We start from the raw sequence: 72,089 nt of genomic DNA on the forward strand, positions 1-72,089 counted from the left end.
CTGTTTTAACAGCCGGTTTGTTTTACTAGGACTCCCTACATTAAGACACAAATTCACTACATTATCCAGCGGACCTGCAAACTTTGAGAATCCCTGAATGAACCATCTATAATAACTACAAAAGCCAAGAAATGACCTTAACTCTTTGACTGTAGACTGTATTGACCTTTGCTGAACAGCTGAGACCTTCTCAGGATCTGTGCCTATCCCCTGACTGATATCTGGTGTCCTAAGAACTTGACCTCTGACTGCAGACAATAAAATTTTTCCAATTTTACCTTCAGATCAGTCTTTTTGAGATGCTGAAGCACAGTGTCGAGCCTCTCCAAGTGTTCCTGGAAAGTCTGTGAATACCCCAGAATATCATCCAGGTACACAAGCATAATTTGGAAGACTAAATCATTCATGGTTGTCTGCATGAGTCTTTGAACAGTCGCTGGCCCATTGCAAGACCCCAAACAGCATATGAACATATTCTTATAGACCAAACAGGGTCAAGAAAGCAGTCTTGTGCTTATCACACTCCTCAACCGTCACTTGGTAGTAACCACTCACAAGGTCTATCGTTGAGAAAAACTGCGCTCCCGGCAGAGCATTAAAACTCTCATCAATACATGGGAGCAGGTGCATGTCACTTTAGTCTTAAGATTCAGTCTCCGATAATCTACAAACAGTCTTATGCTACCATCAGTCTTCCATACCAACACTACGGGTGGGACATACGCACTATTGCTCTCCTGAATCACATCCTTCTTCAACAACTTTGAGATGTGCTGTTTCACTTCACTGTACTGAATGGGTGGAACACAATGGTATAGCTGTGAAATAGGCTCATCATCCATTAGAACATAGAACAAAGAAATCTATAGCACATTACAAGCCCTTCAGCCCACAATGTTGTGCCGATCATGTAGCCTACTCTAGAGACTCCCTAGAATTTCCCTACTGCATAGCCCTCTATTTTTCTAAGCTCCATGTACCTATCTAAGAGTCTCTTAAAAGACCCTATTGTATCCGTATCCACCACTGTCACTACTAATGCATTCCACACTCACCACTCTCTGTGTGAAAAACTTACCCCTGACATCCTCTTTGCGCCTACTTCCAAGCACCTTAAAACCATGCCTCATGTTAGCCATTTTAGACCTGGGAGAAAGCCTCTGGTTATCCACATGATCAATGCCTTTCATCATCTTATACACCTCTACCAGGTCACCTCTCATTCTCCATCACTCCAAGGAGAAAAGGCCAAGCTCACTCAACCTCCTCTGCACTCTTTCTATAGTATGCACATCCTTCCTATAGTGAGGTAACCAGAACTGAACACAGTACTCCAAGTGGGGTCTGACCAAGGTCTTGTATAGCTGTAACATTACATCATGGCTCTTGAACTCAATCCCACAGATGATGAAGGCCAACACACCATACGCCTTAACAACACTGTCAACCCGCACAGCAGTTTTGAATGTCCTAAAGACATGGACCCCAATATTTCTCTGGTCTTCCACACTGCCAAGAGTTTTACCTTTAATATTATATTCTGTATTCAAATTTGACCTACCAAAATGAATAACTTAACACATATCTGGGTTGATCTTCATCTGCCACTTCTCAGCCCAGTTCTACATCCTATCGATGTCCCACTCTAATCCCTGAAAACCCTCCAGACTATCCACAACACCCCCAACATTTGTGTCATCAGCAAACTTACCCACCCTTCTACTTCCTCATCCAGATCATTTATAAAAATCACAGAGGAGTCCCAGAACAGATCCCTGTGGAACACCACTGGTCACTGTCCTCCATGCACAATACAAGCCATTTACAACCATCCTTTGCCTTCTCAGGACAAGCCTATTCTGGATGCACAAAGCAAGGTCTCCTTGGATCCCATGCCTCATTACTTCCAGAACAAGCCTCACATGGGGAACTTTATCAAATGCCATACTGAAATCTATATACACTATATCAACTGCTCTACCTTCATCAATGTGTTTTGATACATCTTCAAAGAATTCAATCAGGTTTGTAAGGCATGACCTGCCCTTGACAAAGCCATGCTGAATATCCCTAATCAGATTGCCTCTCCAAATGATCATAAATCCTGCCTCTCATGATCTTCTCCAACAAATTGCTCACTACTGAAGTAAGATTCAAGGGTCTATAATTTCCTGGGTTTTCTCTATTCCCTTTCTTGAATAAAGGAACAACGTTTGCAACCTTCCAGTCCTCTGGTACTTCTCCCATCCCTATTAATTATGCAAAGATCATCGACAGAGGCTTGGCAATCTCCTCCCTCAGTTCCCACAGTAGCCAGGAGTATATCTTGTCTGGTCCCAATGACTTATCTAACTTAATACCTTTCAAAAGCTCCAGCACATCCTCTTCCTTAATGCCTTTACACTTGAGCATCTCAGTCCACTGTAAGCCATCCTCACAATTGCCAAGGTCCTTTTCACTGGTGCATACTAAAGCAAAGTATTTGTTAAATACCTCCGTTATCTCCTCTGGCTCCATGCATATGTTTCAACTATTGCATCTGATTGGTCCTATTCTCACACGGCTCATCCTCTTGCTCTTCACATACTAGTTGAATGCCTTGGGGTTTTCCTTAATCCTGCTCACCAAGGTCTTCTCATGGCCCCTTCTAACTCTCCTAATTTCATTCTTGAGCTCCTTACTGGCATCATTGTAATTTTCTAGAGTTCTAACAGTATCTACTTTCTTCAACCTTTTGTAAGCTTTTCTTTTCTTCTTAATTAGATTTTGTACATCCTTGTACACCATGGTTCTTTTACCCTACCATCCTTTCCATGCCTCAATGGAACATACCTACGGAAAACATTATGCAAATGTTCCCTGAACACTTGCCACATTTCTGCCTTGCATTTCCCTGAGAATATCTGGTCCCAATTTATGTTCCCAAGTTTCTGCCTATTAGCATCACCTTTCCCCCAGCCACATTTAAATGTCTGCTCCTATCCCTCTCCTGCGCCATGGTAAAGGAGATAGAGTTATGATCACTACCTCCAAAATGCTCTCCCACCGAGGGATCTTACACCTGACCAGGTTCATTTCCCAATGCCAGATCAAGTACAGCCTCTCCTCTGGTTGTCTTATCTACATATTGCATCAGAAAACCTTCCTGAACACACCTAACAAACTCCACCCCAGCTCAACCCCTTGCTCTACGGAGATTCCAGTCAATATTAAGAAAGTTAAAATCACCCATCACAACCACCCCATTATTATTGCACCATTCTAGAATCTGCCTTCCTATCTGCTCCTCGGTGACTCTGTTACTATCGGGGGGGGGGGGGGGTTGATAAATAAAACCTAGTAGAGTTATTGCTCCCTTCCTGTTTCTGACTTCCACCCACACTGACTCAGTAGACCATCCCTCCATGACTTAATCCTTTTCTGCAGCCGTGACACTATCCCTAATTAGCAATGCCACTCCCCCACCTCTTTTGCCTCCCTCCCTGTCCTTTTTGAAACATCTAATGTCCAGCAGACTCAGCAACCATTCCTGCCCCTGACACATCAACGTATCTGTAATGGCCACAACATCATAGTTCCACGCTCTAAGTTCATTCATCTTGCTTATGATAGTCCTTGCTTTAAAATAGACTCATCTCAAACCATCTGGCCAAGTGCTTCTTTGCTCTGTCATCTGCCTGTCCTTCCTCACAAACTCCCTGCAAACTGTCTCTCCTTGTGCACCAACCACCCCATCCTCTGCGACTACACCCCCCCCCCCTGCAAATCTAGTTTAAACGCTCCCCAATAGCATTAGCAAACCTTCCTCCCAGGATATTGGTTCCTCTTCAGTTCAGGTGCAAACCGTCCCACTTGTACAGGTCACCCCCTTTCCCCAGAAAAGTTCAAATGATTGAAGAACTTGAAACCCTGCCCCCAACACCACCTCGTCAGCCACTCATTCAGCTGCACTATCTTCCAATTCGGACCTTCTCTAGCTCATGGCATTGGGAGGTCCTTGGATGTCCTGCTCTTCAGCTTCCTTTCTAACTCCCTAAACTTATTGCACAGGACCTCTACCCCTCGCCTGCCTATGCCATTGGTACCAACATGTACCATGACCTCCAGTTGCTCACCCTCCCCTTCAAGAATATTCTGCAACAGCTCAGAGACATCCTGGACCCTAGCACCCAGGAGGCAACATACTGTCCTGGTGTCTCTTTTGCTGCCACAGAATCTTCTATCTGTCCCCCTAACTATCCAGTCCCCTATGGCTACTACTCTGCCTGACTTCACCCTACATTTCTCAGTGTCAATCACAGTGCTATTGCTCTGGCTGCTGCTGACTTTCCCAGATATGCATCCCCCTCAGCAGAAACCAAAGGGTTCACCTGTTGCTGAGGGGAATGGCCATAGGGGGACCCTGCACTGACTTCCTTTTCCCTTTATCTCTGTCGGTGTTCACCCATCTCCTCCCCAAATTCTGCACTCTGGGTGTAACCACCTGTCAAAAGTCATATCTATCAGTTCCTCGGCCTCCCGGATGATCCTAAGTTCATCCAACTCCAGCTCTGCCTCCTTAATCCAGCGTTTTGAGCTGGGGTTGACTGTAAGGAGGAGCATTCCACTGCCATTCCTGCCATCCTGCCTGCACTGTACAGTCGACATCCTTTAACCTGAATTTCATGCTTGTCAGTGTACCCAAGGTCTTCCTCTTCAACTGCAAAGATATCCAGGTACTTAACCAGTAAAGCTCTTAGCTGAGCTTGTTGTTCTTCACTACCCCCAATGTCGAGCTTGTCTAGAATTGACTTTTACTTGGGTTTACTGCCCTCCTCTTTTACGCCAACCATCACTTGTTCAATGCCAGCTGAGATTCATTGAAATTTTACAGCACCTATTTACGCATTCTACCTTTGATAGTATACCTAGCCAGGTCCTAGGTGAGAGCCATACATCCTCTTGAAAGAGGTTTAAAACCTGTACTGGCAGTGTACAACTCCGATACTCAATTAGCATAGGAATAACTACTAAACCACCCAGTAGAGGGGAGTTAGGCGGCTCAAGTAACATCTTATGGTCAGTACCAGCATCTCCAGTGACTACAGATTCAGCAGGTATCTGCTCCGTATTTATTCCTGATACTCAGACTAGGGCTTTCATTTTGTAGTGTGCCTCTGCACTTGCTGAAAAACATCTCTCCAGTCAGAACCCCACTTTTCCTCTAAGGCCATGTCAAATTCTGTGTAGACAAGTTGTCTACTTTGGCTCTTAATGTTTATTCCTACAATACATGGGTTGGTTTGTTCAGTCCTAACAGGATCATTACTTGAATCCCTAGCTCTGGATACCAAAGATAAGGAATGTCAAGACTGTTAGTGGCTGTTAACCTAAGCCAGCCAGCAGTGGACAACATATCCTCATTTGGAGCTCATTTGACTACCTGTACCCAACAGACGACGACAGCAACACCAGATATCTTAAGCTCAATGACAGGACATGTTCCTATGGCATTTGCAGCATCTGGTCACGGGATGATTATCTGAATCTGTGAGGTTTCCCAGAATTGCCCGACTCACAATAACCTGGAGACTGGAGGATTCTGTCTCTACATCCCTTGCACTTCACTTCTGTGGGCAATTCTTGGCCACATGCCCTCCCACCTGACACTTGAAACATATTGGTTGTCCATGCCTTGTGAACCTAGGCTGTAACTTCAGTCTACTGCTACCAGCATTTGCAACACTTCTCTGTACAGCAAGATCTTTCACTGTTGAGTCAACTCACTAATGGCTTGGCCCTGCCCTGCAACTACTTTAAAGACATAGTCTAGACTCTAGAGTGAAAGACTTAGATTCCTGAGCTTTGAGTGTTGACAGCACTGTGCCTGGCTACTGCTACACTTTCACTTTACAGTCTTTGTATTTCCTGAGGGCACTTCTAAAAACCACAGACGAGGTTCCTCCTGCACTTCTATCATCAAGGACTTAGTGTTGTTCTACATGAATCTGTGGGGCTCCCTCCTATGGAAAGGATCTCTGATGCCCTCTATAAATTGATCTCTGAGCACCACCCTCGTATTGGCCACAGCATCAGGGGAATGCTTCAATTGCAAGTTGAGAGCTTGTGCTGGGACATGTGAAAACTCTCTTCTGTCTTCACCCTCATGCTGCTTGTGACGATAGAAGTTAAGCAATAGCTGGGGTATCCTACAGTTATCACTAAAAGCTTCCCTGAGATAGGTGAACAAGTCATCAGCCTGGTCTTCCTCAGCACCACTGCGCATACATGCTTCTTCTCGAGCTACACCCCGGAGCAGTGACATAACAAAATCACACTGATCGTGGTCAGACTGATTTCTAGCATGAAGCACCCGCTCAAATTCTTCAATAAAGTCATCAACAGACTTCCCACCTTTCTGAACATCCCCTGTAAATGGAGCAATGTGTCTTTCCTGTGGAAAGCATGCATGGGACCTTTTGCATAATTTATCTATAGTTGCCATGGCTTCCTCATGCCTACTGGGTAACTTTCCAATTTGTTCATTCAAATCAGGTTCAGTTTGCCCATCCTATAGATGTAACATTATGAAAATTTAAGTCTTTAAAGTTTCTACAACAAGCCTGGAGAAGGGGTTGCTGACATCTCTTGCAGAAAACACAATAAATACACGGCCGCAGTTGCTTTGAATAACCATCACAGTTCTATGTCTTGGTGTCAGTCCTAAATGTCTCAGTCTGTTCTCAAGGCTCTACCAGGGCTTCTGCTTGATAACAGGCCCTCCTTCTGTCCCATGGGAACGACTGGCCTGGCCTTCACCACTACCATATTATGTATTGTATATTGTACTGCATCATCATCATAATCACCATCATCAGGGCCATGCCCAGTTTGAGCTCTGACTGCCATGGCCCACACACTCCTGTTCCAGGTCAAGTCACTCAATTCAATGGTATTCATTTCCAGTTCTCTGGCTGCTGTCTCCATCATCATTTGTCTTTGCCTTCCTCTTGCTTTCTTCCCTTCAATCTTTCCCATAGTTACTGTGCATTCTAACTCCTCTTTCCTAATCACATGTCCAATGAAATTGCATTGTCTTTTCATAATCTCATACATTATTTCTCTTTTAGTGCTTGCTCTGTTCATGACATCCTCGTTAGATATTCATTAGATATTGTACTGCATGTTGTTACGAACCCCGTAACTGGGTCACTTACCAGCAAAGATAGAGAGGTCCGTTGAAGTCTGATGGTGCTATTTTTAAACATTTTTATTTATAAAGGGGCACAAAAGTAAGGTTAATACAAACATTCAGATAATATACATCGTCAATACTCAATCTAAAGCGCGGGTATAATGATAATCATCAATAAGAAGTAGCTCTATCGTTTTGTCTAGGGGTAAAATATTGTCCGATGAAAATATAAATGTCTTTCAAGTTCATGCAGGCTTTTAGCCGTCTGGGGACCGCTGGGTTTCACTTGTTGGAGTGAGAGAGATTTTTGGTGAGAAAAGAAACTTGCCAGTCTGTTGGATGCAAACCGTTGAATCGGGAACGTGGGTTCCCCATTGTTAGTTCGAAGTCCTTTTCGGTGTTATCAGCCACCCGTTCCCCAGGCAAGGGGAAACGAACCACACATGGCATCCGAATAGCTCCCGTTACCATGGGAGCGATGAGCGATGGTGTCTCCTTCTGTTGCGTCGCTAGGGGACTGCCTCCTGCAGCCCCTTTTTATCTTGACTTGCAGAGTTGTAGATGTCAATCAAGGTGGGGTGATACAATCCCCACCCCACATTGCCCGAGGGTGTCCACATAGCCCTGATAGCTGGCACGTAGCATAGGGTCGCAATCCACAAAGGTGTCTCCAAGAAACAATGGTCAAAATCCGTTGTGTTGTCTTTCTGAGGATTCTCTCTCATTTCTTGGGTCCAAGACCCGAATTAATAGCGATCTTGCGATTCTCAGGAAGGAGGGGGCTGGGATCATAACAATACAAACATCAAAACTCCTCTAAACTGGCTTGGAATTACCCCATTTTGTAGCCTGGGGAAAACACATGAACATCATTCTCTTCAGAACATGGTAACTTTTCTTTGTGCTCCACCCATGCAAATGACATCACCATTTTCTCTTAAAGGCACAGGCAGCTATTTTGGCATTACCAAGGTGAAAATGCAAGTGCACTTTAACAATTAAAAATTATATTTAATGGTCACCTGGTTACATACAGTAAGTAAAGATTGTGTATTTTCTTGACCTATCAAGATCCAAAAAACTTCTGAAAATTTGTTTTGGAGAAACTAAGCATGTGCAAGACCTGGTCATGAGAACCGTATAATCAAATATTTCTTTCTCCACTACTGCCTCCTTTCCTTTACTCCGCCCTTTTACATGAGATTTGCGTTCTTACAGAAAGGATATACAGGCATTTGGACATGGATAGTTTGATTACGAGATAGTCAACATGGCTTAGTGAGGGACAGGCTGTGCCTCATAAGCCTGATCGAATTCTTTGAGCATGTTACAAAACAAACAGGTAGACCAGTGGATTTGATGCCTTTAAATTTCACTAAGAGATTTGATAACATTCCCATGGTAGAATCATTCAGAAAGTCAGGAGGCATAGGATCCGGGGAAGCACGGCTGTGTGGATTCAGAATTGGCTTGCCCATAGTAGTCAGAGGTTGGTTGTAGATGGAGTGTTTTCTGCTTGGAGGTCATTGATCAGTGGTGTTCCACAGAGATCTTCTCTGACATCTCTGTCCTTTGTGGTTTTTATAATGAATGATGGGTTAGTAAGTTTGTAGGTAACACCAAGGTTGGTGGTGATGTGAATAAGGTAGGAGGTTGTTAAAGGTTACAAATGAGATAATGATAGTATGCAGAACTGTGCTGAAAAGTGGCAGATGGAATTCACTCTGGAAAATTGAAAAGTGATTCACTTTGGAAGGCAGAACACTGAGTTAACGTCAGGATCCTTAGCAGTGTGCAGAAACAGAGGGATCTTATAGTCCACGTTCATAGAACGCATAAGGTTGCCATGCTCATCGATAGTGTGATTAAGAAGGCTTATAGTGTGTTGGCTTTCATCAGTCAGAGGATTATCTTCAAGAGTAACAAGATAATGTTGCAGCTCTATAAAGCCCTGGTTAGACCACACTTGGTATATTGTGCTCAGTTCTCATTGCCTCATTATAAGAAGGGTGTGAAAGCTTTAGAGTGGGTGTAGAGGAGATTTACCATAATGTCACCAGAATTAGGAGAACTTGTCTTATGAGGATAGGCTGAGTGAGCTGGAGCTTTTCTCTTTGGAGCAAAGGAGGATGAGAGGTAACTTGATAGACCTGTACAGGATGATAAGAGAGATAGGCTGAGCGGATAGTCAGAGACTATTTTTTCTCCGGAGTGGAAATGGAAAATTCAAGGGTGTATAATTTTAAGGTGATTGGAGGAAATCATAGTGTCAGAGTTAAGTTTCTTTTTTCACACAGAGGGTAGTGGGTGCAATGAATGTGCCTCCAGCAGCAGGCAGATACATTAGGGATATTTTAGAGACTTTTTGGTAGGGACACAGATGATTAAAAAAATGAAGGGCTATGTGGGAGGGAAGGGTTAGATTGATATTGGATTTGTTTTAAAGTGACACAGCATTGTGAGCTAAAGAGGTTATATTGTGCTGTCATGTTCTACATTAATCCTCTGTTGTATTTTGCAGTTTCCACAAAATGGTTAGTAGATACTCCCAGAGTATTTGATTTTAAAAAAAGAAAAATCAAGTAAATTTGTAATGTTTTACTGGGTGTTGCTGACTTAAGTACATCCATTTGGGGCCCTGGCACTCCTTAGTATTAACCCTTTACTGGGGAGCTCATTTGCTGTTCCTGCTGGATGTGCTACATGAGACTGTCTTTTATAGCTCTCAGTTCTCAATTCCTTTCACTGCATTGCTAGCTTTGGTTCTTGCTTAGTTTTGACTACCATTTTAAATAAAAATTTTGTATTTTGTTGACATGACAAGTTCAGATAAACCTCTGGCCATTTGTTTTGGAGAAGGTAAGCACACTCAAGGCAAGTGTTCATATAAGCACTACCGTTGCATATTTAATGAACTGTGCTTCACTTCTGCTTCATTGCCCTTGCTCTGTCCTTATACAAGAGACATAGTCTTAGAGACAGAATTTATGAGCATTTGGAGAAGCATAGTCTGATTAGGGGATTATCAACATGGTTTTGTGAGCGGCGTGTCATGCACAAGCCTAATTGAAATCTGTGAGGACGTGACAAAACATATTAATGAAGGCTCAGCTGTGGGTCTCTGGAAGGATTATGGAATTTTGTAAGGGAATTGATAAGATCTCCATTGATAGGCTCATTTAGAAAGTCAGGAGGAATGGGATCCAGGGAAACCTGGCTGTGGATTCAGAATTGACTTGCCCATAGTAGGCTGAAGGTGATTGCAGGTGGAGCATATTCTGCATGGAGCTCGGCGAGCAGAGGTATTCTGCAGGAATCTGTTTTAGGACCTCTGTCTGCTCTTTGTCCTTTTTCTAAATATCTTAGATGAGGAAATAGAAGGGTGGTAAGTTTGCATAAGACACAAAGATTGAAGTGAATAGTGCAAGAATGTTGTTGAGGGTTATAACGAGATAGTAATAGAATACAAAGCTGTGCAAAGTGGCAGATGGAGTGCAAAGTTCAAAGAACATTTATTATCAAAGTATTAATATATTATATTTATACATATTCAGATTTGTCTCCTTACAGACAGCCACAAAGAAACCTAAAAGAACCCATTAAAAAGGTCCCAATATGCAGGGAGAAAAAAAAACCGTGCAAACAGTAAAAGTAAGCAAATAGCATTCGGAACAAAAGAGAGTCCACAGACATGAAGCCCAGAGCAGCCGGAGCAGGCCACAGCCTCAGGTTCAGTTCAGTGCAGAGCCAAGTAAATATAACAGAGCAGCAAGCAGAAACAGCCCGACTCTCACCTCTTGTCACGACAGCCTGCCTTCCCAATCCACCTGGCCATAATTGTCCAAGCATCAGATCGTTCCTTTCACCAGGACCCAGACTCTGTCACATCAACATACCCTGAGTATGGGACCCACTGCCAAGCTTCAGCCCTTACCCAAGCTCTCCAAATCAGCCTGGTACTTAGATCCATCAAACCTCACTCTTGGTCTAGATGGACAGACCTTGAATCTGCCTCTCCTCCGCTCCACTTTGCCTGCAATATGCCTCAACATCACCCTGACTTTGCCTTGAAAATGTCTTGCCCTCTCCTTGATTACACCTTGCACGCACATGCCTTGACCTTCGATTCAGCCTCACTTTTCCATTGTATACCCTGATCGTTTACCATGAATTTTATAAGAAAATGTGTTGTTAATGAAGTATTTAGTTGTATATTTTGTTTTATTTAGCATCAGCGAGTGACCACTGGGCTTCTGCAGTGCCATCCTAAACCAGAAGCCAATCCAGCAAAGTGATTCACTTTGGACGGTCAAATTTGAAGGCAGAATAAGGGTTACTGGCAGGTTCCTAGCAGTGTGGTGGAACAGAGGGTTCTTGGTGATCCCTCAAAATTGCACTGCCAGTTGATACAATGGTTAAGAAGGCACATGATGTGTTTATCTTCATTATTTGGGGAGAGGGGGTTGAGTTCAAGAGCCATAGGGTAATACTGCAGCTCTATAAAATCCTGGTCAAACCACACTTCAAGTATGGTGTTCAGTTCTGGAGTCTCATTAAAGGAAGGACATTTAAACTTTAGAGAGGTTGCAGAGAAGATATACCAGGCTACTGCCTGGATTGGAGAGCATGTCTTGCAAGGATAGGTTGAGCTAGCTAAGGCTTTTCTTTCTGGTGCAAAAGAGGATGAGAGGTGACTTGATAGAACAGTACGGAGTGATAAGAGTGGATAGCCAGCGATTTTTTTTGCAGGTTGAAAAGGACCAACAGAAAGAGGCATAATTTTAAGGTAATTGGAAGAAAGTATAGGGCAAATATCAGAGGTAAGTTTTTTTTTTAAATACGCAGTGTAGTGGGTGCACTAAACACGCTTCCAGAGGTAGTGTTAGTGACAACTACATTAGAGACTCTTACTTAGGCACATAGACAATAGGATAATCAAGGGCTATGTGGGACGGAAGGGTTAGATTGATCTTAAAGTAATTTAAAAGATCAGTACAATATCGTGGGGTGAAGATCCTGTACCGTGCTAGAACGTTCTATACTCTATGAGACGACCCCCTGATGTGTTTTGCAGTTCCCACAAAATTATCAGAAGATTCTCCTGCAACAGTTGATTAAAAAAATAGAAAACCAATTATATTTAGAATGTTTTACTGGGTATTGTTAGCTTCCTCCTATCCATTTGGTATCTCGACACTCCTTAGTATTAAGCCTTTACTGCGGAACTATTCCAGCCGGATGTGCTACTTGCAAGAGAGTTACAAGATATCTATGCCCAGGCAGGGTCATGCCCTTAGGATTGTAAGACAGAGGAGCAGAATTAGGCCATTTGTCCCATCCAGTCTGCTCTGCCATTCAATCAGGCCGATCCGCTTTTTTCCCCTCCTCAGCCCCACTTCCCAGCCTTCTCTCCGTAACCTTTTGATCAGCTCTGCCTTATATACACCCAACAACCTGGCCTCCACAGCTGCCTGTGGTAACAAGTTCACCATCCTCTGGCTAAAGGAATTTCCCCACCTCTTTATTTTAAATGAACGCACCTCTATCCTGCAGCTGCGCACTCTTATCCGAGACTCCCCCACCATGGGAAGCCATGTCCTTCCTATCTCCTTGAGTGAACGAGGATCTGTGCACCATCATTCAGTGTTCCATAGAGCAGTGGTTTTTCAACAATGAAGATCAGTGAGCTTCTGCATATGAGTGACTGGACCACTCTACCCATCTTTATCAATGCTGTATTTCAAGATCTAGTGTCCACAAGAGCATAATGGAGACACTGATATTTCAACTCAATGCGAAGAAAAACTCTGTCTGTATTTTTAACAGAGGCTCTTGGGTAGGGTGGGTGTGGATCATTGGGTAATGCTTGGGAAGCTGGGGGGAAATTTTAGAACCATGGGGAATGCTGCATAGTCTCACAGGTACGTGCAAACTCGATACAAGCAATACTGGAGATGACGATTGAACCAGCATTGTTGGAACTGAAAAGCAGCAGCTCAAGTGCTGAATTCCAATTCCACTTGCTCTTTGAAAGATGTGCAGAAAATATTGCCTGCAATATTACAAATTGTAGGAAATGTAAGTTCATCTATCTAATTTGCTCAATAGAAACCAATTCAGCTCCAGGTATCGTCTAATCTCATGCTGGACTAATGGATGATCCAAATTCACAGAACTACCAGGGCTAAGCATTCAGTATGAGCACACAGGTGAGTGACACAGTGGCAAGAAAATGGGCTTCTGACCACATTGATTAGTGTCTGAATACTTAATGTCTTAGTCTGGGGAAACAATAGAGAGCCTAGGTTTCTTACCCCATCTCATTTTGAGGATTGGATTCAACACTTCAATCAGATCTACTGCCCTTTGTTGTAGTGACAAGCAGTAGCCTTCTCACTTTAGCATTCAAGTTTCTGGAAGAACACAGCAGGGGTATAAAAAAAAACCATCAGCAAAACCAAATCAGCGATAATACCCAGCAAGTGGTGAGCAGTGAAAGATAACAAGAGCAGTCAGTGAGGATCAGAGTCAGTGAAAACCACCTCTGAGGGCTCCACCCAAGAGAGTGAAGATGGTGCTATCACTACCCACAGGTTGGGACAGGAGGCTGAATTTCATGAAGGGCAGAGAACCATGACTGGTCCCAAATATACAAAGACACAAGGGAGATGGCAGATGCTAGAAATCTGGATCAACACATACAGAATGCAGGAGGAACTGAGACATACTGCAAATTCGTCCAGCATTTTGTGTGTGTTGCAAAGGAATTTGAATTTGAATTTGCTTATTATTTTCACATGTACCAAGATGCAGTGAAAGCTTGTCTTGCATACTGTACACAAAGATGAAATCATTATACAGTGGAATGAGGTAGAACAAGGCAAAGCAGTAACAGAAGGCAGGTAAAGTGTAATGACTACAGCGAAAGTGCAGTGCAGATAAAAAGGTGCAAGATCATAACAACATATTCTATAAGGTGAAGAGTCCATTTTAACGCAATAGGGAACCAATTAATATTCTAACATCAGCAAGGTAGATGCTGTCCTTGAGCCTGGTACACGCTTTCTGGCTTTTATACTTTCTACCAGATGGAAGAGGGGAGAAGGGAAAATGTCTGGGATGGGTGGGAACTTTGATAATGCTGGCTGAGTTACTGTGGCAGTGATTAGTGTAGACAGTACACGGAAAGCAGAAATGGGCTGAACTGTATCAATACATCTGCAGTTTCTTGCTATCATGTGCAGAGCAGTAGCCATATCAATATATTATCTATCCAGAAAGGATGCTTTCTATGGTGCATAGATAATGGCAACATTTTTTTTTACACACACACACACACACACGCGACTGCAAAACCCCCCCACCCAGGTCAGGCATCATCTATGGAAATGAACAAATAGTTAACATTTCGGGCCAAAACAATTATTTAGGACTGAAAAGGAAGAAGGAAGATGCAGGAATAAAATGGTGGGGGCGGTGGGGGGAGGATAGCTAGAAGGTGATAGGTGGGTTGAAAGGTTAAGGGCTAGAAGAGAAGGAATCTGACAGGAGGGGAAACTGGACAATAGAAGAAAGGGAAGGAGGATAGGCAGGTGAGAAGGGATGAAAGGTCAGAGTGGGACAAAGAAGAGGAGAAGCAGAGGGAAATACTTTTTTATTGGAAGGAGAAAATGATATTCATGCCATCAGACTGGAGGCTACTTAGAGGGAACACAAGGAATTATTCTTCCACGCTGAGGGTAGCTTCATCCTGGCGCAAGAGGAGGCCATGGACCAACATGTTGGGATGGGAATGGGGATCGGAATTAAAATCTTTTGCCACTGGGAAGTTCCGTTTTTGGGAGATGGAGCAGAGGTGCTCGACAATATGGCTCCCCAATTTATAACAGGTCTTACCAATACAGAGGAGGTCACTTTGGGAGCACTAGTCACAATAGATGATCAGTTAAAGATGCAAAGTTGTGTGATGCCTAGTTGTGTATTTGATATTTCAGTAGTATCTGAGTAACATTGTAAATAAATTGTCTGAGGAGCCTTCAGCCCCTGTGCAGATGGAGCATGGCCACAACACACTAGGTAGCTCTGAACAGTCCCAGGTAGATGTCTTCTTTGTGTCGAAGACATTCATAGTCAGATCCACATCTTCTCCATGCCAAAGGCAGTCCCAATCAGATCTATGGTTAGAATACCCACGTTCTTCTCCAACCACTGTATCTTTCAAGCCTCAAGTAACCTACAGGAGAGCCAGATGACAGGCATCGGGATATGGAAGTTGAATGTCAAGCTGAGGACAAGAAAACATCGAGGGACTAGAGTAACTGCGCAGGTTGGAAAACCATGAAGGACCTCTTTGACTCTCCACTTCATTGGTAGGAAGCAACCAAGGAGAACATCAAGAGGTTCCTCAAAAGTGTTTAGAAAGCAAAATGGAATCAGAGGGAATTGTGCCAACTCTAGACAGACGTGCAGCAACATTTCCCCCTTTCCACTGAGAGGGGTAGATGTGAGAGAAGTTCTTCTAAAAATGAAGAGACAGGACAAATACATATAAAACACGTTCTCCAAAATGGGTTTTGGGAAGGAAAGCAGAAATTGGATGAAGCTGTTTCATGCAGATATCCTTAATTCAGTCCAAATGCATGCATTGGGGACATAACCTCCCCATAAAGTCTGGAGTCTGGCAAGGTTGTCTACTCCCCCCCGTTGTGTTCATGTTTTGTGTAGAACCCTTTGCTGAATCCATCAGGAAGGATGAGAGCTTAAGGGAGATAACATTTCCAGACGGTGGAGGAGCACATTTCGAAAGCTCACAATGTATGGATGAGGTTGCTGTCTTCTGCTCAGATCCATAGTCAATTCAGAAATTGATCAGCATCGGTGACCAGCATCAGGGGCCAGAGTCAACTGCATGAAGAGCGAGGTCATGCTCTTTGGCAGCTGGCCTGACTATTCTACATTGGCTTTACTGTCAGGACCGACTACCCGAAGGCGTTGGGCATTTTGTTCAGAGAGGCTGAGGCATGTAACAAAAATTGGCTGGAGTGGATAAGGCAGGTCGAACAAAAACTGGGTCTGTGAAAATGACTTTCCCTGTCAATAACTTGAAGAAGTTGGTTGTGAAGTGTGATAACCTCTTAGGGCCACTGTACTTGGCACTGGTGTAGCCTGTTCATCACTTCCCTGCCTCAACAACCACCTAGGGAGTCCAATAGATTATGAAACACCAATATCCAGATAACGGGGTCACAAATGCACCCAGCATTACTGTCATCCTGATTACCACCTTTGTGTGTAGCTATGTCAAGTTGTGTTTGGACCCAAATCCCTGGGCACCAAGTGTCACTACAAGCTGAGGTTCTACCTGCCACTGGTGTCCGGAGAATAGGTCCGGACCCATTGCAGAGTGAAGGTCCAGCCATCAGGAAGTGGTCAGCATGGTGTTACGAACCCCGTAACTGGGTCACTTACCAGCAAAGATAGAGAGGTCCGCTGAAGTCTGATGGTATTATTTTTAAACGTTTTTATTTATAAAGGGGCACAAAAGTAAGGTTAATACAAACATTCAGATAATATACGTCATCAATACTCAATCTAAAGCACGGGTATAGTAATAATCAACAATTCGAAGTAGCTCTATCGTTTGTCTAGGGGTAAAACCATTGTCCGATGGAAATATAAAAAGTCTCGCCAGTTCATGAAGGCTTTTAGCCATTTGAGGGACCGCTGGGTGTTCACGGGTTGGAGAGAGAAAATAAACTTGCCAGCCTTTTGGACTCAAAGCGTTGAATCGGGAACATGAGTTCCCCGTTGTCAATTCGAACTCCTTTTCGGGGTTATCAGCCATTTGGTTCCCAAGCTAGGGGAACCGAATCACACGTGGCTCCCGAACAGCTTCACGTCCTTACGGGAGCGATGAGCGACGGTGTCTCCGTCTGGTGCGTCGCTGGGGTTCTGCCTCCTGCAGTCCCTTTTTATCGTGACTGGCAGATTTGTAAATGTCAATCAAGGTAGGGTGATACAATCCCCCTCCACATTGCCCAAGGGTGTCCATGTCCCTGAGAGCTGGCACGTAGCATCGAGTCACAATTCACACAAGTGTCTCTAAGAAGAATGGTCAAATCCGTTGCATTGTCTCTCATTTCCTGGGTCCAAGACCCGAATTAATAGCGATCTTGCAATTCTCAGGAAGGAGGGGGCTGGTCCCGCACCCTTCGGCCCCTCAGAGCTGTGGTACATTCGTAACAATGGAATGTCCTACCAATTCCGCAGGACAGGCACTCTGGAGACTGCCGGGTGAATGACAAGGATCCTTTTGCTCCCATACACGGAAAGGCTCAGCTGGGTGGGGAGGTGCCCAAACAATGAAAGGATTTATCAACACAGGGTCTACTTGAGTAGTTTGGTGCTACGTTTTTATTTTAAGGTTCACACTACTAAATTAACAACCATAATTGTAGAAGTTTAGCATTTTTCTCTTGTGTATAGTTTAAATTATGAATGAAGTCTAGTTTTGTAACAATAAAACAATCTACAGTAGTAGCAGTTACCTTGAATGTTAGGCAGACAGAACAATTTCAGCAGGTACTAGGTGATTAATTCTACAACAGAAAACCATGGACTCTAACACTTCAGCTTGTTTGGCCCAATCACACCAGGTTACTGAGCAAACCCTACAATTGTCATCAGTTTATTTTTGTTAATACTTCACAGATGCTCTATTTTTCAAATAACTTAATTACTTACTGGAATTAATAAATCATAGTTTTGGTTACCTTTCCAATGGAGTGTCTTTAAATAGCTCAATGGGATTCAGAGATAGAATGACGACATTTTTCATCTTAGAAAGTAAATGGATGCCTCTGTGCTCAGTCTCTGGATACTGGCTCAAGTTGCCACTGAACCCCTTCATGAAGTAATAGATCTGTTTGTCTGGGTTTAGACGAGCAGCAGACTCCACTGAACACATCGCCAATGGCGTCAGCTTTAAATTGTCAGTTGATTCCAAAAACATAATGCCAGCTTTGAAAGTTTTGTCGGGAATCACTGCATCAGGTTTATCTGTTACCTGAGATAGTTTCAACATGTCGTCGTTAACGGACCGATAGTATCTGTAGTACATGTACAGAGTACTACAAATCACCAACATGAGGACAACCAGACAGCCCTTATGCAAGGAAAGCATGATCCGAGTCTGAAATGTCTCCTTCAAGGCTCCTGAGAAACAAATTGCAGGATAAATATTCAAACTGAATCACATTACTCACAGAAACACATACCTGTTGCACGAAAGACCATTTGTTGCTGGCTTTTTGCAAGAGTAATACAACCTCTTACCATCATCACAGACCCCTGCAAGTTCTTTCTTTTCAGATATTTATCCACCCCTTTCTGCATGCACAATAGAATTGACCTCCATGGTGTAGCCAGCAGTCAACTCCAGACACTAAACACCTGCTCTGGGACAGCATTCTTCCTTCTAAACATAGTTAATAATTGTACTGAAGTTAATAAGAGGTTCTGCATTTCCATTGCAAGAACGTAGAAAACCTTTCGCTGATCTCTACAAAACTCATTATATTCTGTCTGCAGGGAATAATGAGAAAGAGAAACCAGGAACTCCTACACCTAATGTCCATCATATAATTGGAACTAACAGTATTTGAGTTGACATTAAAGAGATATAGGCAAAAACAGAGTCAGCCAACACAGACCACGTTATTGATAGTTCAGATCCAATACATTTGGTGAAGCTTTGGGGAGAACAAACAGCTATAGTCACAGGGGAATGGTTATGGTTAAGGATTATATTGTGTCTCAAATGGCACTTAATTTCTTAATGAATTCTGTGACACCTTCCACAGCTCTCTGTGGCAAAGAATGCCAAAGACTTACACCTTCTCAAGGAATGGACAAATATTGATTTGGCTGGGGGAATGGCTCAGGGATGGCTGGTGGAAAGTGGGAAAATCATATTGCAGGAACTTTGCTTGCAAGGAACACGCTGAGACTGCAAGTGTCCATTGCAACTCTCACAAATTCAGACAACATCACTCTCTGTTTAAAGTACAAATATTGTTTAAATTTTAAATGGCAGCAGCCGCAACACCATAAAATTATTTTTTAAAAACTGATTTCTGAAATTGAATGTGTGAACCTGAGGCATGAGATTCCTTTGCAGGTAAGTCTACAGTGATCATCTTCTGTCTGAAAAAATTAACTGCATCTTTCAAATGGTGAAAATGAAGAACAACAGTGAGCTGAAGATTTTGAATAGGAAATGGAAGTTTGTAAAACAAAATGATGTTAGTCTGGGATGAGGGAACGCCTTGAGAAAGTACAGGGAATGAGTCTACAGCCATTTTGTGAGAACTTAGTCAGAGTACCAGTTCACAGGCTTGAGGGTAGATAATGGTGAAAAACACATTTGTCTGGAAAGTACTGGGTAGATTTTTGAAGGGATCTTGAACAGTAAAGAAAAGGTAAATTTTTTGTGCAAGTCTGAATCTTCTCCTAGATTGGGTTACAGAGCGAGAAAAGCAGTCAGGAATCTGTGGTTCCCTCCAACAGTATTGTGGAGTGGATTACTGGTTGACAAGTATAATTTCATTAACCATTTTCTTTCTGGATTTTATTTTTCTTTATATAATCTTAAGAGTAATTTGTTATCACCTTTAGTTAAGTGGATACCTCTTGCTGTTGAATCAGAAAAGAATAAGGCACGAATTTTAAAGTATTTTCAGTATAGTGACCTAATTGACATTGTTTAAGATATTCATATACCGGTAGTTCAGTCAATACTTTCATATATCATTGATGCTGATTAGTCCTGATCAACATGCAAATGAAGTTTTCACTTAGATTCCAACAGTCTGTCCTCACTGGGGTTAAACTACAGTAACTATCCTGTAATTATTCATTTAATTATTTGCTCCATTTTAAAAATTAAAACGAGCAATCCTCTAGTGGTCTGGCACCATGCCTGAAACTAGGCAGGACTCTGGTAGTGAAACAATTCCAGGACGGAGTTCCTGGAATTGTTTCACTTGCTTCTATTAAAAGCTTGGGATACATTATACATCTTACTGGCAATTTCAGTAGTTTCAAAGCCACTGATGTTTTCCATCGTACCATGTTTGTCCACTCCAAACGTTCACCCTTATTCACCTTAATAACACATTCAGCATTCTCCCCCCTTCCGCCCATACGCACTGCCACCATATACAGTTACCTCTGTGCCTTTTAATAGGCCCCACTATTTCCTCAGTTACTTTCCCGTTGTTTGTAAAAAAAAAACATCTTTGTTGTTTTGCATTTCACACACCAACTTGCCCCTCTTTGCTTTCTTAATTGTCCTTTTAATTTCAACCCGTGTCAGACATAAACTTCCCTTTCCATTTCCAAGAAGCCTCTCTCCACGTTGTTTCTGATCTGGCATACCCCGCCATTCTCTTTGGGACTGTGCTGCAGCTGAACCTTTTGAGCCTCCTGGAGTGTCACCTATTACCCTTACAGTAACCTTGAAAACAGTTGTTTCCAAGTCCTCAAATGTTAGGATATTTTCTGTAATTTAAACTGCATTTTCCGTTCTCCCACCACCTCTCGGGAGAAAAAAAATACTGCCGTTACTTTCTCAAGTAAAACAGCGACTAGACTGGCAATATAATTCCACTATAATTCTACCTGCGCAGCTTGGGTGTAATTTTCTAAACCGAGCCCACAGTTTGCGGACAGACTTTGTAACATAAAAACAATGTTGTATTATGTTCTGGCCTATTTTCCACGGTTTTATTTTTGTTTCCTCTGTTGCCCACACCCTTTTTTGCGTTTTCCAGCTCTGCCTTTCTCCTAATTGAAGCCAAGCTCTCCAGTTTTCCAACAGTATCAGAAATTAGTACAGTATTGGCTAGAGATTATGTGGTGAACTACCTACCTGCTTCCTCCAACTGCGTTGTTTTAAACTGAACAGCGCCTTCTCGACAGCTTCCTGTCCACGGAACAGACTTCGCTACAGGAAAAGCTCAGCCATTTCTCAAGTTTCAAAACGCACTTATTCCAGCTAGGGATATTTCCTGTTTGCCCAGCTCACGGAAACATCCCAGAATTTCCACTGTCACAGTATATTCGGTGGTTGGAGGAGATTGTCCATTACTCTGTTCATCACAATAACGCATCTGACAGAAATGAATCTTTTAAAATGCTCTCGACAACAACCCACCAATCAACAACTTCCCTTGTATTGACATCATCCAGACCCTCATTTTGTTTGGCTCTCAGCTGTTAAATTTTTCTGTTCTTCCCCCACTTTTCCTTCATTCTTCTATCACTCTCTCTCTCATCTTTCTTCTGCTCACTCTAGCGAGTTAACTGGAAATAACACTGACAAGCATTAAACCTGTGAGAGAAACTACGAGGTGAAAACTAAGTAAATGCTCAGAGAAAACGATAAAAATTAGAAGTAGGTGTGGTGAACTACATATACCTGTCTGGGCTGCTCCTGTGGCTCCTCCCACAGTCAATAAAAGCCGATACCTCGCTTCTTACGTCTCAGAGTGAGTTATTGATGGTGCATCAATTTTATTGACTGGAAGTTGAAGCATGGAAACCGTTTTACATCCGGAACGGTTGGATTTGGACCCCCAAGACCCTGAAGCAGCTCTTGCCTTTGAACTCTGGCTTGCATGCTTCCAATCATACTTGGAGGAGGTTCGTGCAACTGACCCCGCTGTTAGGCACAGAATTCTCCTCTCGAGAGTCGCCCCAAAAGTTTATTCATTCATCAGGGACCTCTCGAGCTATGAAGGGGCGCTTGACGCCCTCAAAAGACAGTACCTGCGGCCGGTGAACGCCGTCTACGCCAGACATCGCTTGGCCACGCGCAAACAGCGCCCTGCGGAGTCGACCGCAGAATTTCTCCGAGCTCTACGGGCACTCGTGCGGACTTGTGACTGCAAAACGCTCACAGCGGAACAGCATGCGGAACTCTTGGTCCGAGACGCCTTTGTTACAGGAATCAGGTCAGTGTATGTGCGCCAGCGGCTGCTGGAAAAAGCTGATCTGACCTTACGCTCAGCGATCGAGACGGCTGATATGCTGGAGGCTGCTCTGCACAACGCGGACGCTGTCCAGCCGCGCGATTCCCCGCCGGTTCCGTGGACGCCTCCGGCCCCACCGCCACCGGTTCCCGTGAGCAAATTCGCCAACGCCGCTGCCAGTCGCAGTTCCACAAACTCCCCGAACTCATCAAACAGAAAACTGTGTTATTTTTGTGGGCTCCAGAAACATTCTCGAAACAGTTGTCCAGCTCGAGAAGTGACCTGCTCCAGCTGCGGAAAGCCGGGCCATTTTGCCAGAGCCTGTAAGTCTAAACCGCGCGCGGGGGTCGAGCTGCGCTGCGTTTGAGACGTGGGGGCCGCCATCTTGCATGCCCGGATGTGAACGGCCATCTTTGCCGGCGTCACCATGCCCCGCCCCTACCTACCTGTGTGAGACGTGGGGGCCGCCATCTTGCATGCCCGGATGTGGGCGGCCATCTTTGCCGGCGTCACCATGCCCCGCTCCCGACTCGCCGGAGTTTACCGGGCACCAAGACGGCATTTCAACTCTGGCCACCGTAACCCTCGATCAAAGCGCTCCGCATCAGCTCGCAAGGTCAGTGATGGACATCCTGGTGGAGGGACACAGGACTAGCTGCCTGTTTGACATGGGCAGCACTGAGAGTTTTATTGACCCGGACACAGTGCAATGTTGTGGACTCGTGACACAGCCGGTAAGTCAGAGGATCACCTTGGCTTCTGGGTCGCATTCCACAGACATCCGGGGGGGTTGTGTAGCGACATTGGTGGTGCAGGGCACAGAATATCGGAACTTTGCGCTACTGGTCATGCCTAAACTGTGCGCACCTGTGCTATTGGGCCTGGACTTCCAGAGCCATCTCGAAAGTGTGACTATGGCATATGACGGGCCCCTCCCACCACTCACTGTCAGGAATCCTCAGTTTGGTGGGACTTCGCCATATACTCCGTTACCACACGCACATACACACCGAACCACACATCCCGCCCAGCACCATGCCGATAGCTGTGCTACTGGCACTACTTGCAGCCTCTCCACCCTCAAGATCCCTCCCCCTTCTCTGTTCACCAACCTAACCCCCGACTGTAAACCGGTGGTGACTAAAAGCAGGAGGTACAGCGCAGGGGACAGGGCCTTCATTCAGTCAGAGGTGCAGCGGCTGCTCGGGGAGGGGATCATTGAGCCAAGCACAAGTCCTTGGCGGTCCCAGGTGGTTGTTGTTCGGACTGGGCAGAAAAACAGGATGGTTGTGGACTACAGTCAGACCATCAATAGGTTCACGCAGCTTGACGCGTACCCCCTACCCCGCATCGCAGATATGGTCAACCAGATAGCTCAGTACAAAGTGTACTCGACGATAGATCTGAAATCCGCTTATCACCAGCTCCCCATCCGCCCAGAGGACAGCCCCTACACCGCCTTCGAGGCGGGCGGCAGGCTCTATCACTTCCTGCGCGTCCCATTTGGTGTCACAAATGGTGTCTCAGTCTTCCAGAGGGAGATGGACCGGATGGTGGACTGGTACAAACTGAAGGCCACATTTCACTATCTAGATAACATCACCATCTGTGGTCGCGACTGGTCGGATCACGACGCCAACCTACAACGATTTTTCCAAGTGGCCGAAGCTTTGAACCTTACTTATAATAGGGACAAGTGTGTGTTCAGAACCACCCGACTCGCTATCCTTGGGTATGTCGTGGAGAACGGGGTCATTGGCCCTGACCCCGACCGTATGCACCCCCTGTTAGAACTCCCTCTTCCCACCACTCTCAAAGCCCTCTGGCGGCGCCTGGGTTTTTTTTTCCTATTACGCCCAATGGGTCCCCCGTTACACAGACAAGGCCCACCCCCTGGTCAAGTCTACCACTTTTCCCCTCTCTGCTGAGGCCTGCGCGGCCTTCAGCTGTATTAAAGGGGACATTATTAAAGAAACGATGCATGCGGTGGACGAGACCATTCCCTTCCAAGTAGAGAGTGACGCCTCTGACTTCACGCTGGCTGCTACCCTCAATCAGGAGTGCAGACCAGTGGCATTTTTTTCTTGTACCCTTCAAGGCTCTGAACTTCGGCACTCCGTGGTGGAGAAAGAAGCCCAGGCCATAGTGGAAGCTATTAGGCACTGGAGGCACTATCTCGCCGGCAAAAGGTTCACCTTGCTGACCGACCAGCGCTCGGTTGTGTTCATGTTCAGCAACCAACAGCGGGGCAAAATCAAAAATGATAAAATTTTGCGGTGGAGAATAGAACTCTCCACCTACAATTATGATATCCTGTACCGGCCTGGCAGACTCAATGAGCCCTCTGATGCCCTATCCCGGGGAACGTGTGCTAGCGCACAGCTCGACCAGCTGTATGCCCTTCATGCACATCTTTGCCATCCGGGGGTCACCCGATTTTACCATTTCGTTAAAGCCCGGAACCTGCCGTACTCCCTGGAGGACATCAGGACGATGACCAGGGACTGCCAGATCTGCGCTGAGTGCAAACCGCACTTCTACCGTCCTGACACTGCGCAGCTTGTCAAGGCCACCCGCCCTTTTGAGTGACTGAGTGTTGACTTTAAGGGCCCCCTTCCCTCCACCGACCGCAATGTCTATTTTCTCAGTATTATTGACGAGTACTCGCGATTCCCCTTTGCCATTCCCTGCCCCGACACTACTACCACGTCCGTCATAAAAGCCCTGCGCCAGCTCTTCACTCTGTTCGGATATCCCTGCTATGTCCACAGTGATAGAGGGTCCTCCTTTATGAGTGACGAGTTGCGCCGGTTCCTGCTAGCTAGGGGCATTGCTACTAGTCGCACCACGAGTTATAATCCCCGGGGAAATGGACAGGTGGAGAGGGAGAATGCCACAGTGTGGAAGGCCACACTTTTAGCCCTTAAGTCAAAAGGGTTGCCGGTCTCCCGATGGCAGGAGGTCCTCCCTGAGGCACTCCACTCTATCCGCTCCCTGTTGTGTACGTCCACCAATGCCACCCCTCATGAACGCCTATTCTCTTTTCCCAGGAAGTCTGTCACTGGGACCACCCTACCAGTTTGGCTGACATCCCCAGGGCCAGTGCTGCTACGTAAACATGTGAGGAGTAATAAATACTCCCCGCTGGTCGAGAGGGTTCACCTTCTGCATGCTAACCCCCAGTATGCCTACGTGGTCTTGCCTGATGGGCAGGAGGACACGGTCTCTGTCCGCGACCTGGCGCCCACCGGAGCAGCAGACCACTACCCCGTACACTCCACGGTAACTATGAACCCTGTACCCGAGGTGACACCGCGCACACCGTGCCCCACCCAGACTCCTCACGACGCTCATGTACCGGGCATCTCGTACGCGTCTATTCCGGGCGCCTCGCACACACGTGAGGGATCCCTGACACCTCCAGTTGGGCCAGAACTAGCACAACCTCCGTCTCCAGTGCAATCACCACCTCCGGCACCTGTGCAATTGCAGCCGGAGCTATGTAGATCGCAGCGAAAGATTCGACCACCTGATAGACTTAACCTGTAAATATACTTGTAAGAAACTTCGCCACCTGGGGACTCTTTTAAAACAAAGGGGGGGTGAATGTGGTGAACTACATATACCTGTCTGGACACACCCCCTGCTGACTGCTCCTGTGGCTCCTCCCACAGACCCCTGCTGACTCCTCCCACAGACCCCTGTATAAAGGCGATTGAGGCCTGATGCCCAGCCTCATTCTCCAGGATGTAGTGTTGTTCTTTCTTCCAGTCAATAAAAGCCGATACCTCGCTTCTTACGTCTCAGAGTGAGTTATTGATGGTGCATCAGTAGGTCAGCCTTAAACTCTTTGAAACCTTCTGATTGTACCGATTTACCGAATTGTGGAGCCAATGCTACGCAGAACTAAAGGCTGCCTGACGCATTTTGGGCATTGACACATATTTCCTGTACTAGGAAAGCTTCCAAAGACCTTATTAATATATAGCTACTGCTGAGTGCCAGTCAAAGCAGGCTATCTAGATAGCAAACGTAAAAAGTATAGCAAGCATGTGATATGGCAAAATGTAATTAAAATTATTCTTTCTCTCTTCCCCACCCCTCCATCCCCCTCTTCTTCCCCCACTCCAAACCCTTCTACCCTCTCGCTACCCCTCCCTCCTTCTCCATGCATCTCCCCCTAACTCCACTCCCCCTCCCTACTCTCCCTCCCACCTTCTCCTCCTCCCTCTCCCCACTTCCCTCAACACCACCCCTTCCCCACTATCACCCACCCCCTCCCTCCTCCTACTACTCCCTCCCTTCTCCTCTCCTCCCTCACTCCAGCACAGCTCCCTCATTCCCTTCCTCCAACTTTCTCCCCTGCACCTCCCTCTCTCTTTCTCCACCAGTCCCACAACCCCATCCCTCACTCCTCCCCCTCCCACTCTCCCATCCCCTCCAACCTCCTCCCACACTCCCTCCTCCTCCCTCTCCCCTCCCTCCTCATCCTCTTCACCTCCCTCCTTCCCCCTCCCCATCCTTCCCTCCTCCCACCCCTTCTCTCCTCTATTACTCCCTCTTCCCCTCCCTCACTCTCCCTTCTCCTCCACCCTCACACTCCCCCTCCCTACCTTCCTCCCCTCCCTCCTCTTCACCCTCATCCCTCCTCCTCCTTCCCTCCCTCTGACAGACACCACTTCCCCTCTTTCAATTCTGCTTCTTCTTCTTCTGACTCTTAATGGTGCCTGGCAGTCTAACTTAAAGATGCATTACTGCTACCAAATGGACTGGAGTGTGGTGTAGAGAATTGGGAAATAAAACCCTTGCTACTTCTTTCTTGGCTAGTTGGTGGTGTAGTGGCATCAGCTGACTCCCTTGCACACTTTTCATCCGTGCTGGGTTGAGCATTGAGCTAGCAATTTGGCCTCGTAAAAATAAAGCCTGCTAAAAAAAAATGCCATCATGATGGTGTCCCGATGACTCCACTCGGAGTTAAGGGCTTTCTTACTTCACTTCTTTCTCAAGTGAAAGCTAAGGTACCCCAAAAAGCCCAAAAGATTGTAAGTAATGAAGGATAATACTGTGAATTTAATTAAAATCACTCCCATAACTTAATGTTTTTAAATGAAAGCTATCAACTCTCCAAGATTACAATGAAGGTTGCATTTGATTTAGTCAACCTTACGTGCTTCACATTTTTATAGAATGCTTTCAGCTGTTTCACAACGATGACAAAACCTACATGTCCCGGAGTGACATTTTCCAACAAGATACAAGCAATAATTAAACAAAGTATGTCCAATTCTAAATCAAGCCAATATTATTCCTCCACTTCATGTTTTACCCCCTTCTCCCTTAACCCGACAGTTTATGTATTCTGTAAAGATGTCTCCCCTTGTGCCTATTATTTCACAAGTCTTGCCTTAATCCCCTAATTCTTAACCCCACCAACCCCTTAGCTGCTGATTTGCTAAGTGGAAGGTCTATATCCACAGCTGAACTTTCAACAGCTTTGTTAGCTAAACAATCAACCTGCTCATTCCCTTCAACACCTCTGTGTATATAACCCATAAAAAGTAGATATACAAACCAATGTATACAAAATAATGTCTGATTATTTCCAATAGTAAATATGACCTACTACTAGAATAACTTGTTTTAAGACTCATCAAAACAGAACAGGAATCTGAACAAATTACACCTTTGCAAGGACAAATTTCCTCCACCCACTTAAAGACCAAGATGATGGCCACCTATTCTGCTGTATATACTGATAAATGGTTAGTAAGACGTTTCTTCATTGTTACCTGTAATTCAGGCATAAAAACAGCCACACACAATCCCAGTTGATTTATATTTTGAACCATCTGTAAATGGTCAACAAAGATTTTCGTGTGTTACATATTCAGGCAACAATAAATATATATGAGTTAGGCAAGGGTTTCTATAACAAATAACATGTTTATTAAACACTGAAAACAAACACCCCAAAAGTAAACAAACACTAACGTAACCGGAAAAACAGCTGCTGTGCGGCAGCTGCACAGTTCTTAAAGCGATGCAGCTCAAACAGTTCTTAAAGCGATGTTGCACAAAAAAACAATTCTTTAAAGCGGTATTGCCAAAAGTTCAAAATGCTCAGTCCATTTAAAAGGAGAGACTTTTTTAAGGCGATTTAAATTCTCTTCCACGTCGTTGTCCTTCGATCCCCGGCGTCGAACTCTTCCCATGTAGAATTTTATGAAACGTAACGGTTTAAAGGCACTGACCTCTTCTTCCACGCTGTCCTCAATCTCCTGCTATCCCGCAGAGATTAACACGAGAACAGTCAACGAAATCCTTCCGAATGAGGATCACACAAGGTCGAACTTTCCACCGTCGAAAATCGATTCTCCTCGATCTTTAACTCCCGAACTTTTATCTTCACTCTCCACAGTAAAGAAACTGCTGGCAATGACCTTTTAAACTTTAGGCATTAGATAAAACTTCATTTTTCAACTAAACTGCGTCATCACATTAAATCACGCAGTGGCATGAAGTCAACATGGCAAATCCAGCCACGAACTGCCCCTCCCCACAGGGTGGGGTCTTCCTTTTATACCCTGTAAAAAAAAACTGTCACATGACCTCTACTGGCGGGAAAATGACATCACTCCACCATCACAAGACCATTACCTCAAGTCCAGTATAGCTTCAACCCCAGTCACGTGACAAGGGTACCACTGTCACGTGTCACGAGTACGTAACATGTGTAGCACCCACATAGATAACTGAGAATTCTTTAGGTATCTCCAAATTAGACATTTCATTAATCCTTTGTTACCCAACTTTCCTGTGATGCCTGAGAAAAACGTTGTGGACTTGTTTCTTTCTATTAATCCACTGGGTAAAGGCTTAATATCTTTTATTCATGATAAATTAGTGCCCTTACGGCGCCCCCCCCCCCCCCCCGATAAAATTAGAACGGCTTGCGAGCATGATTTAAATGTTTCTTTATCTGATGTGATTTGGGACTCAATTCTCAAGTCAGTTAATTCAACTTCTCTTTGTGCTCGCCACTGTCTTTTACAGTTTAAGATTGTACATAGGGCTCATATGTCCAAATCTAAATTGTCCCGATTTTACCCTAACATCAGTACTGTTTGTGATAAGTGTAAAAGTGGCAAGGCTTCTCTTATTCATATGTACTGGGCCTGTCCTAGTCTAGAGAAATTTTGGAAAGAAGCTTTTCAACCTTATCTCATATCCTTAATTGCCACTTAGAACCTAACCCTCTGATTACTCTTTTTGGTGCCTTGGGTGAAACGGATATACATTTGAGTCCGGCTAAACATCGAACATTATCTTTTGCTTCTCTTTTGGCTAGTGTTACGTACCCGTGACACGTGACAGTGGTACCCTTGTCACGTGACTGGGGTTGAAGTCATACTGGACTTGAGGTAATGGTCTTGTGATGGTGGAGTGATGTCATTTTCCCGCCAGTAGAGGTCATGTGACAGGTTTTTTTTACAGGGTATAAAAGGAAGACCCACCCTGTCAGGTGGGGCAGTTCGTGGCGGAATTTGCCAAGATGACTTCATGTCACTGCGTGATTTAATGTGATGACGCAGTTTAGTTAAAAATGAAGTTCTATATAATGCCTAAAGTTTAAAAGGTCATTGCCAACGGTTTCTTTGCTGGTGGAGAGTGAAGAAAAGTTTGGAAGGTAAAAATCGAGGAGAACCGATTTTCGAAGGTGGAAAAGTTCGACCTTATGTGATCCTCATTCGGAAGGATTTCGTTGACTATTCTCGCTGTTAATCCCTGGGATGACCAGAAAGGATTGAGAATAGTGTGGAAAGAAGGTCAGTTCTTTTAAGCCGTTATATTTTATAAAATTCTTCGTGGGAAAGTTCGACACCGGGGAATCGAAGGACAACGACGTGGAAGAGAATTTAAATCGCCTTGAAAAGTCTCTCCTTTTAAAAGGACTGTGAGCTTTTGAACTTCCGGCATACCGCTTTAAAGAACTGTTTTTTTTTCAATACCGCTTTAAAGACTGTTTGAACATGCAGCGCTATTAAGAACTGTGAATGTGTCGCACAGCAGCCAAGTTCCGGTTACGTTTGGGTTTGTTTACTTTTGAGGGGGTTTGTTTCAGTGTTTAATAAACTTGTTATTTGTTATAAAAACCCTTGCCTAACTCATCTATATTTATTGTTGCCTGAATACGTAACACTAGACATTTAATTCTTCTTAGGTGGAGAGATGTTGCCCCACCCACTCATGCTCCATGGCTTAATGATATTATGCCCTGTTTAGATCTTGAAAAAATTCACTACTCACTTCTCAATTTGGACATAAAGTTTCATAAGGTGTGGGGACCTTTTCTTGAATATTTTCATAACTTCTCTTTGATTAGTTTTTTTCAGTCCCTTGCTTTCAGCTTTCTTTTTCCTTGGTGGTAGGCATTATTATCTTTTGTTTTTATTTTTATTTACAGTTTTGGGGGTTTGAATGCTCCGATTTGTATTTCCTACATCTTGTAGTGGTTGGTCTGGAGTTTTTTTTTCTGTGGGAGAGGGGGTGGATACTAACTCTACATGACTTTATTTTGGGTGCTTTTTCATCATTATTCTGAACCATATTATTACTGTATGTTTATCTTGCACTGTATTAATCTCTTATTTTGTAGTTGGGTTTCTGTTGTATCAACAGTAGAAATGCATAAAAAATCAATAAAAAAATATTTAATGCTCCTTTACTTTATCAGCTATTTTACTGTGACAAACACCAAAGACATCTAGAACCATTTTATAAATTAACCAGCTAGTTTCCTACACGTTCCTAACAATGGTCTCAGTGAAGACCATTCCTCCTGCTCTTTCTGGATTACCTGCCTGCAGACTGGAACAGCTTCAGCATTGAACATATTGATTCATTTTCAGCAGCATCTGTCACTTTTTATGAAATGGTATAACCTGAGCATGATTTACAAGCATGCCACCAGCAAACATTTTACGTGAATGCCACTAGAAAATAGTGGAAGAACAAGTTTGAAAGGAACGTCAGAGGCTAGAGATTAATAGATATTATTGCAAATCATGCTTAATGGAAAAATAATTTGAAATATGATAGTAAAATTATAGCAGATTAGAAATTAAGGATTTAAAAATCACCACCACCCACCTGCCAAAACCTGGCTGTGATCCAGAGAGCTAACAGAGAGCTGGAGTATGTGAGAAATATAAGACAGAGAATGGCCATGTCTGTAAACAAGGAGCAATGATTTAATATGCCGCAGGTGAAGCCCTGCAACTATTTGCCAGCCATAAGCTAAACAAATTAAACAACTAAGTACTTCATTAATAACACTTTTCCTGGTAAACCATCACTACAAACAATAGGCCATAACTTCCCTTTTAGAAGCTGAGCTTTTGAACCACCTGGCATTTTTTGCAGTCTTGATGGTACAAAATGGTTGCAGTGTGGCATATACAGGCCGAATTTGTCTTGGCCCCCACACTAGAGTGGGGAATGAACCAATGTTTGGCCATTCCTGGAGCGGACTTGGAGACGATTCGACGCAGCAGAGCTGAAGCGAAGCAGAACAGAGGTGGAGCCTGGGCCCAAGAGCACTGAGATTTGATTGATTTGTGCACTGAGCCAAATTGGAAAGGTCAGGTCCAGGCCGAATCCCGGTGATGGGTCCCAGGCCTGGGAGCATAGAGAAGGGGCAGGGCCCAGGTCTGAGAGTGAGGAATGACCCATGGTTTGGATGAGTTGTAAACATCAGAGTGCCAGGGCCGTAGGGAGGGACAGGCTGGTTTAGCTCGTTATTCTGCGAGGTTCACTCGTCTTTGTGCTGAACTGAGACTATGGCCTGCAACTAACGAGCTCATGATACATAAAATTCTGGGGGAATTCGGCAGGTCAGGCAGCATTGATGGAAATTAATAAATAGTCAATGCTTTGGGCCAAGACCCTTCATCAGGACTGAAAGGGTCCTGAAACATTGACTGCTGATTCATTTCAATAGCTGTTGCCCGATCTGCTGAGTTCCTTCAGAATTTTATGTGTTTTGCCTTGGATCCCCAGCATCTGCAGATTTTCTCATGTTTGTAACAGGCTCATGCATTGTCTCCAGTGATGCTTGGCAACATTTGTTTTTTTTTCTCTCTTTGCAAATTGGATGCACACTGGTTTTTTGTTTTAATGGGTTCCATTGAAGTTTCTTTGTTTTGTGGCTGCTTGTAAGTGTTACGAATGTGCCACAGTTCTGAGGGGCCGAAGGGTGCGGGGTAGCCCCCTCCTTTGTGAGAATCACAAGATCACTATTAAGTCAGTTCAGGGGATAGAGGAAATGAGAGAAAGACATGCAGGATCCACAGAAGGGTTGGAATGTGTCCTGGCTTCCAAAAGGCGGACCCATTGATACCGGCTATTGTCTCTTGGAGACGGACTTGTGTATTGCATCCTGTACTATGCATCGAAGCCCCCAGGCAATGAACCGAGGGGGAGGTTGGTGGAGGGATTGCATCATCCCAACCTGATTGACAACTGAGACCCTGTGAGTCAGGATAAAAAGAGGGTCTGTGGGAACAGCCCTTCAGACGCACCAGAAGAAACACTAGCGATCCCGTAATAGCGAAAGCCGGTGGAAGGCCACGTGCGTCCGCTTCCATTTGCCCCAGAATCGGTGGCCTTTGCCGTGGAAAAACGGTTTTTAGCTAACAACGGGGAACTCAACTTCCCAACGACTCTCAAAGGATCGACATCATAAAAGGAATCGGCAAGTTTTTCTCTAAATCTCTCTCTCTCCAACGGCTGCAGCCTGTATGAACTGAACGAACTATATATTTCCATCGGACAATTCATTATCCCCTAGACAATGATACAGCTTATTTCTTATTGATTATTATTATACCCGCACCTTTAGATTTAGTATTGACGACGTATAGTATCTGTATATTTGCATTGATATTATTTTTGTGTCTTTTTACTAATAAATACTGTTTAAAAATAGTATCATCAGACTTCAACGGACCTCTCTATCTTTGCTGGTAAGTGACCCAGTTACGGGGTACGTAACAACTTGGGGTTCTCGGCTCGGGATTTGACACCAAATTGGGAGGCCAGTGAATCGGGCTTATAAGTCCAAACTTGGATCTGGTTACGCGGGTAGCCAGACGGGAAACCAGCAAAGATGGACGTGGGTGAATTTATAGAAAACCCGACTCTGGAGGCGCTAGAGGCGGCCACCAAATCAGACTTGATAAATTTGGCGAAGGGGTTAAACCTCGCAGAGGTGAGGTTGTCAATGAAAAAGCGGGAGGTGCAAAGGGCAATAACTCAGTATTATATTGGGAAGAATGTGTTTACAGCTGAGGTATTGGAAAATATCCCTGAAAAGGTACCAGCTAGTGGGACGGCTCAGTTAGAGTTGGAGAAATTAAGGTTGGAACATGCAATTAGGTTAAAGCAGCTGGAAGCAGCTGAGAAGGAGAAAGAAAGGGCCGACAAACAAAGGGAGCATGAGCTCCAGCTAAAGGAGTTAGAGCAGGACTGGGCTGAGAAAGAAAGGGAGCATATGCTCCAGCTAAAGGAATTAGAGCAGGACAGAGCTGAGAAGCAAAGAGAGCATGAACTTCAGTTAAAACAGCTGGAAGCAGCTGAGAAGGAGAGGGAAAGAGCTGAGAAAGAGAAGGAAAGGGCCGAGAAGGAGAGGGAGGCAGAGAAACAGAGGAAACATGACTTGGAGATGGAGAAGTTAAGGCAAGAGCAACAAATTCAGGGGTCAGACCGCGAGGAGCGGTTTAATGTTAGTCGGGAGTTAAGGTTAGTACCTCCGTTCGAGGAGACGGATGTTGATAGTTATTTCTTGCTTTTTGAAAAGGTGGCAGTGAATCAGAAGTGGCCCAGAGATCAGTGGGTGGCGTTGTTACAAAGTGTGTTAAAAGGGAAGGCACAGCGGGCATATACGGTGTTGTCCATGGAGGAGGAAGAGGAGGAGAGTTATGACAAAGTAAAGGCGGCCATTCTCCGGAGTTATGAGCTAGTACCTGAAGCGTATAGACAAAAGTTCAGAAATTTAAAGGAAGGGTGGAATCAGACGTATACCGAGTTTGCCTATGAGAAGGGTGTGCTCTTGGACCGTTGGTGCACCGCAGAGATAGTGGAAGAGGATTATTGGTGTCTCAGGGAGTTAATTCTGATTGAGGAATTTAAAGGTTGTGTTTCGGAGGATATCCGGATGTATTTGAATGAGAAGCCAAATAAGTCCATCTCAGAATTTGCTAGGTTCGCAGATGAATATGCCCTAACCCACAAGACAAAGTTTTCCTCGAATAAAAGTTCCCAGAGAGACCATGGGAACGATCAAGAAACCCCGCCGGCTGAGGCAGAGGTCCCGCCGGGAGCTAGTGGTAAGATTGAGGGGGAAAGGCCAGACGGCCAGAGATTTCCGAGCTTGACCTGTTTTAATTGTGGAAAGGGGGGTATTGCATCTAGGTGCTTTGCTCCAAAGAAAGAGACAGGAAAAGGGAAAGCAACCATCTCTATCGGATGTGCCGTGGTAATCAGTAAATCGACAAGAGAGCCCCGGGTAGACAGAGTCGAGAAGGGTCTGAGACTTGTATGTCAAACGGAACCGTGTCTGTGAGGGAGGGAGGCACCCCAGTTCCAGTGCGGATCTGGAGAGACACGGGGGCTGAACTATCATTGATCAGCAGTAAGGTACTAGATTTTGGTTGCAAGATGGGAATGGTAGCTGTGAAAGGAATAGGCAAAAGGATGGAAATGGTGCCCTTGCATAGGGTCATTATGAATTGTGAGCTAGTCTCTGGACCAGTCGAAAAATGGGGGTGCGATCAGAATTCCCGAGAACTGACGCGGACGTCCTTCTGGGTAACAATTTAGCCAGTGGTAAGGTTTGGTCAGCAATGACGCTGACGAGCCGGCCGGTGAGCGTTGCAGCTCCGCCCCTAGCGTCCAAGATCTATCCCACATGCGCGGTTACTCACAGCATGTCGAGAAAGGCAGCTGAGAACGAGAGCAGTTTAAATCTGGCCAGTATCGATTTGGCCGAGACGTTTTTACTGACCCTGTACCACGAGGGTTTGGAGGGTGGTAAAACGAAGAGTAGTAAAGTGAAAGAGAGTGAGGGAGAGGAGGTAGACCTGCCCTTAGCGAGGAGAAAAGTTCTAGAGGCAGGAGATAAAGATGAGAAACAGATAGAGCAGTTAAAAGGTCCAGAGTTGGACATGGATGATCTGTTGAGTTTGGCAGAACTGTTTGAAGAAGTTGAAAATTCTAAAGGTGTTCCCGATAATGAAATGAGGGCAGTCCTAGATGAAAAGGGTGCCCTTACCTTGAAGAAGTCTGCTGGGTTGGCAGATGGGGTTGTTTCAGCCCGCGGGGTTGAGTTTACTCCGGAAGGGAGTTGCCCAGAGAGTAGCTGGGAGAATCAGGGGAATTTAGAGTTTGGACTGGGTACGGGTATTGAAAACCTGGAAGAGGCAAATGTCCCGTTGGAGTGTGTCCAAGATGTGGATGCACGTGGTACTGAACCTAGTAATGAAGCTCAGAAAAAGTCTGCGGTATTTGATTCAGTTGACAAGGAAGGCAGTCCTTGTGGGTCAGATAGACTTGGTTCAGCGAAGAAAGGGTTAACCTTGGTAATAGTGGGAAGTGAGAGTTCCCAGGTGTTTGTGCTCGAAGGTGTGTTAAAAGTTAATGCGGAGATCAAACATGGGGAGATGAATATTATCATTGAAGAAAACGGGAAATATGTAGTTCCCAAATCGAATGAAGAAAATTTAAAACCCGCGGATCACTTACAGGTTGAGTTGGAAGATGACGGGGCCCCCCAGGCTATTGTTATTCCAGAGTGTGGTGTGAAAAGGCAGAATTTGAAATGCTGCTTGAACAAAGAGTTCAAATTGAAAACTAATAGCCTGAAGGGTCCTGAAGAGAAAGCTAGCAACTTGCGTAAAATTAAAGAATTGGGTGGAAATTCAGAAGATGGTCTAAGTTTGGGACACAGTGTTGATAAAATAACTCCTATGAAAGAAGCGGGCAAAAGCCTATTTAGCCTGGGTACCCAAGCTCCCCATGTGGGAACTAACCGGAAAAGAGACGAGGGTTAATGGGGACGCCATTTTTAAATAGCAGAAACCGGTTTTAAGGGATTTCGACAAAGCCTGTGAATAATAAAAGTACAACCCCCATGGAAGCCTGCCTGTTAAGTTTGAAAGCAAAATAAAGATTAGTATTTGCGTGAACTGTTGTAGTATACCCATAAGCTAAGATCACAACTCTTTAGTTTTGTTGGCTAAAGAAAAATATGAAAAATAAAAACAGGAGGTTATTGAGTTGGAGTCTGATGCTGCAAGAGTTCGATATTAAGATACAGCATATTAAAGGAAGTGATAAGGTGCTCGCAGACTGTTTATCTAGATGCTGAATTGAATGTATAACTGTATTACTCTGTAGTGAAAAGAAAAGCTTTTGTATTGTGTTAGATTCTAAAATCCTGTAAGACTCTGTACTACTTCGTTTTCACCGCTGGTGAAAACGCTTTGAAGAAAGGGGGTGTTACGAATGTGCCACAGCTCTGAGGGGCCGAAGGGTGCGGGGTAGCCCCCTCCTTTGTGAGAATCGTAAGATCACTATTAAGTCAGTTCAGGGGACACAGGAAATGAGAGAAAGACATGCAGAATCCACAGAAGGGTTGGAATGTGTCCTGGCCTCCGAAAGGCGGACCCATTGATACCGGCTATTGTCTCTTGGAGATGGACTTGTGTATTGCATCCTGTACTATGCATCGAAGCCCCAGGCAATGAACCGAGGGGGAGGTTGGTGGAGGGATTGCATCATCCCAACCTGATTGACAACTGAGACCCTGTGAGTCAGGATAAAAAGAGGATCTGTGGGAACAGCCCCTCAGACGCACCAGAAGAAACGCTAGCAATCCCGTAATAGCGAAAGCCAGTGGAAGGCCATGTGCGTCCGCTTCCATTTGCCAGGAATCGGTGGCCTTTGCCACGGAAAAAACGGTTTTTAGCTAACAATGGGGAACTCAACTTCCCAACGACTCTCGAAGGATCGACATCATAAAAGGAATCGGCAAGTTTTTCTCTAAATCTCTCTCTCCAGCGGCTGCAGCCTGTATGAACTGAACGAACTATATATTTCCATCGGACAATTCATTATCCCCAGACAACGATACAGCTTATTTCTTATTGATTATTATTATACCCGCACCTTTAGATTTAGTATTGACGACGTATAGTATCTGTATATTTGCATTGATATTATTTTTGTGTCTTTTTACTAATAAATACTGTTTAAAAATAGTATCATCAGACTTCGACAGACATCTCTATCTTTGCTGGTAAGTGACCCAGTTACGGGGTTCGTAACATAAGGAAACTAATTTTTTCTTAACGAGTGTACTTTGAACTTTGAATGTATGTACATACTTCGATAATAACTGTATGTGAACTTTGAATGCCCAACATCATGTGTGTTTGTAGTAGCTGCACAAATGGAATTGTGATTGCTACCTTTAGGGGATGGCCAAAGGCACTCACTTTGGAAGGTGGTTGAAATTGGTGTTGAGCACAGTACCTGGGTTAAGAAAGCATGATCAGTTAAACGTGTCAGCTCAACGTCATTTAATTAAACTTTCTTACAGCTGCTATAAACAGCTGGAAGGAAGCTGTTAACATGCTTTGCTAAATCTTGCTGCTAACCTCCAGGATGTCATCAGCTGTCTGATATAAAAACAGCAAATGGTGCAAACACTCGGCAGGCCAGGCAGCATGTATGCACAGAGAAACAGCTAGCTTTTCAGGTCAAAGACATTTTGCCAAAAGTGAGAAAGAGAAACAAGCAAGTCTACGTATCAGAGAAGATGGTGGCAGACAAAGAGTAGTACAAAGTGAACTTCTGTGACAGTTTGAAATACAGTAGCTGTTAAGGGGACTGTTAGGGTCCTTTTGACTGTGCAGTGAATAGTTAAGATTGGAATGTCTAGGTTATATTGAGTACACAGTCTATTTTATTGGTAGATGCACAGCAGGACAGAATGTACAAAATAAAAAAAAGGGAGACAGTGAGGTGGTAGGCAAAATGACTTTTTCTAATACATACATAATGCATAATAATATATAATAATATAATATGCATAATAATGCATAATAATACATAATAATATATAATGCAAGAGTGAATTATCTACAGCTGGAAAATTCAATTGAGTCTTGTAATGTGTCCATTTGGAAGATGAGGTGTGTTCTTCTTGTGTTGGGCCTTATTATCACAGTGAAGAAGGCCACAGGCGGAGAAGTCAAAATGGAAGTTTCTTGGGAAATTAAGGTACCAGCCAACAAGAAGCTTAGGGTCAATTATTTGGTCTGTTAGTCACTCAGTCTGTACTGTACTACAGAGGAAGCCACATTGTGAACATGATTGTGATACACTAGATTTGAGGAAGCAGTGAAATAAATTTCTAACTTAACTGGAAAGACTGTTCGGTTCTATGGCTGGAAATAGAAGAGATATTGCATGACTTTGATGTTGCATGGAATTGTCCCACATGATGGTGAAGATAGAGGAGAGGACCAGGGAGACATAAATCCCTTAAAAATCCTGAAAGTGGAGGCGAAGGAATTACATGTCTGGCGACTCAAACATCATATTTTCTGACCTATTGTAATTCTGTTCATAACCAGACTATCTAAAATTTAAATTTTCCAAAGTACTTGGATAAAGAACTGGGCAGATTTATTGTTTCATGAAGAAATGATGGTCACTGTAATTATCACAGCAAAACACATCACAAATGGCAGTCCGTTTAGTTACAGCGACTTCTATGGGGGCCAATAAAAGGTGCTACTGTCCTATTTAAATGTACTTCTAATGATTGCAAGACACTGTCGAACATTAAGAACTTAAAGTTAGTGAGTTGCTTGTTGGCAGAAAAAAATGAAGGAGCTGTGCATTGTTCTGCTGCCTAAGACTAAGGAAGTGTACAGTCTGATGATGAGTGATCATCTTTTCTTTTCTTGTGATTGCAAGATCGTTCCACATTGTTGATTCGTAATGCTACAAGTTTGATTTATTGGCTGAGAGTGGGGCGGACAGTGGAGGAGCTGTGTGGCCTCGGATGTCACGTGTTTACAGAACCAGGAGAGAGGCGTCGAAGCCGGTGCACTCCACCGGGGTCAGTGTGGTCCAGCATCCAGGCTGGAGTCAGTGCTGCCCCCATCCCACCCCCCAGTGTTTGCTCAGCAGAAGTCAAGCTCTATTGCAGTCAATTGAAGTGTTCTACAGCATTCAATAGACTTAGGGCCTCAAGCCATGGTGTCTCCTGTTTACAGCCACCAGGAGAGAGGCATTGGAGCTGGTGCATTCTACCGGGGGGATGACATGGCACAATGTCTGGGCTGGAGTTGGTGCTGTAACCCATTGACCCACACCCCCGCCCCCAGTGTTTGCTCGACAGAAGACAAGCTGCATTGTGGTCGACTGCGGCATTGATGGACTCAGGGTCTGGACTATAGATTTTTTTTGTATGATTGTATTTACCAATATACTTTATGTGCTTGCTATCTTGTATGTGCTGTGTGACTGCTGGTATTGCGTTCTGCACCTTGGCCCCAGAGTAACATTGTCTTGAGTGGTTGTATTCATGGGTATTCATGTAAGGTTGATTGACAATTAAACTTGAATTGAATCCTCTTTTGGATTGGTCGGTCACAGATTGGATAGTTCCTGGGTGTTAACACCTCTGAAGATCTATCCCGTACCCAACATATTGATGCAATTACAAAGAAGAACTCCAGCAGCGGCATTTCATTTTGAGTTTGAGGAGATTTGATATGTCATCGAAGACTCACACAAATTTCCACAGATATACTGTGGTGAGCATTCTAACTGGTTGCATCATCATCTGGTATGGTAGTGTCATCATCCAGGTTTGAGAAAAGCTGCAGAGAGTTGTAAACTCAGCCAGCTCCATCGGGGCACTAGCCTTGCCACCAGCAAGGTCAACTTCAAGACACAATGACTCAAAAGATAGAAGAAAAGTCCAAAATGTTTCTCACCATAAGCAACTACAACAGGCTTAACATTATAATAAGAGTATTTTGGGGTAGCACGCCTGCATCTGGTGCTGCAAGACTGCCCAGGTACTCAGTGTTACCTGAATGACATCATTATTACTGGAGAGGATAATAAGGAATATCTCCAAGATTTCAAGAGAGCGTTAAAGAGATTAGAGTATTATGGGCTCATTGCACAATGTGACAAATGTGAATTCTTTAAACCTCAAATTCTTTAAACATCACTTACTGTGGTCACACTATTGACACACAAGGATTACACAAGTGTACTGAGAAAATTCAAGCAGTTTTGGATGACCCAAAGCCAAAGAATGTGTCATGGTTGTGACCTTTTTAGGATTTGTAAATTACTATGACAAGTTCTTACCAAACCTGGCTACTGGGCTCCGTCTCTTGAACTCATTACTACAGATCGTGAAGTAATGGTAACAGACAAAGCAGCGTGAGGTGACTTTCCAAAAGGAAAAGGCAAATGGTCAGACACTGTACTCACACATTATGATCCACATCATCCAGTAAAGCCTTATGATATATGTGCAGTCATGTCACATGTTATGATTAATGGAAGTGAACGCCTTTGCATCATTTTCCCTCAACGTTACAGAAAAAAATTGCACATAGATTGACAGAGGGTCTTGAGTATAGTTTGGTGTACAACATTTCAACCAGTAATTTTATGGGAAAGACAAGGAGTAGATTTAAAAGGTGGGGGGAGGGGAAGGAGAAAACTAGATGACAGGTGAAACCGGGAGGGAGGGGTGAAGTAAAGAGTTGGGAAATAGATTGGTGAAAGGGATACAGGGCTGGACAAGGTGGAATCTAATAGGAGAGGGCAGGTGGCCACAGAAGAAAGAAAAGGGGGAGGAGAACTAGAGGGAGGAGAAAGGCAGGCAAGGAGATAAGGTGAGAGATAGAAAAGAGGATGGGGAATGGTGAAGGGGGAGCATTACTGGAAGTTTGAGAAACTGACATTCATGCCATCAGGTACCCAGACAGAATATAAGGTGTTGTTCCACCACCCTGAGTGTGGTCTCATTGCAACAGTAGAGGAGGCCATAGATTGACATATCAGAATGGAAATGGGAAGTGGAATTAAAATAGGTGGCCACTGGGAGATCTTCTGGCAGATGGGGCATAGGTGCTTGGCAAATTGGTCTCCCAATCTACGTTGGGTCTCACCGATATATAGGAAGTCACACTGGCAGCACCAGACACAGTACATGACCTCAATATAGGAGAGGATAAATAGGACTTATCAGCTGGTTGGGAAGCAATTAAGGCATAGTTGGAGAGACAAGCCCCAAACAGATCGATCGCAAGGTAGTTCTTGATTGCAAACAAAAGCCTTCAAGAGGATCTTTCTGAATCTGAAGACCGTTATAGGACAGTTTGGCTCAGTTACTCAGGAGTTCAAGAAATAAACAAAGATAATAGCAAAAATGCTATATGTGGCCCTCTCAAGTTGACTTTCATGGATGGTTTGAAAGCCAATGTTGCCAAAATGGTGAAGCTAACAAAAGCAAATTAGAGTGGAACTGCTGTTTCCAATAATGGGCTGGTACAAGCTGCCAAAGAAGTGGAGTGGATATCGACATCTGACTAAGATCGGTACAGACAGGTCAATGGTCGTCTCCATCTGCTAACCAACAAACAGAATTGCATATGCAAATTATCTGGTAGAAGAGGACATTGGACTAGACCTTGTTGGTATAAGAAATCAACTTCATCACAAAGTCAACAACAACCTTAAGAGCAAGCTCAATCCCCTACCTCTCAGGGAAAGGAAAGCATTGATCGGACATCACAACTTCAGGTACAATTGCAGATGTAATGGAAATGAGGTCAAATTTGCAAAAACAGCTAGGCCTGGCCCTACAGCCCTTGACTGCAGTGCAAGAGCAAAAATTGAATGACTTATATGTACTGCTGTCGGTGGACATGGAAGACCATAATGATCATGATTGTGCAAGAACAACAACATGCCAAGGAAATGTAAATTATCATAAAAAATGTCTTTGTTGAACTCAGATCTGATTTTGTACACTAATGCTCCTCAACTATTGAGATGGGAATTCTAATGGTCATTTAGGCTGCTGTCACAAAAAAATGAAGTGATTGCCTCAGGGAAGATGACTCCTGATACCTCTGCACAATAGGCAGAACAGAAAGCTTTGACTGAAACTTGTAAGTAGCAGAAAAAAGATAGCTAATATCTACATGAATTTTCAATATGCTTTCAGAGTTGTTCATGACTTTGGAAACTTATGAGAACTCCAATCAAGAATGGTGAACTAGTACGAGAACTTGTCAAAGTCATACACCTACCATCAGAAGTTGCAGAATTAAAATGTAAAGGTGACTCTAAATGATCACAATGGAAAGCCGTGGAAATGCCCTTTGCAGACAAAACTGCAAAAAGGTTAACGAAAGAAGGAATAATGAAAATTAGAAGAACAGAAGAAAAAGAGATGAACACTCAAGATATTCAAGAAATGCAAGATCAGTGCTGAAATGGAGAAACTTGTGGGTTATTAAATGACAATGGACTGTGGAGATTTAGCACTAGTCAATGACTGGCAGCCCCAGATGAGCTGCTTTCTTACCTGGCACAGCAGATACACTCCCTAGGACACATTGGAGTACAAAAGATAGCCAACAGATTTTCCTAATAGTGGTGGGATCCAAAATTGAGGATACAAGCTTAACAAACAATTGAGAGATGTATTGCATGCCAGATAACAAACCCCATATCAACGGAGAAGCTATCCCAACCAAGTACTCATGATCCACATGGTGCATTTTACATCTACACGTGGACTGCATTTCTTTCCTTAACTGCCAAAGATTTTCAGATGTATTAGTAATAGTGGACAAACTTTCAAATGGGTGGAAACTATCCCAGCAAGAAAAGCTACTGTCTCTCACACACACACACACACACACACACACACACACACACACACACACACACACACACACACACACACACACACACACACACACACACACACACACACACACACACACACACACACACACACACACACACACACACACACACACACACACACACACAAAACCAAAACCAAAACCAAAACCAAAACCAAAACATGGTTAAGGACTATATCCCTCGATGGGTTTGCCATGTCACATTGACTCTGACCAAGGAATACATCTCTCTGGAGTTGTTTGTCAAGGATTATGTTGAATGATGAACATTGAATCGTATTTTCATTGTCCACATCATCCAGAGTCATTAGGACAAGTTGAAAGAGTGAATGACATCATCAAACAACAGCTGACCAAGCACCATGAGAAAGGTGTACCATGGCCCACAGCTCTTCCTTCGGTTTTATGCAGCACCAGGGCAACTGCAAACGAGAAAACAAGATTTAGTCCACTGCCAGGAGCTCTCGATCTCAGAGAGGCTGATATACCTGTTACGTCAGATAGTCTACCTGATTATTGGCAAAACTAACACAAGCTGTTCAGTCTGCTTCCCAACAGGTTTCTGCTGCTTGCAGTAGTCCATTGGAAGGAGGACACACCTTGATTTCTGTCGAGTGGGAACTGGTCAAGAAACCACATAAGGAACCGCCGGGAATTTGGTGGGAAGTCTTTACCAAGTTCTGTTAAGGTAGAAGGTAAAAGGAAGTAGACACACAACAGCCACTGCCTGCGAGTTGAAGTGACTCCTGATTAAGTCAAGTACTGCGGGAAGATTTCAATTATCAATATAATTATTTGACATTATTATCAGAATCTACGTTTTTTGTGTTTGTTTAAAAACAATTACTCTGTAACATAGCTACTTCAAGATCTTCTGCCTCTGGGGAATTTTCAGATGTGATGCTGCCATGGTCCCCGATAAAACCAAAAGTGTGTTCTGTTGGAAGCCAATTTTTTAATAATACATTTTATAAGATTCGTACTTTATAACAAACTCACGTATTTTTCATAGTATATGGTGGTTCATCTCCAATTTAACAACATGATGTAATTGATTTAATTATGTAGCCTATTAGTGAGTTTAATCCTATCCAATGAATTTCTCATCTTATCGATAAAAGTGATGAATTTTTCAGAGGCGGCATCATTTCTCAGCATTTTATTTAGTTTGCTTAGCATATCTGTACCTCAAGATAAATTGAAATCTTTGAATTATGACTGCCCTTCATTCTTGACTCCTGAAAGAACATTAAGGATCAGAAAATAGAGATCTAACAAGTTCTAAATTCAAACAAACCTTAAGCCCTACCCAATATACAACATGTATAAAAAGAATTCACCCCCTCCCCACTTCCCCTGGAGGTTTTCATGTTTTATTGTTTTGCAACATTGAATCACAGCAGATCACAGAGAAGAATGAGAGGTGCTCTTATAGAAACACATAAAATTATGAAAGGGATAGATAAGACAGAGGCAGGAAAGTTGCATCCACTGGTAGGTGAGACTAGAACTAGTGGACATAGCCTCAAGATTCAGGGGAGTAAATTTAGGACAGAGTTCAGGAGGAACTGCTTTTCTCAGAGAGTGGCAAATCTGTGGAATTCTCTGCCCAATGAACCAGTGGAGGCTACCTCAGTAAATATATTTAAGACAAGGTTGGATACATTTTTGTATAGTAGAGGAATTAAGGGTAATGGGGAAAAAAGCAGGTCAGTGGAAATGAGTCCATGGCCAGATCAGCTATGAATGGTGGAGCAGGCTCGACGGGCCAGATGGCCCACCCCTCCTCCTATTTCTTATGTTTCTTATTTAACATTGACACTGATCAACAGAAAACAACTTTCATATAAATGTGAAAACAGATCTCTACAAAGTGACCTAAATTAGTTATAAATATATAATACAAAATAATTGATTGCATAAGTATTCACCTCCTTCAAGTCAGTATTTAGCAGATGCACCTTTGGCAGCAATTACAGTTGAGTCTGTGTGGATAGGTCTCTATCAGCTTTGCAGATCTGGACACGGCAATTTTTCCCATTCTTCGTTACAAAACTGCTCAAGCTCTATCAGATTGCATGGAAACCGTGAGTGAACATCCCTTTCCAAGTCCACCAATAAATTCTCTATTGGATTGAGGTCTAGACTCTGACTTGCCTCTCCAGGACATTAAGTTTGCTGTTTTAAAGCCATTCCTGTGAGCTTTGGCTTTAGGCTTGGGGTCATTGGCATGCAAGAAAACAGATCTTCTCCCAAATTGGAGTTCTCTTGCAGACGGCACCAGGTTTTCATCCAGGATTTCCCTGTATTTTGCTGCAATCATTTTACCCTCTACCTTCACAAGCCTTCCAGTAAGTTTATTGATGATAACACAGAATCTCAATAGCTGATAAATAATAGGAAGGAGATAGAGAGGGTAGTGTATAGTGCTGAGACAACAACCTCTCCCTCAATGTTAGGACAACAAAGAGATAGTTATTGACTTCAGACAGCAGGGCAGAATACAGGGAGAATATAAGATTTTGTTCTTCCACCTTGCGGTACAAGAGGAGGCCATAGACCAACATGTCGGAATAGGAATGGGAACGTTGGGCTACAGCGAAGGTCCGCTTTTGACAGATGGAGCAGAGGTGCTTGACATAGCAGTCTCCCAATTTACGATGGGTCTCACCAATGTGGAGGAAGTCACATCAGGAGCACTGGATACAATAGGTAACAGGTTCACAGATTCGCAGGTGAGGTGCAGGCTCACCTGGAAAGACTGGGGCCCTGAATGCAGGTGAGAGAGGAGGTGAATGGGCAAGTGTAGCACCACAGCTGCTTGCAGGGAGGGAGATGAGTGGGGTGGAATGAACGGACAAGCAAACCACGAAGCTCTGAAGAAAGCCGAGAGAGAGGGAGAGAGGTAAAGATGTGTTTAGTTAGGATCCCTTTGGAAATGGCTGACAGTGGAAAATAGCATGTTGGATGAAGAGGCGCATGGGGTGAAGACAAGAGGAACGCTAAGGTCTCTCAAGTTCCCTTGCTCCTCCAGTTTCTGAATTCCCTCCATAAGCTTTCCTACACTGTATTTTATCTGTCACTCCCTGTCCATTCCTCCAATCTGTCCAAGTCATTCTGCAGGCTCACTGCTTTCTCAACACTACCTGCCCCTTCAACTATCATTGTATCAGCCACAAGCTTGGCCACCAAACACACACACTCCTACTGATGCTATGCAAACACTTTCAAAGCTCGGAATTGAAATTATATCAACTCCTGGAACTTCCTTTCAGACATATCGACGTCACGGTAGCATAGTCATTAGCGCGACACTATAACAGCTGGGGGTGTTCTGAGAATTCAGGGTTCAGTTCCAGCACTCTCTGGAATGGCTTCTGCCCACAGTCCAAAGCTGCATGAACCTATTGATGGTCTGACTATAGTCCACGACCATCCTATTTTTCTGCCCGGTCCGAACAACAACCACCTGGGACCGCCAAGGGCTTGTGCTTGGCTCAATGATCCCCTCCCTGAGCAGCCACTGCACCTCCGACTGAATGAAGGCCCTGTCCCCCACGCTGTACCTCCTGCTTTTAGTTGCCACAGGTTTACAGTCGGGGGTCAGGTTGGCGAACAGTGGTGGGGGAAGGATCTTGAGGGTGGAGAGGCTGCAAGTGGTGTCAGTAGCGCAGCTGTCGACATGGTGCTGGGTGGGATGTGTGGGTCGGTGTGTGTGTGTGGTCAGTAGCGGGGTATATGACAAAGTCCCACAAAACTGAGGATTCCTGACAGTGAGTGGTGGGAGGGGCCCGTCATATGCCATAGTCACACTTTCGAGGTGGCTCTGGAAGTCCAGTCCCAATAGCACAGGCGCGCACAGTTGAGGCATGACCAGTAGCGCAAAGTTACGATATTCTGTGCCCTGCACCACCAATGTCGCTACACAACCCACCTGGATGTCTGTGGAATATAACCCAGAAGCCATGGTGACCCTCTGGCTTACCGGCCGTGTCACGAGTCCGCAGCGTTGCACCGTGTCCGGGTGAATAAAACTCTCAGTGCTGCCCGTGTCAGTGGTGCCCCTCCACCAGGATGTCCATCATTGACCTTGCAAGCTGGTGTGGGGCGCTTTGGTCGAGGGTTACGGTGCCAGAGTTGAACTGCCATCTTGGTGCCCGGTAAGCACTGGTGGGTCGGGGGCGGGGCGATGTGGCGTGGACAAAGATGGCCGCCCCCATGTCTCGCACGAGGCGGGCAGGCAAAATGGAGGCTCCCATGCCTTGCACAAGGCAGGCAGGCAAGATAGCGGTGACCAAGATGGCAGCCCCCATGCCTCACACGCAGCGCTGCTCGTGGTTTAGACTTACAGACCTTGGTGAAATGGCCCTTCTTCCCGCAGCTGGAGCAGGTCGCTTCTCGGGCCGGGCAGCATTTTCGGGGGTGCTTTTCGAGTCCGCAGAAGTAACACTGCACGGACTTGTGACTGGCAGCAGCTGTGGTCGGGTTCGGGGAGTTCATGGACCCGCGACTGGCAGTGGCATTGGTGAATTCGCTCACGGGAACCGGCGGCGGCGGGGGCTGCAGCGTCCACGGAACCGGTGGGGAATTGCGCGACTGGACAGCGTCAGCGTTGTGCAGAGCAGCCTCCAGCATGTCGGTCATCTCGATCGCCAAGCGTAAGGTAAGATCGGCATTTTCCAGCAGCCACTGGCGCACGTACACTGACCTAATCCCCGTAACAAAGGCGTTTCGTACTAGCAGCTCTGAATGTTGTTCCGCCGTCAGAGCTTTGCAGTCGCAAGTTCGCACGAGTGTCTGTAGGGCTCGGAGAAACACGGCGCTCGACTCGCCAGGTCGCTGTCGCCGCATCGCTAAGCGATGTCTTGCTTAGACGGTGTTCACCGGCCGCAGGTACTGTCTTTTGAGGGCGTCCAGTGCCCCTTGGTAGGTCGGTAGGTCCCTGATAAGGGAGAATACTTTCGGACTTACTCTAGATAATAATATTTTGTACTTTGTGGCAGGCTCAGTCACTGGAATCTGTTCCAAGTATGATTGGAAGCATGCAAGCCACAGTTCAAAGGCAAGAGCTGCTTCGGAGTCTTGCGGATCAAGGTCTAATTTTTCCGGACGTAAAATGCTGTCCATGTTTTAAACTTCCAGTCAATAAAATTGAGGCACCATCAATAACTCTCCGAGACGTGAGGCAAGATATTGGCTTTTATTGACTGGAAGAAAGAACAAGCAGTAATTGACCACCATACTACATCCTGGAGACTGAGGGCTGGGCTCAGGCCTCAATTGCCTTTATACCAGGGTCCATGGGAGGAGCCACAGGAGCAGTCAGCGGGGGGGCGTGTCCAGATAGGTATATGTAGTTCACCACAACCGGTTCGTAGTTTAATTGGTCATTGTAAGCTGGCCTGTGATTAGGCTAATATTAAATAGGTGGGTTGCTGGGCAGTGTGGCTCATTGGGCTACAAGTGCTGTTTCTCTGACGTGCTTTCACAGAGCACCTTGATTTAAAGTATTGAAGTAATTTTACATATTGAAGACCAGAATATCAAAGACAAAAATAAACATATCTCTTCAGAGCTTTAAAATACTGTGATATTATTTAAAAGTAATCAAGGGAGAGGTTCAGACCCATGTCTAAACTGTGGGTTGAATGAAACACAAAACAGTAATGCAATTGCGAAAGGAGGGGTGAACCAAGGAACTAGTGTGTGAATTACACGCCCCAGTTGACAATATGGAGCAATTGAATAAATGTCTTTGTTCTATGCTATGAAGCCATGTGCAATGGCTGCCTGTGAGGACTGGTGTTTGCTTGCCACCATTGTTTCAAATATACATTAATTGAATGCCAACCAGAATCCAAGCCTGAACCAGTGATGGAAGGTCACCTCAGCTCCGGAAGCCGTGAAGTCTGCTAAAATCCCAGCTTCATAAATTTGGGGACAGCATGGTTCCAAACACCTGAGCTTCAGGACCAGCGAGGGACCAACACTTCTCAGCAGCAGGAATGCAGAAAAAGACATTTGGGTGACAAGAGCTGAGAAAAAGAATTAGCAGAGAACAAGTAACAAGCTGACCTTCCACGAGCAACATGCCTGCTGCGCTACAGCAGAATTTAGTTCCCAGGAGAAACATGTTTCTGCCCAGGGCAGATATAGCAGTTTACGCATTCAGCGGTGAAGGTGGGGCAGAATAACTGAGTGTTGTGATGGGAATTATACAGAATGCATATAGTACTGTATGCCTCAAGGCGATGTAAGCATTACATGACATACTGTTACGTCAGGTTAGTTACTGAGATTAAGGCTGACCTTCTGCTTTAGCAGGAGGGTGGCTCACTGCAGCTCGGCAACAACAGGCAGTTGTCGTAGTCCTTGTCCCAGACAGCGAGCTGGTTTGGAGCATACGAATTCTGCTGATGGGAGGTAATTTCAAAGCATTGGAAGACATGGAGGTCTTCTCACCACAGCACTGCAAAGAATGCAGAAAGGATTCACTAGGTGTTGCCTGCAGAGGGAGCTTATAAATACACTCAGTGCCTCTTTATTATGTACATCCTATAACTAATAAAATGGCACTGCGTGCATGGTAGTGATCTTCTACTGTAGTCATCCATTTCAAGGTTTGATGTGTTGTGCATTCACTGAAGCTTTACCGCTTATTTGAGTTACTGTTGCCTTCCTGTCAGGTTGAAAAAGAGAGAGAGAAAAGGAAAAAAAAGGGAAAGAATAAACCAATAAATAAATAAATAAGGGATGGGGTAAGAAGGGGAGGGGGCATTAACAGAAGTTATTTATTTATCACTTACTTATTTATTCACCCCCCCTTTTTCTTTTCTTTTTACTCTCACTGTCCCTCTCACAATCACTCCTTGCCTGCTCTCCATCTCCCTCTGGTGCTCCCTTCCCCCCTTCTTTCTCCCGAGGCCTCCCGTCCCATGATCCTCTCCCTTCTCCAGCTGTGTATTCTTTTTGCCAATCACCTTTCCAGCTCTTAGCCCATCCCTCCCCCTCCTGTCTTCTCCTATCATTTCAGATCTCCCCCTCCCCCTTTCAAATCTCTTACTATCTCTTTTTTCAGTTAGGCCTGGCGAAGGGTCTCAGCCCAAAACGTTGACTGTACTTCTTCCTATAGACACTGCCTGGCCGGCTGCGTTCCACCAATATTCTGTGTGTGTTGCTTGAATTTCCAGCATCTGCAGATTTCCTCGTGTTTGCATATATAAAACTCTAGTTAGGCTGCATCTGGAGTATTGCATACATTTCTGGTTACCTCATTATAGAAAGGATATTGAGGCTTTGGAGTGGTTGCAGAAGGGGTTTACCAGGGCTCCGTCCTCCTCATATACAGGCACACACTACGGAAGGGGGCGGGTCGTGAGGAAGTTCTACTGGTGGATTTGTTCCTGGGCCTGGCCAAGATGGCTATTCATAGGTCTAGGCAGTGAAAAGTGGAGGGCTCTAACAGAGCCAACTGCCTGCCCCTCTTCTGAAGATACGTTCATGCCCAGTTGTCCTTGGAGAGGGAGCACACAGTCACCGTGGAGTGGTGTGCCCCCCAAGGAATTGACTGTTTTATAGACAGCAGTGACCATTTTTAATCTGAACGTATTCACTGTCTAGTAAACACTGAAAGTTTTGTGCTTTGTGTGTTTGTTGTGTAAATAAACTTTTCACTTTGAAATTTGAGAAAGAGAAACTACCGTAGATGTCGGATTATAAGCCGCTACTTTTCTCCCACATTTTGAACAGCTTTGAACACTGCGGCCTTTACTACGGTGCGGCTAATGCATGATTTTTTTCATGCCGCCAAAAACATTTTGCCTCGTAACAGTAGACCAATAAAATTGATGAGTAGTTCACAGAGGTCCAATGAAATTGTACGATAAATCAAGCGCACTTTCACAATTAAATTATTGTAAATCAGTCATTTGTACTCACCCTCATCAACATGGAAAACACTCGAAGAAAAGCATTGTGCTGCCTTTATGGCAGTTATTTAGTTTATAATATTTTCGCTTAGTAATTCATTTGTTAGTTAAAGTTAGAAGTGTTTTAACTATATTTGTTTTCTGTACTACATCCCAGGATGCTATGACGTCACACCCGGTTTCGCCGCGTCTTGTGGGAAAAATGCCGGTTTGCGATAAATGGGAAGGCAGGGGGCGAGCGGCGGAGCCAAAACACTGCTTTTAAGTTAAAGGCGATCAATAACTTCTCCTGGTAGGCTGCAGTATATATATTTTTTACCAGTCGTTAGGAGATATTGGAATGTTGTTCAGTAAAAAAGTATACGCAACGTATATTTAAAAGTAGCAGCGTTACAGGCACGGTTCGAAAAAAAGCATTTGCAATATGTATTTGTTTATGTTACCATATGGATTTAATTAAAAGTTAAAAAATCCTCACGTGTAATATCTTTCTGTGTAAATATCTCATATTACAACATGGGACACCTGCGGCCGAAAATCCGGTGCGGCCTAAAATCCGGTGCAGCCTAAAATCCGGTGTGGCTTGTACAAGTACAAAATTGATTTTATTTCTAAAATTAGAGCCAGCGGCTTTTAATCAGGTGCGCTCTGTAGTGCGAAATCTACGGTAAATTCCAATTGTGTCGGTATTTCATGAGAAGGGAAATGGCCAAAGTTGACTGGAAAGGGACACTGGCAGGAAGGACAGCAGTGCTGGAATTTCTATGAAAAATGATGGAAGGGCAAGACAGATGTATTCCAAATACAAAGAAATTTTCGCAAGGAAGGACATGGCGGTTGCTACAAGTGAAGTCAGAGCCAAAGTAAAAGGCATACAAGGAAGCCAAAGCTAGTGGGAAAATAGATGATGGGCAAGCTTTTAAAAACTTTCAGAAGGAAATGAAGAAAGTCATTAGAAAGGAAAAGATGAATTATTAAAGGAAGCTGACAACTAATATCAAAGAAGATACTAAAAGCTTTAAGTATATAAAGGGTAAAAGAGTTGAAGGTAGATATAGGATCAATAGAAAATGCTGCTGGAGATATTGTAATGAGAGATGCAGAGACGGCAGAGGAACTGAATGCATACTTTACATCAGTCTTTGCAGTGGAAGGCATCTACAGTATACCAGAAATTCAAGAGTGTCAGGGAAGTAAGATTTGTGTGGTGAAAGTTACGACTGAGAAGGTGCTCAGGAAGCTTAATGGTCTGAGGTTGGATAAATCTTCTGAACCTGATGGAATGCACCCTTGGGTTCTGAAGGATGTAGCTGGAGAGGTTGCGGAGGCATAAACAATGATCTTCAAGAATTGATAGATTCTGGCACTGTATCGAATGATAGGAAAATTGCAAATGTTACTCTGCTATTTAAGAAGGGTGGGAGGCAGCAGAAAGGAATCTATAGACCTGTTAGCCTGACATCAGTGGTTGGGAAGTTGTTGGAATCAATTGTTAGGGATGAGATTATGGAGTACCTGGAGACACATGACGAGATAGGCCAAAGCCAGTATGGTTTGCTGAAAGGAAAATCCTGCCTAACCTACTGCAGGTTTTTGAAGAAATTACAAGCAGGGTAGACAAAGGAGATGCAGTAGATGTGGTGTACTTGGATTTTCAGAAGGCCTTTGACAAGGTACTACACACGAGGCTGCTTAGCAAGAGCCCATAGAAATACAGGGAAGTTACTGGCATGGGTGGAGCATTGGCTGGTCAGCAGAAAACAGAAAGTGAGAATAAATGGATCCTATTCTGGCTGGCTGCTGGTTACCAGTGGAGTTCCACAAGGGTCAGTGCTGGGACCGCTGCTTTTTTTGATGCATGTCAATGATTTGGATTATGGGATTAATAGGATTTGTGGCTAAATTTGCTGATGATACCAAGATAGGTGGAGGAGTGGGTAGTGTTGAGGAAACAGAGAGCTTGCAGAGAGACTTAGATAGTTTAGGGGAATGGGCAAAGAAGTGGCAAATGAAATACAATGTTGGAAAGTGTATGGTGATGCACCGGTGGATGAAAAAACAGGCAGACTGTTATTTTGATGGGGAGTGAATTCAAAATGAAGAGATGCAAAGGGACTTGGGAATCCTTGTGCAAGATACCCTAAAGGTTAACCTGTAGGTTGAGTTGGTGGTGCAGAAGATGAATGCAATGTTAGCATTCATTTCTAGAGGTATAGAATACAAGAGCAGGGATGTGATGTTGAGGCTCTATAAGACACCCGTGAGACCACACTTGGAGTATTGTGTGCAGTTTTGGCCTTATTTTAGAAAGGATATACTGACATTGGAGAGGGTTCAGAGAAGATTCACTAGAATGATTCCAGGAATGAAAGGGTTACCGTATGAGGAACGTCTGGCAGCTCTTGGGCTGTATTCCCTGGAGTTCAGGAGAATGAGGAGGGATCTCACTGAAACATTCCAAATGTTAAAAGACCTGAACAGATTAGATATGGCAAAGTTACTTCCCATGGTAGGGCAAGAGCACACAACTTCGGGATTGAACGATATCCATTTAGAACAGAAATGCGAGAAATTACTTTGGTAAATCTGTGGAATTTGTTGCCACGAGCAGCTATGGAGGCCAAGTCATTGGGTGCATTTAAGGCAAAGATAGATTCTTGATTAGCCAGGGCATCAAAGGGTGTGGGGAAAAGGCAGGGGAGTGGGGATGACTGGAAGAATTGGATCAGCCCATAATTGAATGGCGGAGCAGGCTTGATGGGCCTAATGGCCTGCTTCTGCTCCTATATCTTATGATCTTAAAAAAAAGAGAGCAGGGATTTTACCAGGTGCTGCGATTAAAGGGTTGATGCACCATCAATAACTCTCTGAGACGTGAGGCGAGATATAGGCTTTTATTGATTGGAAGAAAGAACAAGCAGCAATTGACCACCATGCTACATCCTGGAGACTGAGGGCAGGGCTCAGGCCCCAATCGCCTTTATACCGGGGTCTGTGGGAGGAGTCACAGTCAGTGGGAGGAGCCACAGGAGCAGTCAGCGTGGGGGGGGTGTAGTTCACCACATGGGTATGTGCTATAACGACAAGCTTGTGTTGTTTTTACTGGAGTGGCACAGACTGAGGGGAGACCTGTTAGACGTTACAGGAACAGGAAATAGGAAATAGAAAAGGCTTCCCAGAAGGGCAGTGTTATGATAATTGTAGGGGATTTTAACATGTGAGTGGATTGGGAAAATCAGGTCGGCACTGGATCTCAAGAGAGCGAATTGGTAGAATGTCTACAAGATGGCTTTTTAGAACAGCTTGTTGTTGAGCCCACTAGGGGATTGTCTGTACTGGATTGGGTATTGTGTAATGAACCAGAGGTATTTAGAGAGATGGAAGTGAAGGAACCCTTAGGAGGCAGTGATCATAACATGATTGAGTTCACTGTGAAATTTGAGGAAGAGAAGCCGAAATCCGATGTGTTGGTATTTCAGTGGAGTAAACGAAATTACAGTGGCATGAGAGAGGAACTGGCCAAGGTTGACTGGAAAGGGACACTAGATAGATAGATAGATAGATAGATAGATAGATAGATAGATAGATAGATAGATAGATACTTTATTCATCCCCATGGGGAAATTCAACATTTTTTCCAATGTCCCATACACTTGTTGTAGCAAAAACTCATTACATACAATACTTAACTCAGTAATAATATGATATGCATCTAAATCACTAACTCAAAAAGCATTAATAATAGCTTTAAAAAAAGTTCTTAAGTCCTGGCAGTTGAATTGTAAAGCCTAATGGCATTGGGGAGTATTGACCTCTTCATCCTGTCTGAGGAGCATTGCATCGACAGTAACCTGTCACTGAAACTGCTTCTCTGTCTCTGGATGGTGCTATGTAGAGGATGTTCAGGGTTTTCCATAATTGACCGTAGCCTCCTCAGCGCCCTTCGCTCAGCTACTGATGTTAAACTCTCCAGTACTTTGCCCACGACAGAGCCCGCCTTCCTTATCAGCTTATTAAGACGTGAGGCGTCCTTCTTCTTAATGCTTCCTCCCCAACACGCCACCACAAAGAAGAGGGCGCTCTCAACAACTGACCTATAGAACATCTTCAGCATCTCACTGCAGACATTGAATGACGCCAACCTTCTAAGGAAGTACAGTCGACTCTGTGCCTTCCTGCACAAGGCATCTGTGTTGGCAGTCCAGTCTAGCTTCTCGTCCAACTGTACTCCCAGATACTTGTAGGTCTTAACCTGCTCCACACATTCTCCATTAATGATCACTGGCTCCATATGAGGCCTAGATCTCCTAAAGTCCACCACCATCCCCTTGGTCTTGGTGACATTGAGACGCAGGTAGTTTGAGTTGCACCATATCACAAAGTCCTGTATCAGTTTCCTATACTCCTCCTCCTGTCCATTCCTGACACACCCCACTATGGCCGTGTCATCAGCGAACTTCTGCACATGGCAGGACTCCGAGTTATATTGGAAGTCAGATGTGTACAGGGTGAACAGGACCGGAGAGAGTATGGTTCCCTGTGGCGCTCCTGTGCTGCTGACCACCGTGTCAGACCTACAGTCTCCCAACCGCACATACTGAGGTCTATCTGTCAAGTAGTCCACTATCCAATCCACCATGTGAGAGCCTACTCCCATCTCCGTTAGTTTGTGCTTTAAGATCTTGGGCTGGATGGTGTTAAAGGCACTAGAGAAGTCAAGGAATGTAATCCTCACAGCACAACTGACCCCATCTAGTGCTTCTAGCGGGAAGCACTGCAGAGCAGCAGTGGCTGGTGTTTATGCGAGAAGTGAGGAAGGTGCAAGACAGATATTTTCCAAAGAAAAAGAAATTTTCAAATGGAAAAAGGATGCAACCGTGGCTGACAAGAGAAGTCAAAGCCAAAGAAAAAGCAAAGCAGAGGGCATACAAGGGAAGCAAAACTTAGTGGGAAGACAGAGGATTGGGAAGTTTTTAAAAGCTTACAAAAGGAAACTAAGAAGGTCATTAAGAGGGAAAAGATGAACTATGAAAGGAAGCTAGCAAATAATATCAAAGAGGATACTAAAAGCTTTTTCAAGTAAATAAAAGTCAGGTGAGAGTAGATATAGGACCGATAGAAAACGATGCTGGATAAATTCTAATGGGAGATAAGGAGATGGCGGAGGAACTGAACGAGTATTTTGCATCAGTCTTCACTGAGGAAGACATCAGCAATATACCGGACATTCAAGGGTGTCAGGGAAGAGAAATAGGCGCAGTCACAATTACGACAGAGAAAGTACTCAGGAAGCTGAATAGTATAAGGGTAGATAAATCTCCTGGACCAGATGGAATGCACCCTCGTGCTCTGAAGGAAGTAGCAGTGGAGATTGCGGAGGCATTAGCAATGATCTTTCAAAAGTCGATAGATTCTGGCCTGGTTCCAGAGGACTGGAAGATTGCAAATGTCATTCCACTATTTAAGAAGGAGGCAAGGAAGCAAAAAGGAAATTATAGACCTGTTAGCTTGACATCAGTGGTTGGGAAGTTGTTGGAGTCGATTGTCAAGGATGAGATTACGGAGTACCTGGAGGCATTTGACAAGATAGGCAGAACTCAGCATGGTTTCCTTAAAGGAAAATCCTGCCTGACAAACCTAGTGCAATTTTTTGAGGAAATTACAAGTAGGCTAATCAAGGGAGATGTAGTGGATGTTGTGTATTTGGATTTTCAGAAGGCCTTTGACAAGGTGCCGCACATGAGGCTGCTAAACAAGATAAGAGCCCATGGAATTACAGCAAAGTTACATACGTGGATAGAGCGTTGGTTGATTGGCAGGAAACAGAGAGTGGGAATAAAGGGATCCCATTCTGGTTGGCTGCCGATTACCAGTGGTGTTCCGCAGGGGTCCGTGTTGGGGTCGCTTCTTTTTACATTGTATATCAATGATTTGGATCATGGAATAGATGGCTTTGTGGCTAAGTTTGCTGATGATACAAAGATAGGTGGAGGGGCCGGTAGTGCTGAGGAAACAGAGAGTCTGCAGAGAGACTTGGATAGATTGGGGGAATGGGCAAAGAAGTGGCAAATGAATTACAATGTCGGAAAGTGTACGGTCATGCACTTTGGTAGAAGAAGTAAATGGGCAGACGATTACTTAAATGGTTAGAAAATTCAAGGTTCTGAGATGCAACGGGACTTGGGAGTTCTCGTGCAGGATACCCTTAAGGTTAACCTCCAGGTTGAGTCGGTGGTGAAGAAGGCGAATGCAATGTTGGCATTCATTTCTAGAGGAATAGAGTATATTAGCAGGGATGTGATGTTGAGGCTCTATAAGGCACTGGTAAGACCTCACTTGGAATACTGGGTGCAGTTTTGGGCTCCTTATTTAAGAAAGGATGTGCTGATGTTGGAGAGGGTTCAGAGAATATTCACTAGAATGATTCCGGGAATGAGAGGGTTAACATATGAGGAACATTTGACTGCTCTTGGACTGCACTCCTTGGAGTTTAGAAGAATGAGGGGGGACCTCATAAAAATATTTTGAATGTTGAAAAGCATGGACAGAGTTGATGTGGCAAAGTTGTTTCCCATGGTGGGGGTGTCTAGTACGAGAGGACATGACTTGAGGATTGCAGGGTGCCCATTCAGAACTGAAATGCGAAAAGAATTTTTTAGCCAGAGGGTGGTGAATCTGTGGAATTTGTTGCCACGGGTGGCAGTGGAGGTCGGGTCATTGGGTGTATTTAAGGCAGAGATTGATAGTTATCTGAGTAGTCAGGGCATCAAAGGTTATGGTGAGAAGGTGGGGGAATGGGACTAAAGGGGAGATTGGATCAGCTCATGATGAAATGGCAGAGCAGACTCGATGGGCCGGATGGCCGACTTCTGCTCCTTTGTCTTATGGTTAATAAGATTATGAAAGGCCCAGACAGACAATTTCTTTTCTAAAGGGATGAAACATCTAATATCAGAAGGCATGCATTGAATGTAAGAGGGGTTAATTTCAAATGAGATGTGAGGGGCAAGTTTTTACTCAGAGTGGTGAATGGTCTGGAATGCACTAGCTGGTATGGTGGTAGAGGCAAATACACAAGAGACTTTTCAGAGATACATGAATATGAGAAGAATGGAAGGATATGGGCATAGTGTAGGCACAAGAGATTTGTTTAGTGCACCATTTGATTACTAATTTAACCGTTTCAGTACAACATTTGTGGCTGAAGGGCCTGTCACTGTCCAGTACTGTTCTACTTTTGAAGTTATATGTTATATATTCTGAAAAGTGAGATGATCTACTGGTGGGCAATATTATTCCAAGATTACTGTAGTTAATGCTCACATTTTGTGGGAAAGAGTCCCAAAAGCTGATGAAATTTGAGAATAATTGTCTTAATCTTCAATGTTTTATACTCTGGTATAGGGAGAAAAGGTAACTGAGCTGTAACATTAATGTTGAAGAAACTCTCACTGAATGGATTAACTTGTTTTTACGTTGTCATATCACTAACTGGTCTGCTTTGCACAAGTCTGATAATCGCCTCTTGTTCTGATAGAAAGAGGAAAGTCTGCAGGTGTTCCAGCAACTCACCAAGATGAGCAGATTATTCTGAGCTGTTGAGACCATCTGTGGCTCCAACACCAGTAAACACAAAGTACACAGCAGATGCTGTGGTCAAATCAACACGTACAAACAAGCTGAAGGAACTCCCTGCTTCCCCTCCCCCACCCCTTCATCTTTCCTCTCATTGGTTTTTCACCTGGCACCTTCTTTATAGAGCCCCTGCCCCCTCCTTCCTCAGTCCTGACGAAGGGTTTCGACCCGAAATGTTGACTGCTCGTTTCAACAGATGCTGCCCGTCTTGCTGAGTTCCTCCAGCTTGTTTGTACGTGTGGCTCTAACACCATTTTATAGTGTCATTAACAACATAGTTACATAGAAATCAGGTGCAGAATGAGCACCTCTGCTTCTCTGAACTTTCTCCACTATGTAATGCAATCATTGCTGATTACCTATCTCAAAACTCTTTTGCCGCTCCTTCCCTATCCCCCCTTTTATATTAAAATAATTGACCTTGTACTACTAAAATATCTACAGCCCTGTGTGGTAGTGAATCCCACAAGCATCCTCCATGATACCCAAACAGAATAAAGTTTCAATCAGATTCCCTCTCATTTTCAAAATTCTTGTGAACCCATTTGACCCAATCTCGCCTTGTTTCACATTCTTGCCATCGCAGTGTGTAGTACAGTGAACCTTAATTCCTTCGATGACAAACAAAACCTCTCTTAGGAAGGAGATCAAAACTAAATGTTGTACTACAAGGGTATCCTTGCCAAGAAATGGTCAAGACATGCAAAAGGATACCTGCAAAAATCAGTGAATATATCTGTTATGTAACTTCAACACAAAACTAATTCGAAAAAAAGACACAGGAGTCTAAAATGGGGTTCTGACTTTTGAGTTTACTTCAAGTGAGACGCACATATATCATGTGGCAGCGTGATAATGTATGCAATTTATATACAGTAACACCCCACGAGATTTGAGCTCTCGGATAACTTTTGCCAAGGTCTCAGACCTTAATTAGCTTGTTAGGGCTATGGCTTGTTTACAATCATCATTAGGAAAGGCCAGGTGATGCAAATTTCAAAGCTTTATAAATACCCTGACTCCTCAAACCTTGTCCCAACAATCATCAGCCATGGGCTCCTCTAAGCAGTTGCCTAGCACTCTGAAAATTAAAACAAGTGATGCCCACAAAGCAGGAGAAGGCTATAAGAAGATAGCAAAGTTTTTTCAGGTAGCCGTTTCCTCAGTTCGTAATGTAATTAAGAAATGGCAGTTAACAGGAACAATGGAGGTCAAGCTGAGGTCTGGAAGACCAAAAAAACTTTCTGAGAGAACTGCTCGTACGATTGCTCGAAAAGCAAATCAAAACCCCCATTTGACTGCAAAAGACCTTCAGGAAGATTTAGCAGACTCTGGAGTGGTGGTACACTGTTCTACTGTGCAGCGATACCTGCACAAATATGACGTTCACAGAAGAGACATCAGAAAAAAACCTTTCCTGTGTCCTCACCACAAAATTCAGCATCAGATGTTTGCAAAGGAACATCTAAACAAGCCTGATGCATTTTGGAAACAAGTCCTGTGGACTGATGAAGTTAAAATAGAACTCTCTGGCTGCAATGAGCAAAGGTACTGTATGTTTGAAGAAAAAAAAGAGTGCAGAATTTCATGAAAAGAACACCTCTCCAACTGTTAAGCACAGGGTGAATCGATCATGCTTTGGGCTTGTGTTGCAGACAGTAGCACAAGGAACATTTCACTGGTAGAGGGAAGAATGAATTTGATTAAATACCAGCAAATTCTGGAAGCAAACATCATACCGTCTGTAAAAAAAAGCTGAAGATGAAAAGAGGATGGCTTCTACAATAGGATAATGATCCTAAACACACCTCAATATCCACAATGGACTACCTCAAGAGGCGCAAGCTGAAGGTTTTGCCTTGGCCCTCACAGTCCCCCGACCTAAACATCATCGAAAATCTGTGGATTGACCTCAAAAGAGCAGTGCATGCAAGACAGCCCAAGAATCTCACAGAACTAGAAGCCTTTTGCAAGGAAGAATGGGCAAAAATCCCCCAAACAAGAATTGAAAGACTCTTAGCTGGCTACAGAAAGCGTTTACAAGTTGTGATACTTGCCAAAGGGGGTGTTACTAAGTACTGACCATGCAGGGAGCCCAAACTTTTGCTTCGGGCCCTTTTCCTTTTTTGTTATTTTGAAACTGTAAAAGATAGAAATAAAAAAGTAATCTTGGTTAAAATATTAAAGAAATGTGTCATCTTTAACTTTATGCCTTTTGGAAATCAGGTCATCTTTTACTCGCTTAGCTATTCACAGTAATATAAATTTTGACTAGAAGTGCCCAAACTTTTGCATGCCACTATATTTATTCATATATATTCATATACTTTTTAAACAAACAAAAATACTTAATCAACATATATTTACAAGATTACTCACATATTAAAATACACACTCTTCCCTGCTTAGCTATAAACTTCAACTCAACGTAGAATGCATCTGAACTTGTATACACGGAATACTGTACAACTACTATGTAATGACACCCACAGCATAGTAAAATTAAATTGTTCCATTCAGGCCTAAAGGTTTAATAACAAACAAGAGAAAATCTGCAGATGCAGGAAATTCAGACCAACACACATAATGAAACAGAGACATGTCTTTCTCCCTTATTAGGGAGAGAGAGAACCTGTGGTATGTCGAATACCAGCTGAACGAGTAGTCTTTGGGGTGCTGCAAGTCTGTGTCTTTGCTGTTGCTTTGCTGCACACTTGAGTGTTCAATGGCGGGTGCCGATACTTTTATTTTGCCAGTGGGGGGGGGAGGATTGTTGCTTGCTGCCGCTTACACAGGAGGGAGGGGAGCTGGGGGGATAACTTTGGGGTTCTAACATTTAATTGTTATTCATTCTTTGGAGTACTCCTGTTTTCGTGGATGCTTGCGAAGAAACAGCATTTCAGGATGTATATTGTATACATTTCTCTGACATTAAATGTAGCTTTGAAAATACTTGGGAGCTCAGGCCAGGCACCATCTATGGAAAAGAGCAAACAGTTGACATTTCGGGCTGAGACCCTTCTTCCGGATGAGGGTCTTGGCCTGTAATGTCGACTATTTACTCTTTTCTGTAGACGCTGCCTGGCCTGCTGAGCTCCTCAAGCATTTTCTCTGTGTTGCTGAAGATTTAATTGCTGTGGAGGATTTCTTACTCTTGTTGGATAATGTCCCTCTTGACGGTGGGGGGGGGGGAGGGGGGGTCACTGCTTGTCTGGTTACACTTGTGCCTGTGAAACAATCTCAGGTTCTGGGGTCTCCTCCATGGTGGCTATAGGAGTTGACTCTGAGGCTGCAGGAAGTCTTTCTGACAGCTCTGGCCAACTCTCTTCTCTAACTATTGACTCTGCTCTCAACTGATCAATGTGTGGTCTCAGATGGTATTAGATGCAATCCTCATTGTGTAGGGGAGTGGTCCACTTCTGTCCTTAATCATTCGGGAGGACCCACTTTTGATCTCCCCATAGCCTTTGCATAACATTCCCTTACTGCTACAGAGAAGGATTACATACATATTGACAGAGAGACCTTAAATCTGTTTGGAGTGTAAAACATTTCAATCAGTACTTGTATGGGAGAGAGTTTACCCTTGTAACTGATCATCAACCACCAGTGTCCATTTTCAATCAGCATCAACATGAATACAGAGATGGGCTGTTTCTTGGAGGACGTAGTTACAAAATTGAATTCAAGAGGACAATTTATCATAGAAATGCTGATGGATTGTCTCATTTACTCTAGGAAAAAGAAATAACAGAAAAATTAACTAAAAGGGGGCACTCCTCTTAACATATTCTCCCTAACCCATATCAAGAGTCTCCCTATTAAGGTAGTGATGACCCAAGTTGAAAGCAGAAAAGGGGCCCATACTGTCTGAGGTCGACATGGGCACCCAAAATGGCTGGAATATGCAACAGAAAGTGCAGTTTGCCCATTTTTACCAGCACCGAATGAACATGCCCTTGCCAGGGCTTACCTTGTGCGGGAATTGAGAATTATACCATCTCCAACCTGAGAACTAAAGTTTTGGAGCTACATCTCGGTCATCTAGGTGTGGCTAAAATGAATGCACTAGCCCGAAGCTTTGTCTGGTGGCCTGGAACAGATCAGCAGAACGAGCAGCTTGCCGGGCACTGTATGGGCCGCCAACACGTACTAAAGATGCCGAGAGCAGCACCTCTCCATCCCGGGAAATGGCCTGCAACGTCCTGGCAAAGGATTCACGTGGATTTTGTCAGACCATTCATGGCCATGGTCAATTTCAGTCACCCGTACTCACTCTTTACGAACCCGTGAATCCTTCCGTTTTCTGACTTTTTTTTTGAAGTTTGATCGTTTCTTCCATTCCATTCCAAAGAAACGGTGTTACTCTGCTTTTTGTAACTCAATCGTCTGCACAAGCTGGCTGCAGTTTTTTCATTCGCTGTTCCTCACTGCGCTGAGTTTTTTAAAACTCAGCTGATTAGTTGCACTTCAACAAGTTGATAGCCATCTCAGCTTCATCAAAAAATACCTCGTCACCAACGTTATATTTTGTAACTTCAAAACTAATTTAAAAGAAGACACGGGAATCTGAAACATGGGTTTAACTTTGAGTTTACTTTAAGTGAGGCTCCCGTGTATCACGTACGGTAGTGTGATGACGTATTTATACGTGTAACCTAGAATGAATTATTTAAACGAACGAGAATGCTTAATCAATCAACAACATATTTACAATCTCACTCGAATATTATTGAAATATTAAATACACAACAGTATCCACTTCTGGATTCCAGGTGCTGGAGAGATCCAATTGCTCAGGAATGACTTGCTGAGTTTTATAGCAAACTTACTTAGCAAGTTTTGTTATACCAACAACACTGTATAGCTTGCACATTTAATGGCAGTGAAAGTGATGAGAATTATTCTTTATATCTGCGACTTTATCCCTTCACTCAGTGGCTTTTTAAAGACAAATCTACAACTCTGACAATCGTATAGTGACTGCCATTTTTCTACTTACTCAGAATAGTTCCTTCCATGAATATTACCTTCTGATAACAGCCTTCCAATGGTGGGACTCCAAGTAGTTCACTGGGGTTTAAGGGTAGAGTGAGAACATTCCTCACTGAGGGGAGGAAAGGAATGACTCTGTACTCAGGCTGTGGATACTGGCTCGGGTGACTGCTGAACCCCTTTGTGAAGTAATAGATTGGTTTGTCTGGGTTTAGACGAGCAGCAGACTCCACTGAACACACTGTCAATGATACTGGCTCTACATTATCAGTCACCCCCACAACCACAGGTTTTGTGGTTGGCAATGAAAGTCTGTAAACATTAGCACCAGAATTACCCTCTACCAAGGATACTCCTGAGTTTTGTTCTGAATATAATAATTACCTTTGGCTCCATAAATATAATCCCTGGTGTTTCCTTGGATTAGGAACCTCTGTAACTTCTTTGTCTTTTTTCTAGGATAGTTTAAAGATTTAATTTTGAATGGATAGGTAAATGTCCATCTTCTTATAACTATACAGGACACCAAATCTATAATGAAAATGAAGAAGCAGCCCTCATACAAAAAAATATGTAGTGATGCTGAGATATTCCTTCTGATTACCTGAGAAACACAAAAGTGAAGGACTTACTTTGGCCATGAGTGGTACACATGTTTGCACTGAAAATAATCAGTGTCAATTTGTTTTCATAGAAGAACCAGGATGATAGCTACAAATTTGGTCTTTTTTTTCCCTGAGCCCTAGAAAGATGGAAAAGAGAAATCAGCAGATCTCATTCCTGCTCTAGCCCACATTGACTGGAAATCTGGTTAAAGACTGGGGGCCCTGCAAGAAAATGAATCTCAGGCTTAGATCTGGTGATATACAAGTACTCTGATAACAAATTTACATTGAGTTTTGAACTTTAAATGTTTAGCTTTGATAGATTTGCTCAGATTTGGGAATGGTAAGAGTTATTAAAATGTTATATTTCATGATAAAACCCAAATAATCACCAAAATAGTGGACTGCAAAACATTTATAGTTAAGGATTATACTGCCTTATAAAAGTCATTCCATAAGGTTCCGAGGCCCCTAATGTTCATTATCAATTAAAAATAGTCCATGTATGTAGGGCAAATTAGAGTAATTTCTTAGTGATGACTGAAGAGCATAGGGTCAATTTTTATATAAGGAATTAATCTCTCAAAGATCATGCAATGACTTAACTATCTCACTACATTTATCGCAAGGTGATCATACACTAAAAATTCAATGAGTTAAAGATTCGAGCAACACGCACAAAGGGCTCGAGGAACTCAGCAGGCCAGGCAGCATCTATGGAAAAAAGTAGTCGATGTTTTTGGCCTAAACCCTTCGGCAGGACTGCAGAGAAAAAAGCTGAGGAGTAGATGTTAAAGATGGGGGGAGGGGAGAGAGAAAGACAAGGTGATAGGTGAAACCTGGAGGGGGAGGAATGAGGTAAAGAGTTGGGAAGTTGATGAGTGAAAGACACAGATGGCCATGGAAGAAAGAAAAGGGAGGAGGAGCACCAGAGGGAGGTGATGGGCAGGTAACGATATAAGGTGAATGAGGGAAAAGGGGATGGGAAATGGTGAAAGAGAAGTGGGTTGGGGGACATTACCAGAAGTTTGAGAAATCCTCATAATGTCCTCATGCCATCAGATTGGAAGCTACCCAGATGGAATATAAGGTCTGTTCCTCCAACCTAGGTGTGGCCTCATCATGACAATGGAAGAGGCCATGGTTGAACATATCAGAATAGGAATGGGAAGTGGAATTTAAATGGGTGGCTACTAGGAGATCTCACTTGTTCTGGTGGACGGAGCATGGAAGCAGTTTCCTAATCAACATTGGGTCTCACCAATATACAGCAGGCCACACCAGGAGCATTGGGCACAGTATACAACTGCAACAAACTCACAGGTTAAGTGTCGCCTCACCTGGAAGGACTGTTTGGGGCCTTGGATGGAGGAGGGAGGAAGTGTAGGGGCAGGTGTAGTAGCACTTGTTCCACTTGCAAGGGTAAGTGCTGAAGGGAGATCAATAAATAAAGAGGGATGAATGAACAAGGGAATCGAAAGCAGAAAGTGTGGGGGGAGGGAAAGATGTGCTTGGTGGTAAGATCCTATTGGAAATGGCAGAAATTTTGGCAAATTATGTGCTGGACGCAGAAGCTAGTGGGGTGGTAGGTAAGGACAAGAGGAACCCTATCCCTGGTAGGGTGGCGGGAGGATAGGGTAAGAACAGATGCGCATGAAATGGAGGAGATGCAGTGGAGGACAGCGTTGATGGTGGAGGAAGGTAAGACCCTATCTTTGAAAAAGGAAATTTCTTTTGTTCAAGAATGAAAAGCATCATCCTGAGAGCAGATGCAATGGAGATGGAGGAATTGAGAGAAGGGGATGGAGTTTTTCCAAGTAACAAGGTGGGAAGAGGTATAGTTCAGACTGCTGTGAGAATCTGTGGGTTTATAATAGACATCAGTAGATAAGCTGTCTTCAGAAATAAAGTGAGATCAAGAAAGGAGAGGGAAGTGTTGGAAATGGACCAGGTAAATTTGAGGGCCGGGTGGAAGTTGGAGGCAAAGTTAATGAAGTCAATGAGTTCGGCATGGATGCAGGATACAGTACCAATGCAGTCATTGATCTACTGTAGCAAAAGTGCAGGACAGTCACCAGTGTAGGCTTGGTACATAGACTGTTCCACGTGGCTGACAAACAGGCAGGCATAGCTGAGACCCACATGACTGCCCATGGCTACACATCTTGTTTGAAGGAAGTGGGAAGAGCCAAAGGAGAAATTATTAAGAGTGAAGACAAGTTCTGCTAGGCAAAGGAGAGTGGTGGTGGAGGGAAGCTGGTTAGGTCTATTGTCCAGAAAAAAAAGTAGAGCTTTGAGGCCTTACTGGTGGGGATAGATATGTCAGGGACTGGACATCATTAGTAAAAATAAGATGATGGGGCACAGGGAACCTGAAATCTTTGAAAAGATCAAGAGCATGTGAAGTGCCACGGAAATAGCATTAGAGATTGTGGTGGCATTAGAAATAATCTTTCAAAAATCACTGGACACTGGCACCAGAGGACTGGAAAATTGCAACTGTCACTTCACTCTTTAAGAAAGGAGGAAGGTAGCAGAAAGGAAATTATAGACCAGTTGGCCTCATGTCAGTGGTTGGGAAGATGTTAGAGTCATTTGTTAAGGATGAGTTGATGGAGTGCTTGGTGACACAGGACAAGATAGTACAAAGTCAGCATGGTTTCCTTCAGGGAAAATCTGCCTTATGATCCTGTTGGAATTCTTTGAGGGGATTACAAGTAGGATAGATAAAGGGGATGTAGTGGATGTTGTATATTTAGACCTTCAGAAGGCCTTTGATAAGGTGCCACACATGAGGCTGCTTACCAAGTTAAGAGTCCATAGTATTACAGGAAAATTACTAACATGGTTAGAGCATTAGCTGATTGGTAGGAGCCAGACAGTGAAAATAAAAGGATCCTTTTCTGGCTGGCTGCCAGTGACTAGTGGTGTTCTGGAGGGGTCGGTGTTGGGACCACTTCTTTTTATACTGTATATATATGATTTAGAAGATGGAATAGATGGCTTTGTTGCCAAGTTTGCAATATTATGAAGATTGATGGAGGGAAAGGTAGTGTTGAGGAAACAGGTAGGATGCAGAAGGACTTCGACACATCAGGTGAATGGACAAGAAAGTGGCAAATGAAATGCAATGTTGGAAAATGCATGGTTATGCACTTTGGAAGTAGAAATAAATGTGGGGACTATTTTCTAAACGGGGAGAAAATCCAGAAACCTGAGATGCAGAGGGACTTGGGAGTCTGTTTACAGAACACCCTGAAAGCTGACTTGCAGATTGAGTCGGTGGTGAGGAAGGTAAAAGCAATGTTAGCATTCATTTCAGGAGGTCTGGAATACAAGAGCAAGGATGTGATGCTGAGGCTTTATAAGGTACTGGTGAGGCCTCACCTTGAGTATTGTGAACAGTTTTGGACTCCATATCTAAGAAAAGATGTGCTGGTATTGGAGAGGGTTCAGAGGAAGTTCAGAAGGATGGTTCCAGGAATGAAAAGATTATCATACAAGAAATGTTTAATGGTTCTGTTCCTGTACTTGCTGGAATTTAGAAGGATGGGGGAAGGGGATCTTATTGAAACTTTTCGAATGTTGAAAGGCCTAGACAGAGTAGATGTGCAATGGATGATTCACGTGGTGGAGGAGTCTAGGACAAAAGGGCGCTGCCTCAAGATAGAGGGACATCCAATTAAAACAGAGATGTGGAGAAATTTCTTTTGCCAGAGGGTGGTGAATTTGTGGAATTTGTTGCCATGTGCAGCTGTGGAGGCCAGGTTGTTGGGTGTATTAAGGCAGAAATTGATAGGTTCTTGATTGGAAATGGCATCAAAGGTTACAGGGAGAAGGCTGGGAACTGGGGTTGAGGAGGAGATAAAAAAAGGGATCACCCATGATTGAATGGTGGAGCAGAGTCGAAGGAGTAGATGGTCAAATTCTGTTCCTAAGTCCTATGGTCTTAAGTAGGCAGGAGGGAGAGGTATGCAGATATGAGTTTAGTGGGGCAGGAACAAGCTGAAACAATGGGCCTACCTGAACAAACAGGTTAGTGGATCTTGGGTAGGAGGTAGAAACAGGAGGTGCAGGGTGCAGGAACCCTGAGGTTGGTGGCAGTGGTGGGGTTCCCCTGAATTAATATGGTCAGTGATGGTGTGGAAGACAATGGTCCTTAGTGGTGTCCTGTTCGAAGGGCCAATCAGAGGAGGTGTCTGAGAGTTGGCGCTGGGCCTCAGTAAGGCAGGGGTCAGTACGCCAGACTTTTACAGCACCTCCCTTATCTGTGGATTTGATAGTGAGGCTAAAGATTGCTGGAATATTAAGCCATAAGAATACAAAACTACAAAGACAAGCTTGCAGGTAAGTCAAATAGTCAGAACTGTGCTGGACAGATTACCATCCAATTAGAATGAAGAACAACTGTCATGATTTTTCCAACTGGAAAGGTTTTTTGAGAGCTACATTGACCCAGTGTAAGAATCTTTACTTGTTTTACACATTCAATATTTTCTTTTTAAAGAGAACTATTCCAAAAGCCCAAAAGAATGAATGTTCAAATCTAAAGAGGAAAATATAAAGGGAAGGACTCCAGCAAGATAAAGCAATGGTCCAATCTCAAGTACAGTATACAATCTGGGACACCACTGAGATCATGTCCTGGCAAAAATGAGCATATTTTAGAGTAAACTAAAGTTCTAAAAACAAAAATGATAGGTATCACTAATATGGACCTGGCTAGTATTAGCTCAATATAGAATATTAAAGCAAAATTTGATGAGGCCTTTAGTTATATGAAATAAAATTATTGATCGCAGAATGAACCAGCAACCATTGGTAGGCTCTAACAAAGAGCAGGACCTCATGAAGTAAATCTCATTGCAGGGGCCAATGAGATAACATGGCTGGTTTATTTCTATTGTTCCTGGTTGTTTGTTTTGCATGTCTCTTAGAGCATAACAAACGAGAAATGCATTGTGGCCTGCAGATAACAGAAATATGAGATAAAGCAAAGAATGTTTAGAATCAGGTTTGTTATCACTGACCAACATTATGAAATTTGCTATTTTGCAGCGGTTGTATAGTATAATACATATTATGTTCTATAAAATACAATTTTATACGTAAAATCAAATAAGTGGTGCAAAGCCAGCATTGAAAGTGACACTGAATTTTATTATCCATTCCTGTCTTCCATTTCATCTGCAAGACCTAAGGTGGAGCATATTTGATGGGTCACAATGCACATCCCCAAAGAATGGGCAAAGTACACCAAACATTGCCCTCATCAATGTTTTTCACCCTTTGCATGCCACCTCGGCTGAACAGAGAAGCACTTTTTGTAATAGACTAAGACAACTGCGCTGCTCCAAAGAGCGTTATATGAGGTCATTCTTACTCTCGGCCATTAGACCCAATAATGAGTTAACCTATAGCCAGGGAAGTGATGACCCCTTCCTGTTAGACTGTTTGTGGTAACTTATTTTTATTCTTTATACTTCTCTTCTAATATTTATACCTGTGCACTTGTAATGCTACTGTGTCACTGTAGTTTCCTTTGGGATCAATAAAGTACCTATCTATCTACACACACAAAACGCTGGTGGAACACAGCAGGCCAAGCAGCATCTATAGGGAGAAGCACTGTCGACGTTTCTGGCCGAGACCCTTCGTCAGGGCTAACTGAAAGGGAAGATAGTAAGAGATTTGAAAGTAGTGGGGGGAGAGAGAAATGCGAAATGATAGGAGAAGACCGGAGGGGGTGGGATGAAGCTAAGAGCTGGAAAGGTGATTGACGAAAGTGATACAGAGCTGAAGAAGGGAAAGGATCATGGGACAGGAAGCCTCGGGAGAAAGAAAGGGGGAGGGAGGAGCACCAAAGGGAGATGGAGAACAGGCAGAGTGATGGGCAGAGAGAGAGAGAGAAAAAACAAACAACTAAATATGTCAGGGATGGGGTAAGAAGGGGAGGAGGGGCATTAACGGAAGTTAGAGAAGTCAATGTTCATGCCATCAGGTTGGAACACTACCCAGCCGGTATATAAGGTGTTGTTCCTCCAACCTGAGTTTGGATTCATCTTGACAGTAGAGGAGGCCATGGATAGACATATCAGAATGGGAATGGGCCGTGGAATTAAAATGTGTGGCCACTGGGAGATCCTGCTTTCTCTGGCGGACCAAGCGTAGGTGTTCAGCGAAATGGTCTCCCAGTCTGCGTCGGGTCTCACCAATATATAAAAGGCCACACCGGGAGCACCGGACACAGTATACCACACCACTTTCTGGTTTCCGTAGTGCTTGGTAGTGGGATCCCACACATCTTTCCCTCACCCCCTCTTTCTGCTTTCCACAGGGATCGCTCCCTATGCGACCCCCTTGTCCACTCGTTCCCCCCCCCCATCCCTTCCCACCGAGCTCCCTCCTGGCACTTATCCTTGTAAGCAGAACAAGTGCTACACCTGTCCTTACACTTCCTCCCTCACCACCATTCAGGGCCCCAGACAGTCCTTCCAGATGAGGCGACACTTCACCTGTGGGTCGACTGGTGTGGTATACTGCATCCGGTGCTCCCAGTGTGGTCTTTTATATATTGGTCAGACCTGACCAATATATAGTGAAGTCATCTTTCATAAACAATGTGTGTCTAGGGTTGATATGATTTGTGGTTCAACCAAACAGGAACCTTTGGTCGTGATGTTCCGTGGCTGACTCACATTCCTAAGTTGGACAACATGGGTCATTACCTTAGCCAAAGAGAAGGCCACCTTTCATGAACAATGTACGTCTAGGGTCAGTATGATTTGGGGTTCAACCAAACAGGAATGTTGTGACGTTCCACGGCTGACTCACATTCCAAAGTTGGACAACACGGGTCCTTACCCTAACCAAAGCCAAAACACACTTTCCAGCATGGCACACTGCTTTTACAGAAAACTGCTAACATAAACTACCTCACAGCATTGCAGTAGAAATCTTAACCAGGGTGTTACACTTGTTATGATACTAGCCCCCTCCTTTGCGAGAATCGCAAGAGCCCTAGTGAAGGGGGGGAGGGTCAATGACCCAAGGGAGAGAGACGTGCTGAATAGACACAGGAAATGGGAGAGAGAGGGAGACGTGCTGAATACCATGTCCGGGATGCAGAATAAAGCAACCCTGACCATTGTCTCATGAAGACCACGTGTAAAGCCCTTGGGCAAAGTGGGCTGGTTGAGAGAGAGATTGACACCGGCAATCCAGTGAGGAAGTATAAAGGAGGGTCTGGGGGGAGGGGGCGACCCCTTTAGACGCACCAAGGAGACACGATAGCGATCCCGTCGTAGCGGGAAGCCATTTTGAAGGAAGCCACGTGCGTTAGATTCCGAATCGGGAGTCTGTGGCTGGAATCACGGACAATCGCTTTTAACTAACAACAGGAAAGCCTGCTCTCCTGATTCCACAGCTTTGCTTCATAAGGACCTGGGCAAGTGTTCCTTTTCTCACCAATCTTTCTCTCTCTCTCCAACATGGGAAACTCAGCAGTTCCCAGAAGGCTGAAGCCTGCCGACTTTTGAATGACTGTTATATTTTTCCAAATGGACAAGATATTATCCCCTAGACAACGATAGAGCTTAATTCTGATTGATCATTACTATACCTGTGCTTTAGATTGAGTATTGACGACTTATGGTATCTGAATGTTTGTATTAACCTTCCTC

General features: G+C 44.1%; 1 long non-coding RNA gene across 1 annotated transcript; it reads right to left on the minus strand.

Annotated features, from left to right (window-relative positions):
- Positions 1-16,677: 16,677 nt before the first annotated feature.
- LOC140725346 (uncharacterized) lies at positions 16,678-21,570 on the minus strand. The gene is made up of 2 exons (XR_012098327.1): positions 21,105-21,570; positions 16,678-18,388 (listed from the first exon to the last, which is right to left on the minus strand). It is a non-coding gene; the product is annotated as an uncharacterized lncRNA (long non-coding RNA).
- Between the last annotated feature and the right edge of the window lie 50,519 nt (positions 21,571-72,089).

The sequence above is a fragment of the Hemitrygon akajei genome, chromosome 3 (assembly GCF_048418815.1).
Source record: "Hemitrygon akajei chromosome 3, sHemAka1.3, whole genome shotgun sequence".
Classification (NCBI taxonomy): domain Eukaryota; kingdom Metazoa; phylum Chordata; class Chondrichthyes; order Myliobatiformes; family Dasyatidae; genus Hemitrygon; species Hemitrygon akajei.